The 71,256-nt window shown below is 37.2% G+C and overlaps 3 protein-coding genes across 3 annotated transcripts; 2 read left to right on the top strand and 1 right to left on the bottom strand.

The window, feature by feature from the left end:
• Positions 1-942: 942 nt before the first annotated feature.
• On the top strand, positions 943-6,500 carry LOC141325557 (uncharacterized). The gene is made up of 2 exons (XM_073834308.1): positions 943-1,076; positions 3,209-6,500. The coding sequence occupies exons 1-2, from the start codon at positions 962-964 to the stop codon at positions 4,036-4,038; spliced, it is 945 nt and encodes a 314-aa protein (XP_073690409.1). The 5' UTR covers positions 943-961; the 3' UTR covers positions 4,039-6,500.
• A 6,728-nt stretch (positions 6,501-13,228) lies between these two features.
• LOC141326503 (uncharacterized) lies at positions 13,229-29,708 on the bottom strand. The gene is made up of 2 exons (XM_073835246.1): positions 29,565-29,708; positions 13,229-15,702 (listed from the first exon to the last, which is right to left on the bottom strand). Exons 1-2 carry the CDS (start codon positions 29,656-29,658, stop codon positions 14,636-14,638), a joined length of 1,161 nt encoding a protein of 386 aa, XP_073691347.1. The 5' UTR covers positions 29,659-29,708; the 3' UTR covers positions 13,229-14,635.
• Positions 29,709-38,349: 8,641 nt separating this feature from the next.
• Positions 38,350-65,430, top strand: LOC141325543 (NLR family CARD domain-containing protein 3-like). Its single transcript, XM_073834293.1, has 8 exons — positions 38,350-38,615; positions 48,926-49,100; positions 54,668-56,617; positions 59,977-60,150; positions 61,349-61,522; positions 62,576-62,728; positions 63,974-64,020; positions 64,099-65,430. The coding sequence occupies exons 2-8, from the start codon at positions 48,967-48,969 to the stop codon at positions 64,632-64,634; spliced, it is 3,168 nt and encodes a 1,055-aa protein (XP_073690394.1). The 5' UTR covers positions 38,350-38,615; positions 48,926-48,966; the 3' UTR covers positions 64,635-65,430.
• The last annotated feature ends 5,826 nt before the right edge of the window (positions 65,431-71,256 follow it).

Here is a 71,256-nt window from a genome sequence, read left to right as displayed (position 1 = left end):
CCTTGGTATATATGGTTGCTGCACTCAATCACTTCACACAGAAGCACACATATTTTCTCTTTCTCTCTCTCTCTCCCCCCTCATATTAGATGTGTTATATCTATTTTTTTTCTTCTAATTTTCACCACGAATAAAACTCAGAAAAACTAACAGAACAAAACATTTCCATGCTCTATACAGGGCTTTTATTTTGGTATAGAGATGTGATGTCATAAGGCTGCCCCACGCTCATGCTCCTGTGATTTGGCTGAAGAAAGGTTTGTGTTTACACTTTAAGCATTTAAAGTGTTTAAATTGATAAAACGTGTTTAGTCTATTTATAGTTTTTACAAGCGATGTAAAATTATTATTTATTTCTGAATGCAACAATGCAATCATTTATTAAACACTGAACGATATTTTGTGAGTAAAACCATACGAACTTGAATAACAGTGACATTGTGTCTCATTTCGTTCCCTATATCTTGAATCAACATGAATTCGGTCTCTGGCACATAGTGATAGGAGAAACTGAGTTTTTGAAACTCTGAGAACTAATAGAAAAACGATTCACTGTTTGGAAGCGCTCGAATCACGGCACGCTGACAACACCTGCTGGTCAACACCTGGAAATGCAACGAGAACACAAACGTGTAGCTTAAAACTACTCAAAAACTGAAAAATGATTTCAGGAAATGCGATCTACAAAATATTAATATTAAAAATATTAAATACCAAATATAAATCATAAAAATTGACTTTATGTATGAATCGTGTTGTTTATTAATTTGTAGTGCTTGCTTTGTGTGTTTTACAGCTAATAAAATCATTTAGGGCCATTAACTCACTCTGACTGACCCTCTTTCCACTGCTCTGACCACTGAACTAGTTTTTTTTTTTTTATTTGCACCCAGAGATTTAGTTTTTTTTTTCTTCTCTTAATTATTCTCAAACACACAGAACAACTCCTGATGAAGCAACTATGAGATCTATGCGACATACAATTATAAAGATGCCGTTTATTAAAGAGGAGAGTGAAGATATGAAGATTGAAGAAGCATTCAGAGTAAAACAAGAAGAAACTGAGGAACAAACAGGTTGGTTTCCATTTTCAAAGCTGATATTTTGACTTCTCACATTTGAACCTTATTAAAATGTTGACCTCTGTGTAAACAAATAATAAGAATGTCATAATTAAAGTGTCCTAATTATCAAAAGCAGTTTTATTTGACATGGAGCGTGTTGTCTCGTGTGGACAGACATGTTGAGATCACATGATCAGACCAATAATAATGATGCCTTGTACCTAAGAAGAACCTTTTTCCAAAATGGGCATTCTTTATTACGACACTTCTTTAAATTAGGAAAAACAATACAGATGTAACCTAAACAAAACAAAACAAAAGTCTACATAATAAAACATTTCGACTGCTTACACAGTTTGGTGGAGCTACTGCATGCTGTCAGCACTCTGTGTTAAAATTCTGTACTTAACTTTCACATGTTAAGAAGACCCACAAAGTCAATGTGAGGAACAAACTCTCGATGGATCTTTAGTAATAGATTTTACATGGAGATTAAGACTAGTTCCGATGCTGCAAATAAGTGCTATTTGTTACTTATAGCTAAATAATAATATTGTCATTATGACAAATATATATTTTAATGAAAATAATGCAAATGCTTCATTATTTAAATGGCTGGTAGGAAATATTTTTTCTCAGTTTATTTGATGTTGGCAGGTGTTTATGTGCCCTGTCTGCCCTCCTGCAGCTTTTTATGTTCCTTTTTGAAAGCCTGACTTCAGCTTTATTTTTGTAGATCCATTTAAAGATTAGATATTCAGTAAGTTACCAATCACAGCCTGTGTTTACTTAAACATTTGTTTTCTTTATGTGAAATAAGGCTAACACAGAATAAGTAGAAGATTTGAGAAAACTAGAGTGATATTTTATTTCTATTAATCACATGTTGAATGAAACATTATCATATTAATAATACAAGAAGTATGTCGGTGCCGATAGCCTTGTGGGCAGCGCGTCGCCATACAGCGCCGTTGTACTCCGGGCGTCCCGTGTTCGAATCCCAACTCGAGGACCTTTCCCGACCCCGCCCCCATCTCTCTCCCACTTTGCTTCCTGTCAATTCTGATCTGTCCTATCAAAATAAAGGCTAAAACACCAAAAATAAATCTTTAAAAAAAATAATACAAAAAATATTAAATAATATAATGTGGTCATTATTACAATAATACACTCAATTTATTTTGTGGATGAAACAGATATATATATATATATATATATATATATATATATATATATATATATATATATATATATATATCAAAATGAGATTAGTCACATATTTAGTTGGCCTCCATATAAAGTCCTAAACATTGTCAAATAAATAAAATCTGCATCAATTATACTTTTGAATTTGAAACTAACACCACCAGGTGGTGGCAAGTTCTTGTCTTAATGAGAAAGTAATTGAGTCATTCATTCAAGAGATTTGTTCAAAAAGGCTTTATGAATGGATCACTGAATCATTGACTCACCCGATTAATTCAAAAGCAATTGAATCATTTAGGAACAAAACACCACTGTGTTTCTCACAGACATGCCACTGGCTCTACTGTGGTTTTGTTGGGTGCTATATTCATTACTGAAATAGAGCAAAAACAGACAATATTGTGTCTAAAATCTTAATTTTCCTTAATATTAACTTCTTGTTTATTGGATTGTTGTATAACACCAATATCACAATTGCAATTATTCTGATATTCTAAAAAAAAAAAAAAAAAAAAAAAAAATCTTTCTCATATGATGTAAAAAAAACAAACAAAAAAAAAACCTTTTTGTCTAATGATCCTGTTAATTATTGACACTGGTCCTACATCTAAATCTATTCACATACCTCCGGGAAAGTGTGTACAAAGGGAAAAGCAGAGGACCTAATACTGAGCCTTGTGGCACTCAATACTTGTGTTGAGGACACATCTCTTCATTTCCACAAAGTTGTAGCAGTCAAATAAATAGGACCAAAACTGTGATAATGCTTGGGCATGTCCTAAAAAAGTAAAAAATGAGAAAAGAGGTAACGCATCTTTCATTGGCTTAGTGCATCTAGGATCTAGTATACATCCTTTAATATTTTGTTGCTTTTGTCGTCTGTTGCTTTGGGCCATTAAACCGGGGTTAACTTGAATTTGTCTTTTTTTTCGCTTAAGACCTGACGACACTGAAAGAGAAGAGTAAAGAACTGAATGAAGTGAAAGAGAAAGTCCATAAATATGATTGCATGATTGGTCAAAACTCCACAAAGACAAAGAAGACTTCCTCACGCAAAAGAGGCCAGAAGATCGAATCTACCAGTTATTTTACCTGCCGTCACTGTGGAAAGAGACTCACTAATAAACAAAACCTTGACGTCCACATGAGAATACACAATGGAGAGAAGCCTTTTATCTGCCAACAGTGTGGAAAAGGTTTCACTCAAAAACAAAACCTCAAAGTCCACTTAAGAGTTCACACTGGAGAGAAGCCTTACACATGCACTCAGTGTGGTCAAGGTTTTACGCATAAAGGAAATCTTAATGCCCACATGAGAATTCACAAAGGAGAGAATCCTTACAGCTGCAAACTGTGTGGGAGGAGCTTCTCACGAAAAGAAAGTCTCAATGCCCACATGAGAAGTCACAACGGAGAGAAGCCCTTCGTATGTAGTCAGTGTGGAAAGGGTTTGAGATGTAAAGAAACTCTTAATTGCCACATGAGGATTCACTCAGGAGAGAACGGTCTCATATGTCATCAATGCGGAAAGAGTTTTAGTCATAAAAGAAGCCTCAACACTCACATTATAATTCACACTGGAGAGAAGCCTTTCAGCTGCCCTCAGTGTGGAAAGTGTTTCACACTTAAAGGAAACCTTAAGACTCACATGAGGCTTCACACCGGAGAAAAGCCTTTTACGTGTCTTCAGTGCAAGATAAGTTTCACTTATCAAAGAGACCTGAAACATCATTTGCAAACTCATTCTGAAAATAAATTGCGAGTGTGACGAGGCTAACTAAAATTGCTTGCGTACAATTCACATCGTAGATGAATGAGACCAAATCTGATTGTCCAGCTTCATGAAAACTTCATTTATTTACATCCATTACCACTTTATACTTTTTATTTTCTTTTGTCATGAACATATGAACTCCTGTGGCCATTTGAACTGACCCGACCATCTCCTTTGCTGTAGTTTCAAATATTGAGCAGCTATTACCAGTGTTGGGGGTAACGCATTACAAGTAAAGCAAGTTATGTAATAATATTACTTTTTCCAAGTAACTAGTAAAGTAACGCGTTACTTTTTAATTGACAAGAAAATATCTTACTTTTAGTTACTTTTTCAAATAAGTAACGCCAGTTACTTTTCCCCCTAATTTATTGATTAAAAGCTCTCCTGTCTCCATGTTGAGAGAAATTGTGAGTAAGATGTTACTTGAGTTCTAGAATAAAGGTGAACATGCATTAATTCATCTCACTCACTAAAAAAAAAAAAAAAAAAAAAATACAGTATTCCTCAAAATGAATAAAACGCTGAAATTCAATGAAAACCTACAATAATTAAATGTGTTAAACAATACAAATATATTTTATGTATTTAATCCCATTTTATTAATCAATGTCTTTGCTGCCGACCTTCAATGACCCAATTCATCCATACTAATAAGAAAAAATTACTCAAGATAATCTAACATTTGTTTTCCTTTTTTATTGCTGAAGAGTTGACATTTTTTCTTATGTGGGTTACTGTACAGGCATGAATTCACTTTTCAGGCTTTTGGTGTAAAAAGGTTTTTACTAGGGCCGGGACTTTAACGCGTTAATTTAGATTAATTAATTACACAAAAATAACGCGTTAAAATTTTTTAACGCATTTTAATTGCACTTAGTTTTGCACCGCGGAACGTTTCTCACTGGATGAGATTCGGCGGACCGATTATACTGGAGCACCAACTAGCGTTTAGACAAGCTGCGTCCGTCCTAAATAGTATTGTATGTCCCAAATCGTAGTATGTTTAAAAAATTATTCCAAAGATTCCCGGATGGTCTACTACTTAACGATCAATGCACACTCTTAACGGCTAATATTGCCCGCAACACTGCGCCGTGAACGAGGATTCGATTAGAACTACAAACACGCATAAAAAGTGTTAAAAAACTACAAACATGGAGGATATACGCGACCAACGGACAGGTAGAGAAAGGGGTTTACGTGATAAATAATCAGTGTGTAACCTGATAAAAAATACTTTTTAAATGTTATCCGCGTTATATTCCATGTGCAGCAACATTTATAATGATAGGTTTGGTCATTAACGTTTAAATGCATAATTAAGCAAACACAAGAGCAGAGTTCTCGGCATGAAAGACTCGTTAAAGAACGTGCCTCTTGCTACACTTAATGGCAATATTGCATTGGTCTGTTGGACTTGGTTGAACAAAAATAAACAATATTTTGTTGCTTAAGCTTATGTATTCAGTCATTATTCAATGGTATACTAAAAATCCATGTAAAAATCTTAATTCTCACTGTTCTCAGGTCAAATATTTATATGCGATTAAAATGCGATTAATTTCGATTAATTAATTACAAAGCCTCTAATTAATTAGATTAAATTTTTTAATCGAGTCCCGGCCCTAGTTTTTACATTTGCCAAAAATAAAACTTTTTATATTAAAAACAAACAAGCAAGCCCTGCCCAGATTTAAAAAGTAACGCAAAAGTAACATAACACATTACTTTCCATAAAAAGTAACTAAGTAGCGCAATTAGTTACTTTTTGGGGAGTAACTCAATATTGTAATGCATTACTTTTAAAAGTAACTTTCCCCAACACTGACTATTACAGTCATTTCAGTGTCACTCCATTTCATTTGTTCATATATTAATACTTAGGAATGGAAATATAGAAGTTCTGTCTTCCTATGAAATGCCATAATGTTAATGAAATATTATAAAACGGTCCATGATTCCAAATGGTTGAGCCATGTTCAAAACTGTTGTAAATTACTCTACAAATATATAGCAGTCAACACCATCCAAAAACTTTCATCAAAGTTATACTAAGACAAGAATGGCTATCGATTTGGTTCTAGGACAACTTTGATGAAAGGTTTTGATCCACTTTAAATGTTGACTACTGTACATCTTTGTTTACATAACTGTTTATGAGGAACTACACTGTTTGGCCGAAAAATGTTTTTATTAATATCACTTTATTTGCTGTTTTATTTTGTGAAACTTTACTACAAATATGGAATTGCTGTTTTATAAAAGCAATAAAAGCATGGTTTACAGTGAATTTGTAACAGCTAAGGGGGTTTTAACAACACCATTAGCTGTAACAGAAACTGCAGTTTGGAAGTTCAAATTTGCAGGGACCACAGAAGTGGAGGAAATTCCTGTAATGTTTTCCTCAAGAAACATAATTTCTATACAGCTGAAGAAAGAAAGACATGAACATCTTGAATGACAAGGGGGTGAGTAAATGATCTGTACATTTTTGTTCTGGAAGTGAACTAATCCTTTAACTAATCCCATTTTGTACTTTTATTGAAATATAAGTAGTTCAAGTCCAGTGAAACTGCTGTAGAAATGTGATTTTGCATCAACTTTCAAGGCTTTATTGACTTCCATTGTTTCAAAAAAATCAAAAGAGGTAAAGACAAAGTTTAGATTAGCAAAACTCAGAAATAATATAAGTTTCAGAAATGTAAAAATTTCAGGGATAAAGTAATGAGTTACCAATGCCAAGGTATTCTGCAGCAATGGAAGTAAACGAAGCCTTGAAAGTTAATGCAAAAATGCATCAATACATTCGAGCAGCCCATGTTAATGAATCCTCAGGTTTATTTGTGCAATATTGCAACTAAAAAGTCAATTAATGAAAAAAAAAAAGGTTATAAAAATATTATTAATAGCTGCTTGTACATGACCTGATCTAGTCTACATTCAGATTAGAATGTAGAATTCAGAATTCAGAATATCTACCTTTTACAGTGATCTTTCTAGGCTTTTTCTGACTTGCTGCAGTTGGATGTCTGTCCTCTTAGCCTTTCTGAAGCTGATCTCACTCAGTCTGGCTGGTTTCACCTCTCTTGGATGGCTGGATCCACATATTTCTCCCTGATGTACAACACTTCCCTGTCTTTCCTATCCAGACCCATAGCTCAACTTTAAACATATGTGCAGCTACAGGGCTGCACTGTAAATAATAATTTGTTAAGTTTACTTAAATAAATTGCGCAAACTCGTTACCTTAATTCAATTAAGTATTCTTAACTTTATTGTATTAAGTGTCATTTAAGTCCTATTTACTAATAGATTAAAAGTATTCCTTACTTACATTGAGTCATATTTACTTAGACCATTTAGGTTTTGTTAACTTAACCAAATCTGTGATTTGAGGAAGGGTGGCAGTAGTTTACTTAAGTCACATTTTATGATAATTATTATTATTTATTAATAATAACAAAATGATATATCTATACAAATTTTAGTACTGTATCATCTTATAGCAAAAATCACAGGTCTTCATTCATATCACAAATATAAAACATTTATTCTTCAAAATGCTGCATACAATAGTAACAGCCAAATCAATAGAGTAAATCTGAATAAACACACATAAGGTTTCCTCTGCATGAAAATTTGGGAAGCCCTGCATCAAAATGCACTTAACTGGCATCTCAGAAATAAAGTCAATACAGCTATAGAATAGTGGTCACGTGAACTGCAGGTCAGAAAAAAACCCTTTCAAATCTTTCAAAATGTATTGATTCAGGCAAATAACTGGTTCTTTAAAGTTTAAGGTTTTGGTTTCAATGATTTCGAACCCAAATCAAGCATAACTTGCTGGTTAAATGTTAAATGTGTTCTTCATGCACTTTGGGTAATCAAGATGGAGTGCATATGAGAGTCCGAGCAAGAGACAAACTGCGATAGGCAGGTCCCTGACATCGTCCATTACAATACCTCCCGCTATGATGATGGCTGTGGAGACTGGATCTACAGAGAGCAATGAAGAGCTGTGAGAAGAGTTTATAGTATATTGTATATGTTACATCTCTGAAAAAAAACCACAACTGGTGCAGTTCATCACTTAACAGGAATGTGACTGGCAAAATACATTAATATTCCATACAGGGCACACAATGTATTTTGTGTGCCCTGTATGGAATATTAATGTCTTTGACAAGAAATGTTTTTAGATAAACATTCCTTTTTTTTTTCATTTGCTGAAAATGGAAGGGTGCTAAAAAAGTAAAACTTTTTGCCGAACATTTTCACTATTGTTTATACAGATTTGTAAAGAAAAATGTCTTAGGATTTCTTTGTTAAACAAATGAAAAATTTGCTTCCTTTGCTCCTGTGAACAAACCTTGATTCTTGCAAGCCTAGCATATTCTCACCAGAGCTTACCCTACACATAGATCCCACATCATCCACTGGAACGCCGTTCTCTTGTGAACATGCATACGACATTTAGCATAAGCCTGTTTATTAAGTTTTACACATAAATATTTGTCGTACCAAAATACATCAATTTGCTTCAGGAGGCCATGTGGAGTACTTTTTATGAAGGATGGATGTAGTTTATTGGTCTTCTTAATAGTTACGGCCATTATAAAGCTTGAAACAGTCAGTACATATTTGATTAAAACTCTGATTGTATTTATTTGAAAGAAGAAAGTCATACACCCAGGACAGTTTGATGGTGAGTAAATCATAGGGTAATTTTCATTTTTGGGTGAACTATCCCATTAACTTTCAGAAAGATTTTTTTATTTTATTTTATTTTTTTAAACAAACTAATTAGCACATCTGTCATAATATTTTTTACATTTGGCTTATGGATTATAAAGTCACTGTTATAATAAATTGTAGCACTTTTATTTTACAGACTTATGATGTATAGCAATTGCTAGAAAATTCATGAACTGTCATGCAATGTAGATGAAGGGGATATTTTTTTCAAAATCAGTCCAGACCCTAACAGCCTAGAAAACTTAATATTAATATCAATAACCTTATACAAAATACTTACAAAGCAGACTTTGTAATTCTGAGGGGTTGTCCCCGAAAAGGACAGGAATGCCACGGTGAAACGCAGTGTGCCAAAGTTTAACCTCATTTTCCTGAAAACAAGAGAGTGTGGTATATGACAAGAGATTACATGTTATTCCATGTCTAAAGAATGTCTTATTGTTTGTAATTTGCTCAATTTGTATCTTTCTCTGCAAGTTAACACACAACAATAAATCTTGACTTGAACTTGACCCAGGGACAATTCACCTTAAAAGTAAAATTCTTTAATCATTTACTCACCCTCATGCCATGGCCACTTTTTTTTACTTTCTGTCTTCAGATAAACACAAAACAAATAATACAATTCTGTGAGTTTATATAATGCCAATGCCAACACAGTGATCATGATGATAATTCAAAAGAGCCAAGTGGATAAATCATAGTCTTCTGAAGAAAAACAATAGGGATGTGTGTAAGAAAATAGGAATATTTGGGACCTTTTTAACAATAAATCAGTGCTTTTTTTGCATCGAATGAGCATCAGCCATTCATTGGCGTTATATGAATTTATAGAGATGGATTAATTTGCTTTGATCTGAAAACGCATCGGAATGAAATGAGGCTGAGTAAATGTTGAGTATTAAGTCTAGTTTTACCTCGCATAATGTTTGATTGTTGTTTCTTCTTGACTCAACTTGCTCTATTAATTCTGATAAGGTCTGACCCAAGGTCCCAGTTTTAGGCTTGAAAATCTTCATTATACAGGGTGTATGTTTGTCTAGTTCACCAAAGAATTCATTCTGAAGGTTCTTGCAGGCAATCCTAGTGAATTCTGCAAAGACCTACAACACACAAAATCATTCAAGCAATGATACAAATGGAAGTAACCAATTACAATAAGATTTCTTACCTCACATTCTGTAAATAGTGCTGGCCAGCGTTCCAACATTGTTTTGATCGGTGGCTGTTTCCACTTTTTATTTTCTTCATAAGGGAAATGTTTGGTCCATCTTGTGGGAAAATAGTGTCTTGTTTGGTGCTCTTTTTTGCATTTCTTCAACAAGAAGTTTCCTATATTTTTCAAGAAATATTGTCCTTTCCCAAAAGGAAAATTGGAAGGTAATTTGTTTAATCTCTTTGTGTTTTATGTTCTGTTTGGAGGTTGTCCTTCAGAAGACTATTGAGTAGAAAAGAGAGTATGCCCTTTCTTCCCCCATCAACTGTGACATCAAGACATCTAGCTTTACAAAGTTTTGAGCAAAAATTGCCCATCTTAAATTTAAGACTACTTGAAGGCAGGGGTGCTTGCTGATAAAGTCTTCATCAGTAGGGTATGCCTTAAATGCTAGCTTTTGCAGTATTTCATGTTTCATTTCTCTAGAAACACTGAGATGAGTTCCATCCCTCATATGAAGTAGGTCTCCTTGTTGCAATCTATAGTTGATGTCAACAGAAAAGTCAGGAATCTCAAAAATCTTGGATAGGTTTGAACTGTTAGATGACAGAATTTTGGTATCTGATGTGCTGGGCATTGACTCTGTGTCAGGAGTAACCACAGAAGCATGTGAAATAACTTTAAGTGTTGCTTTATAAGAAAGATCACCCATGTCTCTGAGATTGCATTGCGCATTATTGAAGTCAGGATCTTCATACTGCAATGTAAAGTCACAAGTCAGTTTAAGTTTTTCCTTTACCTCAACTGTAAAAGCTTCAACTGAGCTAGGCTTTTCTGGGAAATAAAGAGGCAGCATGACCCTAACCTGCACAAAATGTTAAAATGTATGAAATACATTGGTTTAAATTGTACTTTAGGCTATACATATAACAAAATTTAAATGATTTCAGCAAATAAACAGTTAAATTTTGTTTGATTAAATTGCTGACACTGAACGAAAATAAAAAAAAATGAAAATTTAAGATAGTAAATTTTGTTACAAAAAAAAAAAAAAAGTGTGTATCTGATTATACGTTTTTTATGCCTCCAAATGACCAGACAAGTGACAGTCATGACAAGACACTCCATCTGCTGTCAATACACAACAGGCACAACAATCTGATAAACAAATCTGCAACAGCTACTGTTAAAGCATCTGGGCTAGGTGACGTACCTAAGCATTAGGTAAGTTTTTTTTTATATATATAGTCCCTCCTACACTTATCAATCTGTTCCCAAATTGGATTGAGAATAAATTATTGTAAATTAAATGTGGTCATGATTGTACTGAACAATGGTGTGACCACCCTATGCAGCCCTCATGAGTCCAGCAATGTAACAAGTACAACTACTTGGCATATGGATGTCATTCTCGCTGCCACTGCTTCACCCAAACAATCCCCTCCAGCACCTGGATAACTATCATCGATCCATTGCGGAACGTTCACGTTGACTCACCCAAGGCCTTTGTCTCTATTGTGGATCCACGACCACCTGCCCCATTCGTCCTCCATGCACCACCACGTACCATCCAAACTACTTCTAACATTACTAGCATCAATGCTCTCCTAATGTCCCAATCTTTTCCAGTCAGTTCTCGTGGACTCCGGAGAATCTAGAAATTTAATCTCTTCTCATTGCCTTGCTGGTCCCAAATTCCCCGTTGCACGAACACCACAACCTACCAAATCACCAACATCCAGGCAAAAAACTGCTGGGAAAGGGGATGGTGCGTCATAATACCAGAGGTCGTTCTGCGTATCGGCTGCTTCCACCACGAGTGAGTTTCTCTGTTGGTGCTGGAGGAGGCAATGGTGGACATCGTCCTGGGACGCCCCTTGCCTTCCAAAGGGTAAAACAGTAAACTGGTATATTTCAACAGTTGTCCTGAAGGTGGTGAGAGGTTTGAAATGGTAAAAGCTACCACCTCAGATTCCTGCAAAACAGCATGCATTAACCTTTGAAAGGTAGGGGGAGCCCTGTGCAGCCCGAAAAGGACTTGAAAATACATAATACTTGTAGGGGTATGAAAATCTGACTTTCCAAAGCTGCATTATTTTGAAAATTACTGAACAGACTAAATGCACTATAGTGTCTCTCTTGTACATCCTAAATTATTTTCTCTTTCAAATTCAGCTTTCAAAAGTCAAAAGTTTTCAAAAGATGCATTCTAGTGAGACAGTTCAAAATCTGAATCTATGCCTATTTAAAAGCAAATTTCATAATGGCCTCTCCCAGGAAACCTGTTGCTGTGCTCTTTATATACTTACGTAGGGTATGAAATGCAGTCCTCAAGATTCAGAAGCCAAAGGCACCTGCCCATACCTTTTAAGTCTATTGTACTGATGAATTTGGTGTTTCTTAACTTCCTAATAAGCTCCTCAATGTGTGGCATAGGAAAGGAGTCAAACTTGGATACTTAATTTAATAAACAGAAATCACTACAGAAACGCAAGCTTTTATACTTTTTCAGAACTAAAACATCTGGAACTTTGAGAAGGCTCCACAATGTCCATCTCCTGATAAGTGAAATCGAGATCATGAAATCGAAAAATGAATGGTGAGAGACCTAGTTAAGGTATACCTTTGAAATCTTCGTAGCTAAGAGACAACATTATTGGGAAACGCACCCCTGAACATTAGACATGCATGGCTGACATTTATTTTTAATGTATGAAAATAATGTTTTCATTAGTTAATTTGTTATTCTTTAAACTGGCTGCTATATTGTGAATTACTGTAAATCATTGTTTGAGTGTTCATAGAATCTGTTCACATCTGTGTACATGTAATATACTTTGTAATATGACAAGTAATTGAAAATAAAGCAAGCAAAACCAATTACCATGCTGAAACAGACTGTTTATATCATTGTGGTTGTATTGTTTCCACTTCCTCTGACTCGAGCTCAAACATATATGGGTCTATTACAGTGCTTACTCATCTTGAGTACCAAAACAAACAGCATGCTGTAAAGGAGAGCATAGATATGGTGTGATGAAGTTAACTAATCACAGCAGTGGCTGATTAATTCCATTTCTGCAAGAGGTAATGCCCTCTCTAAGTTGAGTGTTTTTCAGAGAGTAAAAATGAGGATGAAAAAACTATTTTACAAATACTGGACCTTTATTGGTTGTAAAAAAAAAAAAAAAAAAAAACTTCATAGAAGTTCATAAACTATATGACACTTTTAAAGGGTTAGTTCACCCAAAGAGGAAAATTAGCCCATTATTTACTCACCCTACAGGCATACTAGGTGTATATGACTTCCTTCTTTCAGACGAATCCAATTAGAGTTATATAAAAATTATCCTGGCATTTCCAAGCTAATTTCTCTTAATCAGTCCAAAACAAGTCCAATAAAGTGCATCCATTCATAATAAAAAGTGAATAAAGGCCTTCTGTAGCAAATTGATGCATTTTTGTAAGAAAAATATACAAATTTAAAACGTTATAATCACTTAAGTCTAGCTAGCTCCAACTGGTCGTACACGGAAGCAGCTCAAGACGGTAGTGGTGCACATGCACCACTCAAAAGTGGCGAATGTGAACATGCCAAGAGAAGACTGCTTTTCCTTTGCTAAAATTAGGAAACTTTGCTTCCTAGTTTTTCCTTTGCTAAAATTAGAAAACTTTGCTTCCTTTGCTCCTGTAAACAAACACTGGTTTGTGCGAGACTCACAGGCGCATGCACAACATACTTTTTTATTATAGAATGATGCACTTTATTGGACTTGTTTTGGACTGATGGAGAGAAACACCCATCCATGCATTCTAAAGCTTGGAAGTGCCAGGATAGTTTTTTAATATATCTCCGGTTGAATTCGTCTGAAAAACAAATGTCATATACACCTAGGAAATCTGGAGGGTGAGTAAATAATGGGATAATAATTTTTGGGTGAACTATGCATTTAAGGTTTTGTGAGACCTATAATGCGCATTGTTACAATATGCAATATAAGTCTCAGGCATCTCCAGAATATGTCTGAAGTTTCAGCTCAAAATACCCCACAGATCATTTATTATATCATTTTGAAACAGAAACGCACTATTTTCATGCATGTCTCTTTAAATGCAAACAAGCTGCTGCTCCCCACCCCCTTTTCCAGAATAGGACTGTGCCTTTACAGCTTATAACTCAAATACTCTGGCAAATCACATCTGTTCGGGTTTGATTATAATGTCCATCACGCTGAAATCATGCGTTTTAAACCATATTGGTTTAAACTTCTGACATACGTTTTCCAAACGCACATGAACAGAAAGCGGCTGTCACATTAGTACTAAACTAAGTTCTCTTTCATGTCTTATTGCACTTAAACTGTCAAATACACACAAGTTTATGTTTTACAGTGTTACAAAAAAACAACAACAGTTGGTTATGTCTGAATGTAAAGCTGAATGTTTTCTATTAGATGTGTGTGGCATCAGAGTAATATGCAGTAAATAAATAAATACTCTCTTGTCTCTTGCTTTGTTTCTGCAAATGTTTACACAGTGAAACTTATTCCACACTGATGATATAGAAAACAGTTCTCTTTTAAGTGAACCTGCACATAATAATTAAGGTTTACATTAAATCTGAAACTCTTCCCACTCTTCTCATGTGGACTTCAAGGCATCTATGTTGATAAGCTCCTACTCTCCAGTGTGAATTTTCATGTGCTTGTTAAGGATTCCATTTCGGCTGAAACTTTTTCCACATTGTTGGCAGGTGAAAGGCTTCTCTCCACTGTGAATTCTCATGTGGACTTCAAGGTGTCCTTTTTGAGTGAAACTCTTACCGCACTGAGTGCATGTGTAAGGCTTCTCTCCAGTGTGAACTCTCATGTGGGCTTTAAGGTTTCCATGTTGATCGAAACTCTTTTCACACTGAGTGCATCTGTAAGGCTTCTCTCCAGTGTGAACTCTAATGTGGACTTTAAGGTTTCCATGTTGATCAAAACTCTTTCCACACTGAGGGCATGTGTAAGGCTTTTCTCCAGTGTGAATTCTCATGTGAACTTTAAGGTTTCCATGTTGTTCGAAACTCTCTCCACACTGAAGGCATGTGTAAGGCTTCTCTCTAGTGTGAATTCTCATGTGTCTGGTAAGGCTTCCTTTTGCAGTGAAACTCATTCCACACTGTTGGCAGGTGAAAGGGCTCTCCCCAGTGTGGACTCTCATGTGATAATTAAGGTTTCCTTTTCGGTTGAAACTTTTTCCACACTGTTGACAGGTGAAAGGGTTCTCTCCAGTGTGAACCCTCATGTGGACTTCAAGGTTTCCATGTTGATTAAAACTCTTTCCACACTGAGGACACATGTAAGGCTTCTCGCCAATGTGAATTTTCATGTGCCTGTTAAGGCTTCCTTTTTGAGTGAATATGTTTCCACACTGTTGGCAGGTAAAGGTGCTTTCTTCAGTTTGAATTCTCATGTGGACTTTAAGGTTTCCATCTTGCTTTCCACACTGAGGGTATGTGTAAGACTTCTCTTCAGTGTGAAGCTTTAGGTGTACCTGAAGGTTTCCATGTTGATTGAAACTCTTCCCACACTGAAAGCAGGCAAAATAACTTCTTGTTCCCAACTTTCGTAAGGAAGCATTTTCAGTCTGTGAGCAACTAAAAGATTTATCTACAGTTATGAAATCACGAGGTTTCTCATATTGATCTTTCTCTTCCATATCAATCAGTGCATCAGTCTCCTCTTTCAGTGGCTTCAGTTCTAAAGTGAAAAAGACACACAAAAAAGCCAACCCCAGTTTAAATGGCACAAAGTAAAAGACATTCAAACTAACAACATACAACTAGAACCTGATTTCACTAAGCCAGGGGTCTTTAAAGTCAGTCCTACAGAGTTTACCTCCAGCCCTAATTACAGTTCTTCAATCGCATTGGAACATTCTAAAAACAGTAAGTTCAACTGTCATAACTGTTCCCTTCCAGGTAACTCGAGCTGCGTCGCAACGCTGGGAACGCCTCCTGCATGAGCACGTCCTGAATCATGTGTGCAACTAGTCCAATAGGAGTGTGAGACGTCACAGGCGTCATGACGTCACCGACCAGGAAGTATAAGAGCACGTACGGTGAAACACAGCGCTAGCTTCTGTCGTTTCAGCAAGCGGTCTGTGTGTTGTTAATCACTCTCCGTTTTGTGCAAGTTAGCACAACTTTTGTTTTGAGAGTGATGTCTAAGTCTGTCCAGAAAGATAAGCAGCAACACCACAAAGTGTGTGTTGCTTGCATGGGTGCACAGCATGCGGCTTCAGCCCTTGAGGGGGCTGATTGCCCGCACTTCTTGTGCATGCCATTGCGGGTGCTTCGCTCTAGGAAGGCTCTCTTTAAAAGTCCCATATTGTACACATTTCTGGAGGTTTATTTTAGTTGTTGATGTCCTTAAGAAGATATATTTGCGGTATAAGTGCCAAAATCCATCTCAATAAATTTTTACAGCTCCTTTTTTATGAGCTCTGTCAAAAACAGGTCGATTTTGGCCCATCTAATTAATATTAGTGGTGGGCCGTTATCGGCGTTAACGTGCTGCGTTAACGTGAGACTCTTATCGGGCGATAAAAAAATATCGCCGTTAATCTATTCTCAAAGTTGGGTTGGGAGCTGGGTCTAAACTACGCAAGCTATGATGACTTTCACCTTGATATTTTAGCGCGGATGACGTATACCTAGTCGAATTGCACTGTAGGGGGCGAGAACGAGTCTTCAACTTCTGTGAAATTACCACATCAAATGAGACGTGCTGACATTGATGCAGTTATGAAGCCGCTTCAGGGCAGGTGCGTTGGCTAGACCCTTTTTACTGGGGCACGTGAGTTATAATTTACTTTGATAATCCCGAAATAAAGACATTAAACTATATGCAACAACTGAATTGACGCTTCTAAAAGCAACGCAGTTTAATGGAAGACTATGCACGCAGAAATCCATTCCCGTGCGCGTCTGTTTATTTAACGGCAACACGCACGTCGTGCAGCCTTTTGCGCACAAGTACTTGGTTACACAAGTTTGTATAGGTACTTATGTTGTAAATACAATTGTCAAGCAGTTTGTGATGCATTTTGGAAACAGGAGATGAGCGCCTGATCTAATGTGCCACCTGGCCCGTTCTCGAAGACTTACTTTTAGTCATTATTTGGGTAGCACACATATTCTGAATGCCTTCAGCAGAATTCAAGCATAATTCCAAGATTCAATCTAGATTAATCTAGATTAAAAAAATTAATCTATGCCCACTCCTAATTAATATTCATGAGCCTCTCTTCTGATTGGCCTGTTGTTTTCTGAGTGACGCACAGCCAAGCCAACCACAAGTACATGTATGCTGTAGCCTAGCCCAGAGCCTAGCCTGCTGTGGCTTGATGATACTCAACAGGATATTTCAGAACAATCATTAATGTTTTTTTCATTTTTAAACACCAAATGCAGTAAACTACGTAACTGTTGCTTTAGTAAAGCCCCTTTCACAATGCGCGCTGATTCCGGAAAATTACGGGAACGAGCGCTGTGTGAACAAAAGCCAGAAGCAAATGCCCTTTATGGCAGTGTTGTAGTGATGATGAACGTTACCCTGTGACTCTTCACGACGAAAAAATACGTGCAAAGTGGAATGAAGCAGCGATCAGGGAGCTCCTCACTATCAGCGCTGAAGCACAGATCGTTCGTCAGGTTAGTTTCAGTTTAGTGAAATGTACGCGTCGCATTACATCTCACATCCACATGTCACGTGTCTTTACAGGTTGTGTGTAAAGCACGCACAGATTCCAGAAAATCACTTTGTGAATGAACCAAATCCCTATCTCTTTCCTCACCTGCTAGATCTGTCGCTTTCTTTTTGGGTTTGGAAGCCCGCTCTGCGGTTTCTTCCCCCCAAGGAGTAGGCTCGGCACTTCTCCTCTTTTCCTTCGAGGAGGTTGATGTGGAGGGTGTCAATGCCGAAGTTTGAGGAGCTGTTAGCGGTGGTTTCTCGTGCCATGTCTGCTCTCAGTTTAGACTGGCCGGACGAGAAACAGGCTATATCGCGGAAAAGCAAGCTGGATGAGCATTTTTTTGCGATCTCGGCCATCACCTCCCCGCAGGAGCCTTACATTTTTCCCCGACCTCCACACTGAGGTGTCGAGGTCATGGGGAAAACCCTTCTCGGAGCATCTCTACAGCCCGTCGGCCGCTCACTACTCTCATGTGGCGGGGCTGTCATAGCGCACTTACAAGGAGATGCCTCGGGTGGAACAGACGCTTGCGAGCTATCTGTCCCCCGACGCTGCATCTTCTTTGAAGGCTCCAACCCGTCCCTCCAGACCACTGAGAACAACTTCCGTTCTGGTGGGGAAGAGTTATGCGGCAGCAGGTCAGGCTGGTGCGTGTCTGCACACCATGGCGGTGTTACAGGCGTACCAAGGTGACCTGCTGAAACAGCCGGATAAGGGCGATGGAGTTCGACCTGAAGATCTAGCCGAACTCCGGAAGACTACTGACCTGTCTCTCCGTGCCACCAAGGAGACCGCTCGCTCCATTGGGTGGTCTATGACAGCCCTGGTGGCCGCGGAGAGACACTTATGGTTGACCCTGTCTAATATCAAAGAGAATGACAAGGTCTTCCTTCTGGATGCACCGCTTGTGCCCTCTGGTCTGTTCAGCGATGCCGTGAGCGCCGTCGTCGACAGGCACCAGGAGGCGCAACGTCAAGCGGCGGCGTTCCAGCGGTTTCTCCCTTGCAGTCCTCCAGCTCAGGGGGCCGGTGGGCGTCAGCGGCCCCCTGGCTCCTCACACAGGGAGGCTCAAAAACAGAGTGTCGTGTTCCAGCAGCGCTCTAAGCCGAGCTCCTCAAAGCCCCAGTCTGACCTGAGGGAGGTTCTGAGGGCCAAGAAGAGCTCGGCCAAAAAACCCTGATGGTTGTGGCCCAGGGCTAATGAGGACAGTCCCATCTGGGGAAGAGCGGTTCACACCTCGTTATACGGTGCCCGTCTCTCCTCAGTGTCCTCAAGGGGCCACCCTGCCAACCCTGCCACCTCTGGTGCATATCTCTCAGTCACCGCCCGATCTCGTAGCGGTGCTAGGAGGCTCGCGACCTCTTCGGAGGTCCCTCGAACAGAGGTTCCTTCAAATCCAGAGGTCAGCCTCGAGAGGCTGATTCCCCTTGTAGATTTTTTGGCAGCGTGGAAACTTCTGCCAAATATATCTCAGTGGGTCCTGCGTACTGTAGAAGAGGGTTACCGCATTCAGTTCGGTTCACCTCCTCCCCCCTTCAGCGGGGTCTTTCCCATGGTGGTGGGTCCCGAGCGGTGGCTCAAAGCCAAGGGGTTTTCCCTGAGGGGAAATCAACTTCGCATGATCAAAGTCACGCGGCGATGCTTTCGTGCTTTAGACATGTGGAGGAAGCCTTGATTCTTGACTCAGGGCCCAGTGCTGGGAGCTCATTGTCACCGCGTCACGCTTGCGACAGATGGGGAGCGGTCATGAGTGGCCGCTCGGCCCACGGTCGGTGGAGGGACCATCATCTCACGTAGCACATCAACTGCCTGGAGATGATGGCCGTGCTTCAGGCTCTGAAGCACTTTCTCCCAGACCTAAGAGGTCACCATGTGTTGGTGCGCACCGACAACACAGCGGTGGTCTCTTATATCAACCACCAGGGAGGTCTGCGTTCGCGCCCCTTGTACAAGCTGGCGCACCAGATCCTTGTGTGGGCCCAAGGGAAACTCTCGCTGAGAGCAGTACACATCCCTGGGCACCTCAATTTGGGAGCAGACATCCTGTTGAGGCAGGGGCTGAGGCCCGGGGAATGGATGCTTCACCCAGATTAGGTGAAGCAGATCTGGAGAGTTTCTGGCCAGGCTCAGGTGGACCTCTTCGCGACTCAGGAGAATGCGCAATGTCCCCTCTGGTTCTCTCTTCATCATCCAGCTCCTCTGGACGCGATGGTACAGACCTGGCCGAGGCTACGTCTGTACGCATTTCCCCCGATTACTCTGCTCCCGGGAGTTCTGGCGAGAGTGCGCCAGGACGGGGTCCAGATTCTCTTAGTAGCCCCGTGCTGGCCGGGTCGTGTCTGGTTCTCGGATCTGATATCCCTCCTAGACGGAGCTCCATGGGAGATTGAATCTGTATGTGGCGGCCATAGCTGCTTACCACACCCCTCTTGGTGGCATTTCAGTGGGCAGACACCCCCTGGTTACACGTTTCCTCCGTGGTGCGCTGAGGTTGAGACCTCCAGTACGCTCTCGCGTCCCTCCTTGGGACTTGGCTGTGGTGCTTGAGGCTCTGTGTAAGCCTCCATTTGAGCCTTTAGAAGAGGTCTCCGACCGTCTTCTCACTTTCAAGACTGCCTTCCTGCTGGCTATTACCTCACTCAAGAGGGTTGGGGATCTTCAGGCCCTCTCAGTGGCCCCTTCCTTTTTAGACTTTGCGCCCGGCAAGGCCAAAGCTTTTCTATACCCCCGAGTGGGGTACCTTCCGAAGGTCCCCACAGTAGCACCACGGCCTGTCGTGCTGCAGGCCTTTCATCCTCCTCCCTTTTGGGAACCTGACGCTTAATTGTGCGAGCACTGGACGCATACGTCCACAGAACTGCCCTGTGGAGGAAGACTGACCAACTTTTGGTCTGTTATGGCCCTCCGAGGAGAGGCCGTCCAGCTGCTAAAGTTTCATAAGTCGGTGGATTGTGGATGCCATCACAGTAGCCTATGAGTCCTCTGGTCTCCCCTCACCATTGGGAGTCAAGGCTCATTCTACTAGAAGTGTCTCTTCTTCTAAAGCCCTACTTTCGGGCCTTTCTGTTGCTGACATCTGTAATGCAGCGGGCTGGTCTACGCCCCTAACCTTTACCAAGTACTATGGCCTGGATCTTAGAGCCTCCCCTAGCTCCTTCGTCCTCTCGCCTTGAACGGCTGGGACATCAGTAGAGACTACTTCTTCTTCTAAGCCCTACTTTAGGCCTTTTCTCGGGGCTCTTATGGTTCCTTCGTCTCCTTGCCCCTTTGGCAGGGACTATCCTCAGTATGGCAGCGTGGGTATTCTCGTTCCCAGCGTTGCGACGCAGCTCAAGTTACCTGGAAGGGAACGTCTCGGGTTACATATGTAACCTCGGTTCCCTGAAGGGAACGAGACGCTGCGTCTTGAGGCCATACTTCAGCATCCCTGCAGTGCTTGCTGTCTCCAGAAGCTAGCGCTGTGTTTCACCATATGTGCTCTTATACTTCGTGCACTACTGGTGTGCATCTTAAGACAAAACAAAGGCACTGATTTATTATAAAATCAGTCAGTACATGTTTCTTTCAGTTGAGACACCACGCGCCGGCTGTTGTGGATGCGCTCAGGACAGTTGAACATTGAGATGGATCACAGGTAAAAAACTTATATAAAATACTGTTAAGTTTCTTGCACAGACGGATCGTTTTGTCTTAACACCTCAGTGTATCGTCACAAGCCACAGGGTTTAATTTGGTTTTGTCTGTGTATGGTTTTTTTTTGACTCTCAAAGCTGTGGATCCTATTAACTACCTTTATTTGACTGACAGACAGCAACGGTTTGAGTTCAAAATCTTATTTTGTATTCTATTGAAGTAACATCTTGGATACCTTGGGGGTAAGCAGATACACATCACATTTTCATTTCGGGTGAACTGGGTGAGTTTAACTGATTATTTATCATAACACATCGTTCTTTCTTTAATGATTTTTATTGTTATCCATGAATTCTTTTGGCAACGATAACTGTGTAGTGAAACATTTGATATAGTGACAGCCCTAATGTCATTATAACAATTAGGGATGCTTATATTGACCGAATAACCGTTAACCGACCGTAAGAATTTTAACCGATTATTACTATCAATTAAACGGTCTAAAAGGGTTTTTTACATATAGTATTTTTTACGTTTGCTGCATGGTGAAAGAAAAAATAATGCTATATGTAAGTTATCTGTTTACTCACAGGCACGTGTGGACACGTGCAGTGTGGCTGTACAGGCATATTTCGCTGAACAAACACCTGCTTCACCTTCACTTAGTTAACTGATGTAGTATATGCAACACAATGGCAAGTGGCGATATTGGGTTATCAGAGAGTGAATCCGTGAGTGAATGTATTCAAATTCTGAATGGATTATAGTCTAGAAAGTGCGCAACAGGCAATCCCCTTACAATCACTGGAAAGCTGTCACTCATTTACTGTTCATCGCAATCCCACAAAGTTAATAAAAAGTAATAAAATAACCTTTACACTGCACAATTAATCTCTTATTTACATCATGCCTACACTTTCTTTGTTTTAACGAGAGAGTTCGCGAATGTGTAGAAATCAGCAGAACTGAAAACCGCCACCTTGGGTGAGTGGATTGTAATTTAGCCGCCGCCGACATACGACAATTAAATCAACAGATATGTCTGTGATTGGCTATTGTCTTCACACCATATGACCAGTGGATGAGATCTCCCGAACCGCAAATTGAAAGGATTTTTGTGATGGTGTTTTTGTCGCGGATCTAACAGTTAACAGGCAGCGTTGCAGTCTATCCCTTTTACAGTCTATGGTCTATCCGTACAGCATGTCGACATGTTAAAGGGGTCATCCAGTGCCACATGCACTTTTACAAGCTGTTTGAACTGAAATGTGTGTTAGGAGTGTGTGTACACAACCGCCCTAGAATGACAAAGATCCGCCCAGTAGTTTTCTTTTAATTTAGTAAAATAATTTGCCCCTTCTCATATCGTTCTCAGATGCCTGTCGCTGTGGCGTAACACCGACAGAGGCCGCTCCTGCGATAGTTGATAGACAGCAGTGTTTTAGCATAGACCCGCCCTGAGTGAAGTAAACTGACAGCACTGAGGGAATGTGACAGCTGATCTATCTAAATGGGATAATGTTTACACAAATCATTTCTCACCATACTGCTTTATCAACGAGGGTCAGTATAAAGCTTAGCTTTGTAACGCTAGATGGTTTAAAACAGTGTCTGTTAATGATTAAGATGTAACCATAACGCAATACCTGCAAACGTGTTTACAGCCCGCAACTGCACATGAGTAAAGACTATAACACTCACATTTATGTATTTCAATATAAGGACGGGGTAAGTTGTTAACCGATCACTTTTTTGCTCTTGTTCAATCAGCTATGCCTCAGTAAACACACTGCGTTCGTCTCTTTACCACAGTAAACACAGTAAACACACCGCGTTCGTCTCTTTACCACAGTAAACACACCCGCGTTCGTCTCTTTACCACAGTAAACACATCGCATTCGTATCTCTCTCAGTATGCTACCCTGCCAGTACATATAAAGATAAATCAAAGTGACATTAAGTTTACTAACCATTCAGACACGTCAAGTATAAGCCATAATTTTGCCGAACTTCTTTGCGGGTGTCATCTTGTTTCGGTTCCAACTCCGGTTTTTAAATTAAATTTTAAATGGATGGGGTTGTACAGTGTCTTCAAAGCCCCCCAAGTGCCATTTTCCCCCAAACTATACAACTATACCCCCAACTGTTGTCTAGGCAACACCCCGTGTGCTATGTAATGACACGCCTTACAGAACTGAGGGGCGGGGTGAGCAGAGGTTCATTTCATTTAAAGGGCCAGGTACTGATATCGCTTGCTGAGAACAGAGGCATTTTTTTCCAGGTAAAATGAGTGTTTTTTTACACTTCCATAGAGAAATTTTAATCAAAGTATATCACAAACTTTTCATTAGGACCCTAAAGCATCATATTAACTTGTGGAAAAATACACTGAGGTATAGGCTGGCCTGCTATATATGTTTATGTCCGACGGGAAGAACTAATTTTCAGAGATTTTAACAGAGGTGTTTGGGTTGCACATCATAGAAGACAATGTTGGCATCTTTTAAGTTTAATTGTAGGAAAAAATCTTCCGGGCTTAAAAATCTACATTATGCCAATGTCACAATTTGTTACGTGACTGATGACATGTTGGTGCCTCAATTATTAATGAGATTGCATGTCGTTATCCTATGAAACGACTTTAACGCAAATGGAATTCATTCAATTCAGCTCCTTGATATTACCATTTAAACAGCTTATTATGTGATGCGATCTGGGAAAACCTGTCAGAATCTTTTCTTTGGGCAATAATTAAAGTCCCCCTGTAGTGAAAATCAAGTTTTTTATGTTGTTTATTTGTCTATGTGGTGTTTTTAATATGCTTTTATACAAACCATGTGCCATTCTATTAATCAACACTATTGCTTAAACTGTGGTTTCCCAAAGGCTGTCCCAGAAACGCAGTTTGAAACAGCGCTTTTTTTGCTACGTCACAAAATTTAATAACCAATCACGTCAATGGATAGATTCATATCATTAGCATGCAAAATATACCAATACAGGGTATATGCAGGAATCCTAAAGGTAATTTCAATACATTTTTAAGACTTTTTAAAGACCTTCTCAGACCTCATCGCCACTTCAAGTTCTAATCAGTATCAAACCTTTAACTTAATAAACAGTTGTTAATAAACAGTTGTATTTAATTATACTACAGGGCCGTTGAATGCCGTCTGATTGGCTGATGAACGTTCTGGAGGTGTGCATTATTTTCAGGGAAACACACGGCGAATGTAGTTCCAGGCTGCTTTTGACCGCAGTACACTTCGCCACACGATTTCAGTTATTTCAAAGGTCCTTACAGCCCACTAACAGCAAAATAACCAAAACCCACAATGACACTGGCCAAACTAATAAATACAGTAAATAACAGGATAAAAACGACGGATTATGTCCATGTTTTTTCCCACAATATTAAGTTTTATGTACGGAAAGCAGAAACTCTATTTCTCTCGCTCTCTCTCACTGACAAACGCACATACATAGAGTTAGCACTCGCGCTAATGTTGTTAGCGCTGCTCTGGCAATTAACAACTTAAAAACTACATGACAGTTCTCACAAGCGAGGTAACAACGGCGTGGCCTTGAAGAAAATAAACTTAAAATTTAACTATTAGTAGAGACGATGCTGCCAGTCACCTTTCAGAGACACATATACGTGAGAAAGGTAATAATGCACTTAATATCTCTTTCCCTCTCTCTTTCTGTCGGTCTGTCTAAACTTCATTATTAACTGCATTAGTTTGCTATCAACGGCTCAAGCGTCATTACTAATTCTAAAACGACGTTTTGGAACTAGCAACGAAGCTGTTGGATGAGCTGTGTAAAAAATTAATCCTACTCACAATAACGTTTTACGGATAAAAACCGGACGAATGTCTTGAAATATATCATTTGAACGATGTCTTGAGGTAACTGTAGTATTCTTTACATAAATCAATGGAGAACAACCATGCAAGAGAACTCAGATAAGCTCGGAAGCTTCACGGTTGTTTTCAGCGACAGGCTTCAGCCACTGTTTAAACTCATCTTAAACTCATAAGTACGCAAACTTACATTTTCCCATTTTGCCGTCTGTTTCGCTAAATGTGGAGAGCATCACATCACCTTCCCGCGTATGTCGCAAATTATGTGACATCACCCGGACGCGTCCCGTCCCGAACCAATCGCGTGGATCGAGCACGCCGTTGTTAATATTAGGAGGAAAATAAATAGATTTATGCTTTTTTGGAGTCAAACACTTTGGACAACGCTTGAACAAAATTTAAGACCTCATTAAAACACGATTAAGACTTTTTAATACCTTTTAAGGGCCTTAATTTTCTCATAATTGATTTAACCCTGCAATAGGATTACCAGCACAAAAACAAAAATTAAACAGAGCAAAACCGCTAACCACTAACTGGTAACTTGAATAATAAGCAGCTACAGCGTAAAAGTTGCCCGGAGTCAGAAGCACCTGTCCAGCATTGGCGTCTGCACTTCAGATGCATATGCTCGCGGACGCGAACTGGAATCACTATCTAGGCTGCATTCGGGCCTTTGGTGCATTTTGAGGACACAACATCAAGTAACTTTAACAAATGTTACAGTATCCCCTGTAGTTGTCCGCTGGTAGAAACAGTTTTATCAGCCATTATCCCTGTATCGCCATTATATCGCATTTACTACAGTTAAGCTCAGCTAGTGGAAGAATCAGGAGGCTCTGTCTGGTGCGAGTGAGTGGAGTATAGTAAATATAGGTCCGTGTACGTTTTATTCATTTCATTTTCAATTTGAAACGAAATAAGCAGAAATAAGAAAACGGCTCATTCATTCATTTTTTCATTTGTTCACAAAACAAAAAAAACGAGATTTCGGCTCGATTTTTCGTTTTTTGATTCAAGGGTAGAAAACGGATAAACGACTTCAAAATTCGTTTTCCACATGTGGGCGGTCGCCAGACGCCCCTTTACGCCGATTGGTCAACCAAATCTGGACCGGTGATGCCATCCATTGTTCGTTCAACAAAATAAAAGACTATTATTTATTTATTTTAATTCTTTTGCAGTCTTTAAAACAACAAACATACAAGTGCAATAACATTAATTACATCAAAATATAATACAATATAACTTAAAACATTGTAATAATAATAATAATTGGAAAAGCAATTAGAAAATCACATGTACACAAGAAATACAAATAGTGTAAATTATTGAAACAATAGATTTATGGCTTTAAAATAATTTACAGCTTGTGTCGCATTATTTCTTGATTCTTTTAAGGATTGCATACCTGGCTGTTTCTATTAAAATGAGAGTCAACAAGATGATAGTCCTCTGACTGGGCTTTCTTGTGTTCAACCTAACTCGTTTCACAAATATTTATTTCACAAATATTAATCTGCATCCAGCATGTTTTATTTTGCTGAATGATTTTAAATCTGACTATCTGCGGTACAGACAGCGCAAAGAAGAACAGAGCAGTGTTCAGTCAAGTGTGTAAATGCACAGCAGTCATAACTTTTCTTTTAGACATTATGCTCAGTTTGGACAAGCGATGATAAGTGCAAATACTGTAATGCAAATTTACATAAGGTACCGAGGGTGGAGAACTTAATTTTTTACTGCACTGTATATCAGCCACATGAACGTTTCATTTCGCCAGGATTTAAGTTACTATAAGTGTGCACAGCCTTGATGATTAAGTTAAATGTTGATATCAGCTAGATAAAAAAAAAAAAAAAACGGTTTAAAAAGTCGCTTTTCACGGTGTTCGGACATTTAACGATTAAATTACTGCCCCACAGTCATTTTTTTATTAAAATATTATATAGAAATAATTTTTATAGAAATAATATCAAGGTAGTTCAGAGGGACAACAGACAATCGTCTGCTTCAAATACATCAGGAGCAACAGCGAGATGATTGACAGGACCATTGCGGAGACAGGAGCACAAGAACGCAAAGTGAACTTTTGTTAAATAAGAAAAAATATATAGGTGCATGTAGGTATATAGCCACAGGAACTTTTTATTTATCCCAGGGAAATAAAATATTAGAGCTTAAAAAATGTAAAAAAAAAAAAAAAAAAAAAAAAAAAAATTTATACTGTATTATATTTACACTGGATCACCAAATTAGTACATTTTTTAATCTACAATAAAATGAGATGTTACTTGACAACCAAATTTATAACACTCTATCTATCTATCTATCTATCTATCTATCTATCTATCTATCTATCTATCTATCTATATTAATCGTGTCAATCATCTCGCTGAATCACTCGTCTCTTGCGCTGTTGCTCGTGCTGTATGAAGCAGATGATTGTATTGTATAACTACATTGATATTATTTCTATAAAAAAATATTTCTTCATAACATTTTTATAAAAAACGAAAGGTGGATGGCCGAACACCGTGAAACACCGACTTTGCAAGCCTAAGCTTCATTTTTTTTTGTCTAGCTAATATCAACATTTTATTTAAGCATCAAGGTTGTGCACTTATAATAACTTAAATCCTGGCGAAATGAAACGTTCCCGTGGCTATGATATACAATAAAAATTAAATTCTCCACCCTCCTTACGTAAATTTGCATTACAGTATTTGCACTTACCATCGGTAATTCTCAGATTATAAACCATACAGCAAAATAAAACATGCAGGGTGCAGATTATATAGCTATAAAATAAATATTTCTGTGAAACGAGTTAGGTTGAACAGAAGAAAGCCGTAATTTTATTGAAAAAAAAATCTTATTTTTACATCTTACAATAAACAACGTGACACAAGCTTTAAATTATTTGAAAGCTTAAAATGTTTTGTTTGAATAATTTGTAACTATTTGTACACATATGCACATGTGATTTTCTTATTGCTTTTTCTATTTTATTATTTTTAAGTGTCTTGTTTTATTATATTTTGATGCAATTAATGTTATTGCCCTTGTATGTTAGTTGTTTTAAAGACTGCAATTAGAATGAAAATAAAGAATGAAAATAAATAAATAATAGTCTTTTATTTTGTTGAACGAACAATGGATGGCGTCACCTGTCCAGATTCGGTTGACCAATCGGCGTAAAGGGGCGTCTGGCGACCGCCCACATGTTAAAAACGAATTTTGAAGTCGTTTATCCGTTTTCTACCCGTGAATCAAAAAAACGAAAAATCAAGCTGAAATCTTGTTATTTCGTTTTGTGAACAAATGAAAAAACGAATTAATGAGCCGTTTTCTTATTTCTGCTTATTTCGTTTTAAATTCAAAATGAAATGAATAAAACGTACACGGACCAATATACTATACTATCCAATCAATGTTCAATGAAAATTATTTGATGATGCAGCAATAAACTAATTAGTATACCTTAATGCATGTGTTCTTGCTAATTTAAAACATGATCAAAACTGTAATATCTTTATTAAATCCGTATTAAAATCAGTCAATAGATGTTTATTAAAAACCGATATTGTATCAGCCAAAAAAGTACTATTTGTGGATCCCTGATCTGAAATAAAGTTTTTTTTTTGTTTTTTTTTTCACTTATATGATGTTCTTAATTAGGGATGCACCGAATATTCGGCCACCGAAAATAAAGACTTTTATCACCGAAACAACACGGCCGAAACAATACGTTGACGCAAACAGAAACCGCTGGAAGAGAAACAGAGTTGTAAATGTGAGCTGATGGATCCACAAGATAATGTGTTATAAAAATGTAAACAATTTAAACAAAGGCAGTAAAATATATGTATATCTTATTTAAGTAATATAATATTTGATTGATAACAATTGTTTAAATTAATATAATTGATTTATTCGTTGAAACTTTAATATTAATTTATGCAATTGCAATGCTTTGATTTTAGTAAGATTAGTACACAGTCATAGCCATAAATGCAATGGTACTAATAATTGGCATAATTCTTTCGGTGTTTCGGTTTAAACATTTTGAAATTGTATTTTTGTTATTTGATTTATTTCTCTGAAAAGCAACACAAAATAGTAAAAAGCAAATTTTTACTATTTAATTATTGTAATGGTGAAAAAATTGGCAAAATAAATGGAAAAAAAAATGCGAAACACCGCGTTCGCTATTCGGCCTTCAGCCAAGCATTTCATTATTATTTGCTTCGGCCAAGAATTTCATTTCGATGCATCCCTATTCTTAATACATAAGTATTTCTGAAGAGGGAAACATTTTAATAAGGATCACATGACTGAGTTCAGCTAAGAGAATGGAAACCAACCTGTTTGTTCCTGAGCCTCAGTATCTTCTTTTACTCTGAATGTTTCTTCAATCTTCATGTCTTCACTCTCCTCTTTAATAAGCGCCATCTTCATAACAGTATGTCATGCGGGTCTCAGTTGCTTCACCAGGAGTTTTTCTGTGTTTTTGGACACTGCCATGTTAGAAATTAGAATAATTATAACAGAAATAAATATAAACCCAAACTAAATTTCTAGGTGCTTCAAAACCAGCTCCCAAGTTAATGGCCTTAAAGGAGTAGTTCACTTTCAAAACAAACATTTCAGTCATTCTTGAGAGGTGGGACAAAACAGGGTGCAAAATTGAAAAAATTTAAACTTTGTACTCAGACAAAGGAAACTACATTTATGTATCTTATATGTACTATGCTACTGAGCTATGCTTTGATACAACCTCCCAACTTTTCTCTTTTTTTTAAAAAAATGTGTTTTTTAACTTGGAATGTGTAATATAATTTCAACTTTATTTTTTTAACAGCTTTTTAGATGTTTTTAACATTTCAAAACACATTCTCATGTTAGTAGACAGATTACACTTTAACATGTGACCAACAATTCCACAACAAATATAAAATATCATAATGAAATATCATCAAAATATTCATCTGACGGAGGTGACAGAACTGACGGAGTTGACACATCTGACGGTGTTGACCAAAACCTGAATTTGTAGTCATTTTAACTATCAAATACATTGAATCAATTAATTACTGTATTAAAACAACCACAACAAACAGTGAGTATGTTATTGTTTATAAAGCTTCTATTCAAGAGTCACATTTAAGTATTTTGATATATTATTGGAACACAAAATCTTACGGTGGTGACATCTGACGGTGTTGACAAATTTGCCATTTCTTTCACAAAACAAATGGAGTTCATGTAGTAGACATTTTGTTTTTTTGCTGTTGATTCTAGAGGCTAATGGAACCTGCTTCAGGAGAATAAAATGGTTTAAAGATTTCAAATAATTTTCTCACAAATTGGATGTTTGGTGTTGACATATCATAGTTGTGACACACGAAATATTAACATTAGAATTAAAATATTCTAAAACTATAAAACTTAGCAGAGCCTGTGTGACATTGATGTACTCTGCAGAAAAGGACTGTGGCAAGGGGGTCCTTTTAGAGTGATAGCCCCTGATATTCCCTGATTTTATTACATTTTAAGTAATATCTGACGGTGTTGACAAAAAGTGAGGACACACCTTCGAAACCTTAATAAACACACATGTCTGACTGAAAAAACAACCTTGCTTTAATATGAGATATTATTAAGTGTTGCCTTTGATAAAACAAGGTCTTTTTCATCATTAATTTTTTTTTAATCCATTTTATAGCATATGAATGAATAAACCCTTCTCTGTGGACACACAGTTTTAGATGTAGTGAGAAGACAATAAGTGTCATAGATTTAACATAATAATGAGCAAATGAAATTGAAGGGGATAATTGTGTTAAATACATTCTATTATTAATCCCCATAGCATTTACAATTGAAAATATGTTTTATTTTTAAACCTAATAGCAGTTATAATTGGTGGACATGTTTTGTCCCATGTCTCAAGAATGACTGATTTACAGATAATGTACTCACCCCCTTGTCAACCAAAAATGTTCATGCCTTTCTTTCTTCAGTCGTAAAGAAATTATGTTTTTTTTTTCAGGAAAACATTTCAGGATTTCTCTCCATATAATGGACTTCTATGGTGCCCACAAGTTTGAACTTCCAAAATGCAGTTTAAATGCAGCTTCAAAGGGCTCTAAATGATCCCAGCCGAGGAAGAAGGGTCTTATCTAGTGAAATGATCGGTTATTTTCTAAAAACATTTACAATTTATATACTTTTTAATCTCTACACAGAGTACACACACAGCTAGACAAGAGGAGCATTTGAGATTAAAAAGTATATAAATTGTAATTTTTTAGAAAATAACCAATCGTTTTGCTAGATAAGACCCCTTTTTCCTCGGCTGTGATCGTTTAGAGCCCTTTGAAGCTGCACTTTGGAAGTTCAAACTCGGGGGCACCATAGAAGTCCATTATATGGAGAGAAATCCTGAAATGTTTTCCTCAAAAAACATAATTTCCTTACGTTTAAGGAAAGAAAGACATGAACATCTTGGATGACAAGCGGGTACATTTTCTGTTAATTTTTGTTCTGAATGTGAACTACTCCTTTAAATGGCTCACACAAACTAGAACTACAAATGAATAAAATATTAATTATGCAGACCCTTTAGATTTAGATACGTATTTATTTCTAGATTACATTTAATAGATTACACTTTAAAGAAAACACAGACAAAATCATAAATGATTAGATAGCAAATAAACGTACCATATTAAAAAATAATATGAACTGCATTAAAATGAATTGTAACCTGCTTATCTTTGTTTCTAAAGTTGCTTTGGATAAAAACGTACGTTAAATGACGTTACTAAGCAACCAGTAATGACAACGCCCACTAGCGACCTCATCGCCAGAGCCATACAGAGAGAGAGTTGCGACAACTCCGTTGACGCCAATGGACCATTTTTTTACAGCAATGGCGGATCGTGGAGACGCTCAATAGTTCCCGGAAGTTCGCGCTAATAATATCAGCGCCGTAGAGATGCAGCAGAAGAGACCGCTGAGATCAACTTTTAAACGGTAAGACATTTATAGAACAAAACTGTATACTATCAGCACAGCTAATCAATTTAACTTGTGCATTAAAACAGATTATTATTACATTATTTCTCACTTAATTAGTAGATTTACGGGATGTTATGCATTATGTCCGTGCAGTTTCATCCATCATTGTGTAATTAAGGCTTTTAAACAGGATTTTTGCTGATGGGAGCTACTTAATAGTTCTGAATTTATTGCAATGAATGCTGATTGACCTAAGTGAGAATGAAAATTTTAAAATAGGCGAGCTATTTTCGTTTCAGAATCATGCTAGGCTATATATATATATATATATATATATATATATATATATATATATATATATATATATATATACCACTGCTGTATTATAGCAGTAATCACTGTTAAACTGTATGTTATTACTGTTTTTACACTTAAACGTCTTAGCTACTATAGAACTACTGTGTGAAGGATCAGTGATGCCACAGGACTGAATTGTGATGAAGCATCACAAAACCATTTCTCCTGTTATTCTCCTTCTCTATCCTGCTTTCAGAACAAGAACCACCTGAAGTAAAACAGTGCCAGCTCCTAAGTATGATTACATAACATTTTGTCAATGTAATCTATAGATTGCTCCTGCTGACTATATCCAGTTTTTTATGAAGACTTCAGATGACCAGCACCTATGAAGAGATGACGCCAACACTTGAGAGGACTTCAGATGAAGCAGACTCTAAATAAACATACAAAACTGATAAATTGCCCTTGCACTGTAATCAACATGATCACATCATGCTTTAATCTGTTCATTGTTTCTGATTACGTGACGTTACTTACTGTAACTGCATGATTTGTATAGCTTAATTTCAGAACATTTCTGCAATATGGACATTACAGTAAAACAGATACGCCTGTTAACAGAGCTCTTATTTTTAAAGCTACTAGAAACAATGTGTATACTAAAAAGTGCCATACAAATAAATGTAAATTGAACAAAACTTGATGCATAATTTTTTTTCTCCTCACCAGATCAGTAGAGTAACCATTCACTCTGCTTTATGTAACTGGTGCACTCCCACTGTAATGGAGACTGTTCAAGGACAACTTGGTTTATAATTTATTATAAATGTCTAAATTGATTTCTGTAAATATGTGCATAACAAAACTCAACATACATAAAATATATGATTTAATGTGTAAAAATGTTTTAATTTTTTTTTTTCAATTTGAATATACTACAAATACATTTTTAGATATTAATAATTGAGGGGTGCACAAGAATCAAAAACCTTAATCAAGATTCATTTTCACTTAATCTTAAAATAGCTTTACTTATTTGGAATTAATTTAAAAAAAGACGACAAACTTAACACTTACAATGAGATTAGTAAAACGACAATAAACATTAAGATGTGATTGCACTTGATTAACATACAAGCTGTAAGAACACACGCACATATAGAAATAATTGTATTTAACGTTATATATAAAGGCTAAATTACTTGGTAAAAGACAAGAACACAGACTTTTACCATGGTAAATTCAGCCTTAAATATGTTAACAAGGCAGGTACGGATCACTAACCACATTAATCCTCAAATATTAGCGGTTTTTATCTTTTAAAACCAACACTATTACAACTACATATATATACTACGTATACATTATTTTATAAATAATGTCAATAAATCATTTTTTGTCAACTAAATACCAAAAATTGCTGTTCTGTCCCTCTAACTCAATGTATTCCAATTGCCCGCTATGAACTTCCTGGAACTATTTGAGGGCTGCGTGTATCACGTGACGATCGAGCGTTTTGGACTTCCGTTGTCGCAACTCTCTCTCTGTATGGCTCTGCTCATCGCCAGCCTCTGTCGCGTGTAGTGTGAACGGGGCTCAGTGTTGCCAGACGTACGATAATTATCGTATTTGTACCATAATTTTGACCTCTGTACGATGTACGATCAATAATACCACAATGTACGATAATTTCAGAATTTTGTGACACCATGGTCGTTGTAATTATAGAGCTTCTATTCTCAAAGATCTAGCTGTGTGGATCCTACGTCTACCTTCATGATTGTGAGGAGACGTGAACGTGGCGTTACGCATGTCTTTCATCCAATCTTACGTCTTCTCAACTAATATCATCGTGGAGAATGGCTCTCTCTCACGAGCACAAGTTGACGTTCCTGTCGCACTTAGGTCAGTTGTTTCAAAACTGAGGTTGTTAGTTTAACAATAAAGTATAGAAAATGAGTGCTGAAAAGGATAAATCGCTGTAACATCTAGATTAATAGCTGTATTTTGAACGTTTGACTCGGGTAATATAATTAGTTTAGCATTGCTATAAAGTATAGAAAATGAGTGCTGAAAAGGAGAAATAGCTGTAACATCTAGATAAATATCTTTATTTTGAACGTTTGACTCAAATACGATAATTTTCTCCCAAATACGATAATTTTGAGCTTCTGGTACGATACTTGGACATTTCCAATCTGGCAACACTGACGGGGCTTCATTGCACATGGTTGTGTGCACTGTTCTGACCAGCGGGTGTCAGCAGCGTGCAGTGATTTCAGCGCGTTTGAATCAGTGTATCCTTTTAATAAAGCTTGGTTCAGTTGACTTGGAGATTCGAAAAGCTCCGTTTCTCACCTCACTATGTCAGTGGCCGCATTTGTGCTTATTACAAACTGATTCATGATTTAATGAGCTAAATGAAACGCACCTTTTCTGTTACTTACAAGAAGATGCTCACACAAAATAACACCCATTAATGTTATATAAAATATTACAACGTTATAATCAATAATTAATAATTAATTATAGATCGCTTGTTAAAACTATAGAATAAAGTGAACAATTGGCATCGATTTAATTACTTTAAATAGTTAAAAACCACAAACCTTTCTTCAGCCGAATCACAACAGACCTCGAATCACGGCGCGTTCTAATGACGTCACATAGAAACAGAAATAAAAGTCCTATTTTAACGTGCAAAAAAAAAAAAAAAAAAAAAACGGGCATAAAAAAGTTATAAACCATTTATCAGCAGGATGCAGAGTTGAATTCTTGGTGAAATGCATATTTACAAGCCATTTTTTCTTTATTGTTTTATCTTAGGATAGGCCTACGTAGACAAATCTTTGTTAAGGTTGCAGACACTATAAAAAATGCAACATTCATAGAAAACAGGATGAATATAGGGTCACAGCAGACAAACTAATGGAATGATGTTAGCGCAGTGAAAATTTTTTATAGTGTTGAGTTAAATAGCCATTATGTTATTTTTTTTAATTTATTTATTTATTTTTTGTTATTTGTAGCAGTGAAGAAATATAACACAAAAGAGGTTCATACCACGTAAGGATTATGAGATAATGCAAGTTTGAAGACAACAAATGCATCACAAAGTAAAAGAATAAGGGCCATTCCACAGAATGGGAGCCATTCGCTTCCAAAACTCTTCCAAAAAAATGTTCTATCTTTTTATATAAGACTGAATCTAGACTGTAACTCAAGAGGATGCCCCTTACTGTCTTGATCCTGTTTAAATATCTCCTGATTCTGAATAACTACTTTTAGAAACAAGTCTTAACATCCATAAAATCCATGCAGTTAGATTCTATTACATTTACATTAACTTGAACCCAGGTAATCACTGCTTGCAGCTAAATTTATTATTATTATTATTACTATTATTATTATTATTATTATTATTAACAACATGTATTCCTAGGGAGTCTAGCCAAGTCAGTAGAATGGTGGCTGTCTATAAAACCCAAAGACAGGAAACTTGCAGAGAGGTTAATGTGGGACACTCCTAATTCTTCAGTGCAGTATTTTACACTGCAGTTTGTTTGCTTGCTTTTTATTTTTTTTATATATTTATTTATTAGTTTATCATAATTTACAAAATAGCTGTAAAAGATGAGATAAAAAAAGAGAGATAATAAAGGGACTCCCCCGCTAATCTTTTTTTAATGTTTGCCTAGAATTCACTTCACGACGATTTTTTTCTAAACATAAACAAATAATAAAATAAAATACCAATACAAATTATTATTATTATTCTTCATCCTGATACCCTGCCTCTGTCAAGTAACATTATTTCTGATCTTAAATCAATATCATGCCACATTATCACAGTAGCCTACTGAATATGAGTGATCAAACTGTGTATCTGCTCAATTAATGCACGTTACAGCAGTGTGAAGTCAACTATATATTTAATTATTTGATCACTTGTGGTTTATAGACAGTTCACAGACACCTCCATCAAATCTCACAGTTTCAATCAAAGACAGAAAGTTTCCTGCAATAAATCTAAACCCTAGTAAAAGATATTAGAGGTGTGTGATGATAAACCATTAATTGTGCAGATTTCTAACAGAACACTGAAATCTACTGGATTAATAATGTTCATAATGCATATAATGACAAGAGCCTGTTACTTTGCACATTACTGAATAAAAACGGACTAATCACAGTTTAGTCTCAGGCTAGGTCAATCAGAGAAGTTTAGGAAGACAGTTATAGACAGACCATAAATATCTCCACTAAGACAAATAAAACAAATATATATTGAAGGTGACTCTGCAACGCCCTCTGTAGGAGGACTAACGGTGCGTTCACACTGGCACGTAGCGAGCGGGGCGAAGCGAGCGTTTTCAGTTCATTCATATGGAAGTTGCGCGTAAACGGTCGCGTGGTGCATTTTGGGATTGGAAGCGGCGCGGAGAAAGCGTTGAGAGCAGCTGAGAGCGTCAAAAGGTTGGGCATTCCTCAACTTTATGCAAATCTCGAGCGCAAAACGCTGGGCGACAACCAATCGGTGTGAGAAGTAGGCAAGGAAAGACTATGACGCGTGTTTCCGAAACTGGTGGATTACTGAGCTGAAATCACATATTATTGAAAAAGTCAAGCAAAAGTAAATGTACTTTGCATGTTTTCATTATATGCTACAGTTTAGTTTTCGAACCGCCGTTGAAAGAAGACAATGGAACATAAATAGGGTGTGAACATTGTTTTTCAGAGGTGTGCTCAGCCCTAAATTAGACACTCCCCAAAGCAGTGGCGTTGTAGCGTTGCTAGCGGCACTGAGCGTGGATTTGACGCTGTAGTGTGAACGCACCGTAAGGCCTATGACGGTGCGTTCACACTACAGCGTCAAATATGCGCTCAGTGCCGCTAGCAACGCTACAACGCCACTGCTTTGGGGAGTGTCTAATTTAGGGCTGAGCACACCTCTGAAAAACAATGTTCACACCCTATTTATGTTCCATGTCTTCTTTTAACGGCGGTTCGAAAACTAAACTGTAGCATATAATGAAAACATGCAAAGTACATTTACTTTTGCGTGACTTTTTCAATAATACGTGATTTCAGCTCAGTAATCCGCCAGTTTTGGAAACACGCGTCATAGTTGCCTTGCCTACTTCTCACAGCGATTGGTTGTCGCCCAGCGTTTTGCGCTCGAGATTTGCATAAAGTTGAGGAATGCCCAACCTTTTGACGCTCTCAGCCGCTCTCAACGCTTTCTCCGCGCCGCTTCCAATCCCAAAATGCACCACGCGACCGTTTACGCTCAACTTCCACATGAATGAATTGAAAACGCTCGCTTCGCCCCGCTCGCTACGTGCCAGTGTGAACGCACCGTGACACACTGGATGCGTGGCGTAAGCGTCTCAGCTGCGTGGCGTGTCCGTTTTTATTTCGGCTCCCATGTTAACAGGTTAGAGCTTGCACACTGCCTGCGTGAGACGCGCGTCTCAGGCGCGGCTCGAGCCGCGCGGAAAACGCGTGCTTGCTAGAAATAGAACCGACGCCTATTTTTCACGCGACACGCAAGCGTGTTGGAAGCGTTTCCAGGCAAAATAGAATAGGAAAATATGTTTATAAGTCATTTTGTACACAAATACACATTAATTAATGATATTTTGATGTTGGAAAGTTTATAGGTTGACATAAATTCAGATATATATGTAATTTAAAAAAAAAATACAAATAATTATCGATTTTCAAATATTGCACCGGTCAAACAGTCTATTTTGCCGTAAATACTGTTGACGGTGTCCTTTATCAGTAGGCTTTATATTGAAGTTGAAAATGTTGTCGTGAAGACAAGAGCCTGGTCTGTCGGAGGCCTCCCTATGTCACCTACAGCAGCCGCAGCGCGCCAGCGCCGCGTCAGGCACGGTTCTGGTGTGTAAAGACACAGAAAAAGCGACGCAGCCGCCACGCAGCTGACACGCATCAGAAACGCCACGCTCACGCCACGCATCCAGTGTGTCACCGTGCTAACTGAGGGTCGTCAGATTCACACTTTATGTCATCTGAGCAAATCGAAAGCGGAAGAATCGTCCGACAAAAACAGTGAAACACTCGAGGTAAGTTCATAAGCTTCATATATCGTATCTGTAATAGACACTACGATAATCTTTTTTTTTTTTTTTTTTTTTTTATTGAATACAAAATCTGAGTACAACAGAATGGCAGTGCTTCATATACAAAAGAAAGATCTGGTAAAGAAGGCTCAACACAATAGAACCATATTATCATCTAAATAAAATACATAAAATATTCCAAGAAAGAGGATCAAGTATAAAGTAAGAGAGATTAAATAAAAATAAAAAAATAATAATAATAATACAGAAAATAGAATTACAACAAGTTATAATATACAAATAAATTAAACAATTTTACTGCCTTGGGATTTTTCATTTTGCTAAGGGCATCTGAAAAGCATTTTAGATCATTTTTAAACACTATCATCAGGGGAGGAGATTTAAAGTAGCGACATTTATGTATAAAGAATTTTGCTAGTAACATAATATTATTAATTAAATCATACAAAACTGAGAATTCTTTGGTTATTCCATACAGTACATCATGTAAGGTTAGAGTGAAACTATCAGCAACCACACGCTTCTCTACCAACCAGTCTTGCCAAGCTTTCCAAAAAGATTGAGACATACTACATGTAAAAAATATATGTTCTGTATCTTCATCTAAATGTTTGCATAGATAACATGGTATATTTGCGAAATCAAATTTTAAATGAAGAAATTTATTGGAAGGGTATATATCATTTAATATTTTAAACTGCATTTCTTTTACTTTGGGCAGAATAGGGAATTTTAGATAGGCTGTTCTGAAATATTTAACAGTATTTTTATCAAATGTATGATCTAGACTATTTCTTAGTATTTGACAAGGATAATTTGACTGGACGATATACTGTCTTAAATATTTGCTAGTGCAGAGTTTATTCTCTATTTCAATATCACCTACATATAACGATGGGAGGACAGCAGTAATTTTGGAATAGGAGAGGTAACATCTCATTAACATTTTTATACCTGAAGGTATTGCATTAATAACAGTAAAGAATTGCTTTGGATGACAGGTAAATCCGTGTTTTAAAGTGAATAAATTATAGTTTAACATATTACCCTTCTCATCCATTAGATCCAATACTGACCAAATATTTCTATTTACCCATTCCTCAAAAAATAAGGATTTGTTTCTGTGTAGAATATATTTGTTATTCCAGATTGGAGTATTGTGAGGCGTGAAATTGTGTGTGTGTGCCAATTTCCAATATAATAAGACTTGTTGGTGGAATGCTGATAGTTTCACTGGAATTTTAGGTAAATCAAAGTCACATTTGAGAAGAAAACGGATACCACCTACTTCACGAAACAAAGCTGAAGGCACAGAATACCAGAAGCTCTCAGTATTACCTAAAAACATTTGAAGCCACTTAAGTTTTAACATCGTATTCATACTTTCAAATTCAATTACATTGAGACCACCTTCTTCGTATATTTTTGTAATATCAGATTTTCTAATATAATGAGTTTTATGTCTCCAAATAAAGTCATACATTTTTTGATTGCCTGTTTTTATAATACCTGAAGAGGGAGCTACAGCAGAAGCTGGGTAAATCAGTCTAGATAAGTACTCAACTTTTGTTACACTGTCAGAAAAAATGTGCAAAATTTGTACCTTCAGGGGTACAAAGGCTTGTCACTGGGGCAGTACCCTCAAGGGTACACCCGTTGTACCCTTTCACATGGGTACATATCTGTACCCTTGCAGTATGTACCTTACAAAGGCAAATATGTACCTTTGCTGACTAAATTGTACCATTTAGTGCTATGGTACCATAATGTACTTTTAAAAAAGGTACAAATTTGTCTTTTTTAAGGGTACTGCCCCAGTGACAAGCCTTTTGTACCTTATGGTGGCAAATCTGTACTACATACAACACATTAAAAAGGCCAGGATGCTGTTTATCACATTTATTAAACATTCAAAACATTACATTCTCACATTTTTCACAGGATGAATGTTTTAAGCTCTATCACAATGTCATAACAGGATGCATATTGCAAAATTTTACTTAAAAAAAAAAAAAAAAAAAAAATTTATACTCTGTTCTTATAAAGCAAAACATTTTTTTTCCAACAGTACACATTTCATTAATTGATTATACCCTAACATTTTATCACAAAATAAGCTCTACCTCAATGTGTCTTAACAGGATGCAAATATTGAGCAATTCTTTTTTCAAAAAAACAATTGTTTATACTATTTCTAACTTTTTAAAACATTTTATAAAATTGTAAATATCAAGAATATTAAGCTTAATATTAATTTTTTCATAATCAATACATCCCATTAAGTAATTTTTTCTACTGCATTCTACATTTTCTAAAAAATGTTTTAAACATTAAGAATCAAAAACAACCTTTTTCCAACAGTACACATTTCATTAATTGTAACTTTATATGCATACTTTTTTTTTTTATCACAAACCCATTTTTACCAAACGCAGTACTACACTAATACACAGTACTAATTGGAACTTTTTAAACATTCTTGGGGATCACAAACTACTTATTTATCATAAGCAGAGTAAACGGCAAGGGCCTGAAAGTCCATCTCTTGCCCTGGTTTTATAACACTTCATTCAAAGTCAACTTTTACTGCGTATGCATGGAACTGTGAATCATATGACACTGGTATTAAAAAAAACTTGCCACATTATATATATACACTGTTGACATTTAAAATGTATTGAACTTAAATCGTCACTTTTAAAACACTGAATGTCGAAATCTTCACCCTTGTGCATCAGTATATTTGGCATTTTTAACACAGGATATTAATTATTTGGGTGATAGATATTGTAAGGGGCTTGCCACCCACCTCAGTTATCTTTGCTATGGCATGCTGCCAGAAAGTCAGTGAATTCTTCATGTAGGGTGGACAAGCCAAGTTGAAAACAATAGTAAGCACTGAAGGCTGTGCATTGTAGTGATCCTTTCTTCAACTCCTAGTTCCTTGCACAACTCCACACCATCCACTTTGAAAAGTTGTACCCTCTTGGAGAAAGCCATTTTCCAGTCAGTTTCTGCCAACTATATGGTTGGGTATGGAGTATCAGCATCACACTGAGAAGAAAAGAAAACATCAAAAATCTATCAGTAAAACAATGCAATGTGCTGTTTTAAATGTTTAAAGACAAATAATGTGAAAATTTTGACATAAACTACCTTGTAACCAATCAAGGTGTAGAGATACATTCGAGCAATTTTAAAGCATGAAGATTTTTTTCACACAAAGAAAAAACATTTAAATATCTTATTTTGGTGATCAAAATGAGTTTTAAGGGATTAAATCTGACTACAGGGGGACTATCAGTTCTTAAAAAAGCTTAATGGATAATCACAAAACCACTATGTTTATGTCAATACCTAGATCTTCTGCAAGCATCTTTTCTCTTGCTTCTTGTAGACTTCGTCCAACGGAGCATTTCTTTGAACAAGCTGAAGCACCTTGGGCACAATACTGGTAAAGCCATCCCTGAAGTGCCGGCTTAAACTGACAGTCGATGAATGCATTCGGTCAGCTTCATCACACAACTGAAAATTTACAAAAAGATAAAGTTAATCATTTAAATTAACTAAAAATACTTCAAAACAATCAAATCAGACATTTTAATATTCTTTCATTGCCATTTCCCTTTAGTAATATACAAATATTTCTAAGATTGAATGCACAAATATTTGTTTACCTGAAGGTTTAGAAAATTACAATGTTTCTACAATTTTTTTTTAACTGTAAATTAAAAAAAGCATACTGTTTATTTATATCGACATTCAACATTCATTTTAAGCTAATAACTGATTTAGAATCTGTGATATCACTGACCCCTGAGGATGTTCATTTCTCTTATCTTCCCTGGCTCAAATTTGTAATTTTGTTAATATTTTAATTAATTTCAATATTTATTAACATAATGATAAAAGCCAAAATATTAAATGTAATAAATGTATTTTGACTGAGTAAAATCTACTGACTTCAGCAATTTACTACTACTACATTGCTATCGGTGACAGTTTAAAAATGGGAGAATCCCTTGTTTTTGCCCGAAGTTTTCAAGCCGGTAACAGAAAAAGAATTAAAGATACCTTATTAGTCTTTCAAATTTTCTTTCTTATAGCATTAATTCAGCCAAAAAGTTTAGTTTGGTCATTAATTATTCACCTTCATGTCATTCCAAACCAGTAAGACTTCATCTTCGGAACACAATTTAAAATAATTTTGATGAAACTAACTCTAACTCTCCCAACTTTCCTTGTGTGTGCTGACTGGCCACCCTGCTTTTTAAAATATTGGCATCAGGCATTAAAAAAATCAATACGGTTAACCGCTAAACATAGGACAAATATAATACACAGAACTCAGTGTTATACTTACATTTCTGTAGTTGAAGTTTGTTGATAGGGTTCTGCTGGCACTGGTACTAGTGTTACTGTTACCACCTCCATCTTGTGTACAAATTTGTTAAATCCACCTTATTTTCTAAAGGGAAAAAATGCATAGTCTGTGTGAGCTTGAGGTTTTAACAGCAACAATAAAATCTATTTTTCAATGGACATTCATCAGTATAAAAACATTGCTTTAATTCAGAAAAATACACAATAAGTTAGTACTTATACATTTCCAGAAAAAGGTACAATACTGTCACTGGAACAGTACCCTAAGGTACAAAAGCTAAAAGGTACCAATATGTACACTTAACGAACTAACAGAGAACTATACTTTTTTTAACTGAGAGTGTATTATTAAAAGCCAAATTATTTAAATTTGCAGCTCACAGACTAGAAACGTATTTCACGAGTTTTGATAAATAATGGTAACTTAAACCAATTTTACTTGCTGTCCTTGGAAGGGCTCGATACCGACGCCTCAATACGACATAACAAATAATTAGGACTCTCCTGGACTTACGTTTATAACGTTAGTTAAATATGTAACGTTACCAAACAAAACTGATATAAATCAACACGGATAATATTCGTAATGTATATAATTCCAGAAAGACTAGGAGAGGCGTTAAAATAAAAGGCGTTCGCCCGCGTCCGGAGTGAACACGGGTAAGTTAACGTTAACGTAACGTTAACGTTAGAGTAGTAAGAACATTTTGGTAAACTGAATTTATAAATCTACGGTATAAGCAAGCACAAAACGCGATAGTCCTAAGCTGTTTCTATGGCCGTTTCACCGCTGTTTTGTCAGCGTCTCGTGCCATCTCTCAGTGGAGTATGAGTTAAGCGAAAAATTATATCTTTATTTCCGGCTAAATGATAAAAAACAATTGTAATAATAACAATAAGCTTAAAATGTAATGGCAATGCGTTGGTTTTGTCAGGTCAGTTTTCGAAGAAAGGTTTCCCTCACGCGTCAGGTAACGTTAACGTTAGGCCTGGCTACAGACGCAATGTCAAGTTAACATAAATCGAAAGGGAACCAACAGATTTTCACAGTACTTAAAATTAAACTTACCTCAAAATTTCTGTGCTTCGTCGTCAGTGACATGTATTCCAGGCAGCTTCTTTCCGTTTTTGAAGATCCTCCGTGCCTCCGTCGAATGATGTCCTGAATAACCGGCGTCATGCACAATCTCTTTTTCAAAATGCACAGCGCGGGCTACAATCCCATTGGACAACACGAAAAGGCTCGCTTCGAAAATATGCATTTGAACTGAGGCAAAGTAGTACACCATATAATGTTTAATAAACATTAAATAGTTTTGTCTACTTCATTGTGCTTTTGCTAAGTAATATTAATACGTGTATTTGTTTAACTCTACATTAAAAACAAAACTTAAAACAGCTCTTATATCAGTTTAAAATTACAATTAAAAAAAAAAATGCCTACTTTAATACATATGCTTTACGTTTAAAAGTTATTATCTTGATGGTCTGCATAATCACTAAAATGTAATTTGCGTGTGTACTGTTCAGAACTGGTCAGAAAGATGCAGGCTCTTGAACATATTTGGTTATTTTGTGCATCTCTTCCAAATAACCAACAACTCATGAAAATTATTATCTTGCTCTGTTTAATTTTGGGTCACTATTTCATAGACATCTGGCTTACTCCTTTGGTCACACAAGTGATTGTACCTTTCTTTGGGGATTAAATGGTACAAACGTGGACCCTCTGGCAGTTGGAAACATATCTGTACCTTTTTTACCCCTGAATGGTACATATGAGTACTCTAAGGTGCAACTATGACCCATCGAGGGTACAACTTCACCATTTGTACCCTAAGTGTCACAAATGGACCCCAACCGTACCCTTTTTTCTGACAGTGTAGAAGTATCCTTCCAAAAATTGATATGTCTCTTTGCAACCAGCAATTCAAAATACCATTGGCTTTTTGTATTTTATTTTCAAAATTTTCTTTCATACTTATTTTTGAATCTTTGGAAATATAAATACCTAGATATTTCACTGTCTCTTTAACTGGAATATTATATAAGGACAGATCTTGAGTTGGGTGTAGGGCCAAGAGTTCACATTTATTTAAATTTAGTTGGAGGCCTGAAGCTTTACAGAAGCAATTAATTAAAGAAATAGCCAGAGGGATTTGATCTTTATTTTGTAAAAATAAAGTAGTGTCATCTGCTAGCTGACTGATTGCTAAGGTTTTCCCAAATACATTTAATTTCTTTACTGATAAATCATGTTTAACCATAGTGGATAACATATCTACAGCTAAAATAAATAAAAGAGGGGACAGTGGGCATCCTTGCCTAATTCCACGGCCAATCTGAAATCTTTGTGTAGTACCAAAAGGGAGGGAAACTGAACTATTCATGTCTCTATAAATCATTTTTATGACATTAATAAACTGTTCACCAAAACCGAAAGCTTGTAAGGATTTAAACAGAAAAGCGTGCTCAATCATATCGAAGGCTTTTTTGAAATCTAAAAATAAGATAAATCCATCATCCTCTATCAAGTGACTGTACTCCACCAAATCCATCACCAACCTTATATTATTATGAATAGATCTTCCTTTAAGAAAGCCTGATTGTGATTCGTTAATTAAATTATTAATTCCCACTTTTAATCTATTAACATATATATGAGTAAAAATTTTATAATCATTATTGAGCAATGTGATTGGCCGAAAATTATCCATATATCTCATGTCTTTATCTGGTTTAGGGATTAATGTAATCAAACCCTGATTCATAGTAGGGCCTAAAGACCCATCTTCAATGGATTCAACAAAAGCATTAAATAATAATAATCTAATATCATTCCAAAAGAATTTGTAAAAATTAGCTGTGAGGCCGTCAGGGCCTGGGGATTTGTTTAATTTTAAGTTTTGAACCGCTGAGTCAAGTTCTTCAATGCGCAAAACAGAATCACAGCAATCTCTCCAATCATTGTCAATGTGGGGAATAAAATGTATTATCTTATCAAAGAAATTGTTACACTCTATTGGGGAGAAGTTGGAAGAGTACAGGTCACTGTAAAACCGATAGATTGTCTTACCTATTAGAGTAGGTTCTGTACATTCAACATCATTTATCATTAGTGAAAGAATTGAGTTGCGCGATTGACGTCTTTTTTCTAATCTGCAGAAGTAAGAAGTACTTTTTTCACCCTCTTCTATCCATTTAGCCCTAGAACGTATATATGCACCTTTGGCTTTCTTAATATAAAGGTTGTCCAATTCTAATTGCAAAGAGACCATTTTGGTTTTTTCAGTATCATTCAATCCAGTTTCACTACAATATTTGTTAATTTCAGAAATAATATTATGTTCCTGTTGCCTCCTCACTTTGGCCAGTACTTTACTGTAATTAATAGAAAATTCACAAATTTTAAATTTGAGGAATTCCCATCTGGCTTTGTTAGAATTAAAGTTACTACTATTCTTAATTTCCCAAATTAAATCTTTAACTTTATTACAGAATCTTTCATTATTAAGTAAATCTGAATTAAATTTCCAATATCCCTTAATCCTTGAAGTGTTGTGACTTGGTTTGAAAAGTAGTGAAATGGCACAGTGGTCTGTCAAAGGAGCTGCAGAGATAGCGCAGTCTTTAACAAATAACATTAGGTTATCTGAAATAAGCCAATAATCAATTCTTGATTTGCTGGAGGCGTTGGGTCTCATCCAAGAGAACTGTCTGAGATTAGGATTGAGATATCTCCATGCATCTATCAATTTAAAATTAGTGCAAAAGTGTGAGACCAAAGGATTTGGTTGAGAAGTTAAGCTTTTGGGAGGATATCTATCATGTGTCTCGTCTGGTACAACATTAAAATCTCCACCTACAACAATATTATCTGTAGGGTATATTCTCTTTAAATCAGAGATTACAGAAGAGACCTCATTAAGTAAATTTTGGTTCATTTTAGAATTATTGTGGCCATATATGTTAACCAAAATGAAAAAAATATGTTCAATATCTAAAACAGCCGCTAGCCAGTGTCCACTTAAGTCAGTTCTAGAAGAAATAACCTTCCCTGGACAGTTATTAAATAAAATTGCAGTACCTGCAGAGTGGGAGGAACCATGGCTAAGTAGCAACTTATCTCCCCATTGAGTAGACCAAAAAGCAGTATCCGTTAAAACAGAGTGCGTTTCTTGTAGAAAAATACAGTGAGAACCATTACTTTTACAAAATAAAAACATTGCTTTTCTTTTAACCTTATTTTGAATGCCCCTAACATTCAGTGACATTAAAGAAAATGGTAACTTAACTGGAAACATAAAACAGAAAAGTGCAAAATGCAAGGCAAAGTGCAAACACTTGTATGAGAAAGAAATTTTCACTAGGTTGTATAACCACAAACCTAGAACAAACCTCACAACCTAGTGCGTCTCCAAAACAGTCGTATCTCCAACCAATCTACCCTCAATCAGTTCACATGAATAATCATGTTGAATCAACGCGTTTCCCTTCAATGTATCCGAACGGTCCACGAAAGTACGCTTTCTTTCCAGTTTTACGCGCCTGATCGATCAAAGGCCACAGCGCAGCGCGGGCCAAACGATCCTCCCTCGTCAAATCCTCCGCGAATCGAACTCCGCGGTCCCGGCAGACTGATGAGTTCTTTGTTGATTGCCAAAACTCATCCCTGTATTTTCGCATTGCAAATTGTACAATCATCTGCCTTGGTTTCCCTGGCTCCTTCTTGCCGATACGGTGTACTGTGTCAACAATGTCATCTAATTTTTGAACCAGGTGCGGTGCAATTTCAGCAAAAAGACCGATCACTTCCCGACGGGGATCCTCTTCGGGCTTCTCTTTCATACCGTTGATCCGGAGATTCCATCTTCTTTTATATCGCTCAAGTTCAGATGTTCTACTCGCCAAGTCTTTGTGCGATGAAGTTAGACCCAGAAGTGATTTGCTTGTCTCTAAGCATTTTTCTTTGCAATCTTTAATTTCAGCGGCATTGAACTCGACAGCCTTGGAGATCTCTGCAATCATGACACTGTTCCTTCGCATCTGATTCGCCATTTCTTCTAGTTTTTCATCTTGTGAGTCAAAGCGAGCCGTTAGTGAAGTTATGGCTTGCAGAAGCGTTGCATTAGTGACATCCTCGTCGTGGGGTTTTAATTTTTTCAAGGCGTTTGATTTAGTAGGAGTGAGATGAGACGAATCACGGCGTTTATCTGATTGAGCGGACTGTACCTCCATTTCTGGATCGTTTGAGACCGAAGCTGGAGTCGAGCCACGGGCCGGAGGGATGATAATCTTCGGGAGGCTAGTTTGTTGTGAAGATTTTCGCATTTTGAAGACATAAAACACATCTACAGTGTTTAAATGTTAATTTTAGGTAGACGTGGATGAGATTTGTGTGTTTCAAAACTAACTTAGGAGACAAGCTAGGGAGCTCGGTTAAAACACATGTGTTCAGCCCGCCATCTTCCAGCCGAAAAAGACACTACGATAATCTCAGTTATTAATAAAGAGAAGAATGACGTAAAATAATGGCGACAGACGATGTGCACCCTGTCTGAAAGGACAAGCTGATTAGTGTTTAACGCATCTTGTTTGTTTATTGGAAGCTGCAACTAGTCTCAGGTTAAGTCTAGAAATTTTAGATATTTCATATATTTTTCGATTTCTAAAGATTCCAGTTTAGTTAGTGTGTCATTTTATCTCCATATGCAGAGCTTAAAACTGCGAGACATAGGGTGGATTTGAATTGCAAGCTTACTCAGTTCTGAATTATTACTCTGATCCACATTATTATAGACATGCACAAAAAACAGTACCAAAGACCACCCAGTAACAAACGAGTAACACAGAACAGTAACAAAAACACACACACATGAGCAAAATAATCTGATTTGGCCCACTTTTAGATGCAGTCTGAATGAAGCAATAGAAGAACGCTGCCTCCAAAATGAGCCTCTATGAGGAGAGAGAGGATGGAGATGTTGTTCACTGCCAGAACCAGAGAGCAGCATCTCCAGAGCCCAGCTGTGTGTCTATGAAGAGTGATGCATCCATGGGAGTGCCCACTTCATTCAGCGACAGGTGAGACAACCAGACAAGGGACAGAGAATCTTAAACTAATGGTTTCCAACATTTTTAAATTACTGCTGGACCCATATTTCAAAACTATCCACAAGGATAACCCTATACATGGATAAATCATGCTAACTCTAACTCATCTGACTGCTGCTGAAGTATCTAGCTAGAGAACAATCTGAGGTAAAACTTCTAACTAAATTTGAATGAAATAACATTCATTCATTTATTCATTCTCCAGCCTGATTTCAGAAACATCCTCAGATAAAAAAAATAATATTTTCTAAATGTTTTTTCTAAAGAAAGACAAACATAAATATTAATGAGTTATTAAAAGCCCTGGATCAGTATTTTCTCTATTTTGTAGAGGGGCCTCAAAATGACCATTTTCACTTAAGATTCAGAGCCAGATTACCAGGGGGTAAAAAAAATGACTTTGAAGGTGGCAAAAAAAAAAGATTACTTTTAATGAATGTAAATGACTTTTTTACACACCGTCTGTTAGTAAAATCTAGAAGACTTTAGCAATAGTTGTTGAAAGATTCTGGTTCTTAAACTTTTCTTTTGGTGTTTTAATTTTATATTGTATTTATTAAGGCCATTTTAATTTTTTTCTGGTTAACCACTGTGTCAAAGGTGTGGCTTCATGAGTAAATTGTTAAATTTTACACTTTTGTTTAGTAGTTAAAAATGTGAGTCACCTTGCATACTTTGCTAATACTTCTTTTTTCTTCTAAGGAGTAATGGAATGACAAAATGTTAAAACTAGAAATGTTTTATTCTTTCCTATTCATGGGTACCAAAGACGTCACTTCCGCTATGCTCGCCGCCATATTTGTGTCCGATATGACAACAGACACAGCGCATCTAAATGAGATTAAATAATAAATTGAAATAAGAACAAAAGGTACAAAAAGGACAAAAAGTGTAAATTATTGTGAACGTAGTCGCTCGATAAAGGCTTTAAGGCCTTGAAGAATCCTCTGCCGGCTGGTCACTAACTTACTTCACAGCGAACGGGACTCGCGCTGCAGGCACTAATTCCCTTACAGTCCGTGCTTAGATTTCGCCAAATTAGTTTTGGCGAATGCAAAAAAAATGTGATTATTAGGGTTGGGAATCGAAAATCGATTCCGATTCTGGAATCGGATACTTAAGATAAAGAATCGGATACTTGTTATAATATTAAAATTTCGATTCCTCGTTTCGATTCCTGGTTGCATTTTTTCCATCTAGTGATCTGCCAGGACCTTCCGCGCGTGCAATCTGCCAGGACTTTACGTGGTAATGTAAACATCAGTCGAAAAGATGGATCACGGTAAGCGTTTAAAAGTGTGTCTACGCTTTGTAAAAACCGAAGACAAATCTACCGCTGCACGCAAACTTCATCTTAGAGATCTGCAAGGGACGGATTTTAGTCCTGCGCCCGCCCACTCCAGAAGGAATATATGTTATTTCGTCCCGCAAAAGCCCACATAAAAGTCACTTATACCCCCGCGGGAAGACAGGTATCTACTTTATCTCTTGGCTGCATGAAACAAACCCTCCCGGTAATGTGAAGGCAAAGATGACCAGAGTAATAGTAACGAACTCGCGCGTGCCTAATGTATTCATTCTTGTATATCGGAGTCGTACATTAGGCACGCATAAGTCCGCTGTTGATTCACAAACTATTCATGCTTTCGGTGCTCTGATCCATAGTATTTTTGCGTGAAATTTCAAAATATTTGCATAGTTTTCAAAATGAATGTCCTGTGAGTTTTTTATAATGAATGCTTACCCATAGAGGTGGATCTTGTAAGGGTCAGTGGTGTTTAAGCACATATGAGCACCAGCATAAACATATTTACAATGTATTTACTGTATTTTTCATTTATGTTTATTTTATAATAAATACAAACAGTAGATATTCAGTCACTTAAGAAAGAGTACTCTGAAGTTGTGAAGAATGTCTGAATTAAATAATTTAGGTAATAAATTTAAATCTGTATGTGTGTATTCATGTTAAAAAGTTAGAGCAGAGGATTTTCTTTTAAATTCAAAAGTATAGCTTTAATTTAAAGTTTGTTTGATTTTTTTTTTATAACATGCAGGAGAAAAATAAAAAGGCAAAACTAATGTTTAGGTTAATAAAAAAGGTTAAAAAATAAACACCTTTAGAGGAAATGTCAGGCATAGGGGGGCCTTGCAAAACTGACCCGAGAAGAAGGGGGACCTGATATAAAAAAGGTTGAGAACCCCTGTAATAAAATAATATGTTGCAAGCTAGCACTGAAAATAAACATGTTTAATATATTAATGTTTGACTTTTGTGTTTGTTGTTTTTTTGTTTTTTTTTTACTAAATCGGAATCGAAACTGGGAATCGAAAAGAATCGGAATCGATAAGTGGAATCGGAATCGGAATCGAAATCGATAAAATTCAAACGATACCCACCCCTAGTGATTATTGAGCATAAGCCCAACATCCAGCAAGCCAAGAAAACATAAAATATACCTGAGGGAAGACGTCTTTCACGTCTTGTGTATTCCTAAAACTGGATCTCATTATTGAAGCACAAATTCAAGCACCAAAAGCTTGAGATTTCTTTATTTAAAATATGCATTTTTGTTCATTCAAGCTATATGGCTGCAATAACATTTTAGTTTAATTTAGTTTAGTTTATTACACCACTTGGGCAGCCAGTCACAATTCACAATGGTACCATTTACTCGGGACGATGGTTTGTGTGTAACTTGTGTGCCATTTTTGTATGACAAAGAATTTTTAGAGTAATTGTACATAAGTAGTTTTAGCAAAACAAATATGATTATTTTTGAGAACCTTTTTACATGTATATACTTTACTGCAGGCGTCGCAATGAACGCTATGTAGTACAATAGTTTAGCGTTTATTATTTAATTTTCATAATTCACTAAACACTGCATATTCTAAAACACCTTCAACTATAAAACACTCTTGCTCTTAAAGGAACACTCCACTTTTTTTGGAAATAGGCTCATTCTCCAACTCCCCCCGAGTTAATAAGTTGAGTTTTACCGTTTTGAAATCCATCCATCTCCTGTTCTGGCGATATCACTTTTAGCATAGCTTAGCATAGATCATTGAATCCTATTAGACCAATAGCATCGCGTTCAAAAATGACCAACGAGTTTCCATATTTGTTGTATTTAAAACTTGACTCTTCTGTAGTTATATCGTGTACTAAGACCGGTGGAAATGCAAAGCTGCGAGTTTCTAGGCTGATAAGATTAGGAACTACACTCCCATTCCGGCGTAATAGTCAAGGAAGTTTGCTGCCGTAATATGGCCGAAGCAGGCGGAGTAATATCAGAAACGAGTTCCCAGCTAGTTTAGCATTTGCACATGTGCTGCGTGGTATTACTGCTCCTCCTTCAGCCATATTACGGGAGCAAACTTCCTTGACTATTACGCCGGAATGGGAGTGTAGTTCCTAATCTTATCGGCCTAGAAAATTGAAGCTTTGCATTTCCACCGGTCTTAGTACACGATATAACTGCAGAAGAGTCAAGTTTTAAATAGGACAAATATCGAAACTCGTTGGTCATTTTTGAACGCGATGCTATTGGTCTAATAGGATTCAATGATCTATGCTGAGCTATGCTAAAAGTGATATCGCCAGAACAGGAGAACGGCTGAATGGATTTCAAAACGGTAAAACTCAACTTATTAACTCGGGGGGAGTTGGAGAATGAGCCTATTTCCAAAAAAAGTGGAGTGTTCCTTTAAGCCAAATACACACTGAAATAATTTACGTCATCTGGATGTACTGTAAGTCACTATTCTCTGCATTAGCACTGTTTTGAACTTGTTGTTCGAATGCTTTCTTGTTTACTAAATCTTTGGACTTACGAGTTGATCGGTTCAAAATGATGTAATCGCAAAAAAAATGCTTCTTTTCATTTTAAGGCATTATTTTCGTTATAATGTACTGATTCACAATCTTAGTAAATAATTAATTATTATTCCACTACTCTTATTGTGCCGGAAAAAAAACACCCTTGCTGTGAAAAGCACCTGCGTGAATGACACCGGTCCGGTACGCTAAAGGCTATATGCATACCGACCCACTTCAAGCACTTCTGCTGAGATCGAATAAAACTATAGTTAGGTTTTTTTTTTTCTGATGACTGTTGTTACAGCTAACAGAACAACATATCCTGGGCATAGTGTATACTTGTTGTGAACATTCTGGGAGTTTTGTTGATCTTTTTCTGGTAGTTGTGGCTGCTGTGATCATAGACTGAAACAAGTTGCGCGGACGCAAAAATGGCGGCGATAAAGCACAGTGACGTCACATGGTCCCTATGGATTATCAAAACAATTGCATACAACATACCTGAGTGCAAAAATACAGTGAAATGGTCAGTAGTGTATTCATAGGATTCTATTTTTGATGCATTGTCATAGATCAAGTAGTATCCACAGCTAAGGCATATTTAGTGGAATCACTGATAGTACCTCAAACATTTAAAACATTTAAGGGTCTTTACACAAAACCACATATAGTTTTTGACCCATTTTATGGAGTAACTTGCCATCATTTATTAGATATGGAGTTTAAACTCCATTAAACCCATGTTTACTTTTGTGTTTTTAACATTTTATGACTGTGTTTATGATTTATATTTTTGTCTTAACAATTTTGTATGACCAAGGTTGTGTTCCTTAATATTATTAATATGCATTATTTTATGTATAATCATTTTATTGTATTAATTAATTTGAAATCATTTTCTTTTTTTAAAATCATCTTAAATGTCCTTAATTTTGTTTTTATTGTTGTGATTATTATTTTAATTTTTTATGATTTTTATGCTATTGTGATTTTAATTCCTTTTTATGTACAGCACTTTGAATTACCATTGTGTATGAAATGTGCTATATAAATAAACTTGCCTTGCCTTGCCTTAATATAAATCTTTTCTTAATAAGGTTTTTTTAAGAACTAGAATCTAAACTAATATTAATATAGCTTTAAAACTGGCACTAAAATATGCTCTATCTATGCAACTGTTTTCATAGCCAATGTAAACAATTTAACATTGTACTTACAAAGCCATAAAAAGATCCTAATGCCCCGATATTAGGATACCTTTATTAGTTCTTGAATCTTGAGCATGCAAACATTGGGATATTAAACATAATTTTCCCAGGTAAAAAAAATAATAATTTTCCATTTATAAAATATATTCATTCATATTCAAGATATTCATCCATGGCATGTAATATTTTGACTTTCTTTTTTATGTTTTTTTTTTTTTTTCTTCACCAAATCACTTTATACACACAAAGTGTTACAGGGTTGAAACGAATATGGGAAGGCTCCAAGGGTATTGAGTGTCACCTGAAGAATCAGTTTTATCTGATCTGGGATAGTTTATTCATAAAAATAGCATGGATCATTATTAAAGCAAACTGTTGTGCCATTGTGTCTCAACAGTTTTTTTTTCTTCTTCTCAAATGTCATAATTGGCTGTAGTCTGAGAACTTGTGGCTTGTGCCCTCATTCATTCTTTGTGTTGTTCTTCTTGTCCCTGCTGTGATTATAGAGATGGATGGCTGAACTGCAGAGACACTGGGGACCTGCAACAGGATTCTCACCAAGCAGTAGATGATGAGCTACAAAAAGTCAAAGACCACCACAAAATCAACATGAAGAATAAGTATGAGAGATTATTTGAAGGAATCAAATTACAAGAAAATCAAACACTTCTGAACAGGATCTACACACAGCTCTACATCATAAATGGAGAGAGTAAAAGGGTGAATGAGGAACATGAGGTTTTACAGATGGAGACAAATCCCAGAGCAAAATTCTCACATAACACTCCACTCTACTGCAATGATATCTTTAAACCCTTACGTGAACCAATAAGGGAAGAAAAAGAAAACACAATAAAGGCAGTTCTTACTAAAGGCATCGCTGGAATTGGAAAAACAGTTTCTGTGCAGAAGTTCATTCTGGACTGGGCTGAGGGAAATGCCAATCAAGATATAGATTTCATGTTCGTGCTTCCATTTCGTGAGCTGAACTTAATTAAAGATGATCAGTACAGTCTTCACAGACTTCTGATGGACTTTAATCCTGAACTTCAAAATCTGGAATCAAAGATTTATGGGGAGTGTAAAGTTGTATTTATCTTTGATGGTTTGGATGAAAGTAGAATCACACTTATGTTTTCAGACAGTGAAAAAGTTTCAGATGTGACTGAGACTTCATCAGTGAGTGTGTTGATGTCAAACCTCATTAAAGGAGAGCTGCTTCCATCTGCTCTCATCTGGATCACCTCCAGACCAGCGGCAGCCAGTCAGATCCCTTCCAGATATATCAACCGTGTGACAGAGATTCAGGGATTCGATGAGCCACAAAAGGAAGAATATTTCAGAAAGAGGATCAGTGATGAGCATCAAGCCAGCAGAATCATTTCACACATTAAAAGAGTGAAAAGCCTCCACATCATGTGCCACATCCCTGTCTTCTGCTGGATCTCAGCCACTGTGCTTCAAAACCTCCTAAAACAAGATGCCAATGCAGAAATCCCCCAAACTCTGACAGAAATGTATATCCACTTCCTGCTCCTTCAGATAAGAATGAGGAATCAGAAGTATGAAGACAGAGATCCAGAGAAACCTCAGAAGTCCAACAAAGATGTGATTGTGAAACTTGCTGAACTGGCTTTCAAACAGCTGATGAAGGGCAATGTGATGTTCTATGAAGATGACCTGCGCGAGAGTGGCATAGCCATCACTGATGCCTCAGTGTATTCTGGGATTTGCACTGAGATCTTTAAGGAGGAATCTGTGATTCATCAGAGGAAGGTCTACTGCTTCACACATCTGAGTTTTCAAGAGTTTCTTGCTGCATTCTATGTGTTACACTCCCATCTGATGAACAACATGGAGCCACTGCCGTTGTTCCAGTATAGAGAATATATGTGGGGCAGGTCTGGGGGAAAGCCTCTGTATGTGCTACTAAAATCAGCAATTAATAAAACTCTTCAGAGTGAAAAAGGACACCTGGATCTTTTTCTGCGGTTCCTGCTAGGGGTCTCACTTGAGTCCAATCAGACACTGTTACAAGATCTACTGACACACACAGAGAACAGCTCAGAGACCATCGAAGATATCACAAAGTACATCAAAAACACAATCAAGAGTGACAATGATCCTAGCTATGATTATAATTTGGACTGCTATGATGACACATTCAGCAATCAATTTAAAGAGCATTCCAAATGTCTCTCAGCAGACAGGTCTATTAGTCTATTCCTCTGTCTGCTGGAAGTGAAAGATCAGACTCTATCCAGAGAAATTCAGGAGTTTGTGAAATCAGACAAACATTCAGAGAAGAAACTCTCTCCTGCTCACTGCTCAACAATAGCCTACATGATTCAGATGTCAGATGTGGCGCTGGATGAGTTTGATCCTATGAAATACAACACATCAGTTGAGGGAAGATGGAGACTGATACCAGCTGTGGTCAACTGCAAGAAAGTTCTGTGAGTATTCATGTTATAAAATAAGGCGATGCTTCCCAACCCTGGTCCTGAAATACCCTCAAATCTGCACGTTTTACGCTTTCCTAATCAAACTCACTGAACCTACTCACCTCATTTGTAGAAATTCAAAGCCGTGAAATGGTAAGAGTTATGCTGCGTTCACGCTATCTCATAGTTACCATAATTCTGAGGTGACAACACATGACATTTTAATTATAGCGTTCAGAGGTAGTGCCTAAGTAGTGCCAAAATTAACCTGGCAGTGGTCACTGGTCCAAGTCGAAACTGTCAGAGTTTTCAGAGTTTACAAGTTGTAATTACGAGTTCAGGAGCATGTGAGGGCTTTAGCATTGATAGTGCTATAGAAACATAATTCAGATTAAAATGTCACGTGTTGTCATCTCAGAATTACAACATAGCGTGAACAGATTTTCCTGTTACTAGCCTTTTTCACAAAAATCAGAAATTACATCAGCGCAGGGTTAAGTTATTTCCGCTACAGGTCTGCGCCTATTATACTAGTATGCTATTGTCTCTCATAATGCTTCTTACCTTTTCTGTTTTGTCTATTTTTCAAATTGTTATATAACCAACAAAGAAACAACATTTTACTTGTTTGTAATTTATATGGCCATTCAGACCGCTGACTCGTCAAAATAATATGCTCAACATAGCGCTGGCTGGTTTCTGTTCTCCATCTCCGCTATATTTGAACGTATTTTCTAAATTTACTCAGTCATTTCCCTCGAATCACAACATCATGATAAATTATGACAGCATTTGACAGCATTTATATATAAATGCACATTTTTCCAACAATAAATGAAACAGTTCTGAGTTGGGTTGATGCATAAACTTAACACAACAACGTAATCCCGATCCAAAAGGAATAAAGCCATTAATCAGAGTCATCTCTTGTTTCGTATTATATTATTTTATTATGTATATCCTTGGGCACATTATACAATGTACAGTCGTGGCCAAAAGTTTTGAGAATGACACAAATATTAGTTTTCAAAGTTTGCTGCTAAGCTGATTTGTTTCAGTTGTTTCTGTGATGTACTGAAATATAATTACAAGCACTTCATACATTTCAAAGGCTTTTGTCGACAATTACATGACATTTACGCAAAGAGTCAATATTTGCAGTGTTGGCCCTTCTTATTCAGGACCTCTTCAATTCGACTGAGCATGCTCTCAATCAACTTCTGGGCCAAATCCTGACTGATAGCAACCCATTCTTTCATAATCACTTCTTGGAGTTTGTCAGAATTAGTGGGTTTTTGTTTGTCCACCCGCCTCTTGAGGATTGACCACAAGTTCTCAATGGGATTAAGATCTGGGGAGTTTCCAGGCCATGGACCCAAAATTTCAACGTTTTGGTCCCCGAGCCACTTAGTTATCACTTTTGCCTTATGGCACGGTGCTCCATCGTGCTGGAAAATGCATTGTTCTTCACCAAACTGTTGTTGGATTGTTGGAAGAAGTTGCTGTTGGAGGGTGTTTTGGTACCATTCTTTATTCATGGCTGTGTTTTTGGGCAAAATTGTGAGTGAGCCCACTCCCTTGGATGAGAAGCAACCCCACACATGAATGGTCTCAGGATGCTTTACTGTTGGCATGACACAAGACTGATGGTAGCGCTTACCTTTTCTTCTCCGGGCAAGCCTTTTTCCAGATGCCCCAAACAATCGGAAAGAGGCTTCATCAGAGAATATGACTTTGCCCCAGTCCTCAGCAGTCCATTCGCCATACTTTTTGCAGAAGATCAATCTGTCCCTGATGTTTTTTTTTTTAAGAGAAGTGGCTTCTTTGCTGCCCTTCTTGTCACCAGGCCATCTTCCAAAAGTCTTGGCCTCACTGTGCGTGCAGATGCGCTCACACCTGCCTGCTGCCATTCCTGAGCAAGCTCTGCACTGGTGGCACTCCGATCCCGCAGCTGAATCCTCTTTAGGAGATGATCCTGGCGCTTGCTGGACTTTCTTGGACGCCCTGAAGCCTTCTTAACAATGCAGTGGAAAGTTTTTTTCGGGATTAAGTTAATTTTCATGGCAAAGAAGGACTATGCAATTCATCTGATCACTCTTCATAACATTCTGGAGTATATGCAAATTGCTATTATAAAAACTTAAGCAGCAACTTTTCCAATTTCCAATATTTATGTAATTCTCAAAACTTTTGGCCATGACTGTACATTTACACCGTCATGTTAATAATGCAAAGGAGAGCAAGTAGAAAATGCAAAAATTATTTTAATTTTTGAAAAAATTTTACGTTAAGAGTCGTAATGCACAGCCAGCACCAAATAGACAGAACGGCAAAACTCAAAAATGTACTGAATTATAAGTGCCAACATTCAGAATTAAATGAACATAGTATTTATGATGACCCGAAGCTGACACAAAGTTTTTGAAGAAATGTTTGCTCTTTGTAGAGTGAAACACCGGTATATATCATGGTATTATAGTATCTATTTTGTAAAAATAGACTTTGATTCACAAACTTACTCTTGTTAAGTACGGCCGCTGCTGTCACCGGAAAAACTTTTACCCTGCAAGCGCCAATCCTAAAGCCAGGAACACGGAAGTGTGAAAAAGGGTAATTGTGACTCAATAGCTGCATTTACACTGGTACAAAAAAAAATCTGATTTTTGTTCACATCTGACACAGATGGGAAATTGTTGCACACGTATAAATACAAAAATCTGCATGTAATTTGCATAAATACTGAACTGCTTTTTTAGAAGTTACCAAACTCACAGCAGAAGTAACCTGCACAGGTGCAGGTAATTCACACACGCAACTCTCTCTCTTTTGTTGAATAATTTATTTAAATCAGTACATCATGCATTTAAATAAATGTGATCTTACCGCACTACTTCATCTCTGTGTTTGATTTAAAGTGGGTAGAATTCTAATTCTCCTCTCCATGTTGGGAGGTTCTTCACTACTGTGTCTGCAAAGGAAATCACAAAGAAATCGAACCACAAATTGAATTAAAGCAAATCGTTTAGTACGGTTCACTTTTGGATCCCTTTGGAGGGCTCAAACAAACTAAGTGTGAAAACACCCTAAAACACTGCTTACCTCTGGCCTGTGTCAGATGAGTTAATGGCAGCAGTGATGATGATGAGGAATTTCCAGCTGAGCTTCACACACTTTCAGTTCCAGTCTACAGCTTGTGCTTTTGGTCAGGTTTTTAGATGGGTACTGGATTAAACATGATCTGTGTTCAAAACCTTCTTGTCACACAGCAATATTAGATATGTGATCAATTAAAGATTATTTCATTGCTATTCTTAAAACATTGAAAATATGACATCCATCTTCACACTGCACTATGCCATTTTCTGTTATAGACTTGCTGGATGTGGTCTCTCTCTTCAGCATTGTGAAAGTTTGTCTTCAGCTCTACGATCATTAAACTCCCGTCTGACAGAGCTGGACCTGAGTAACAATGATCTGCAAGATTCAGGAATGAAGCTTCTCTGTGATGGATTGAAGAGTTCGCACTGTCAACTAAACATACTGAGGTTTGATTTGGAAATCAAATTTTAATATAAAAAATGTTTCACTTGTTCTAAGTATACCCAGATAGCACATGTACTGCCAGATGTCTGATAAAGATCACTTGATCTGGAAAGCATCTGTTGTGTACAAACATGTGACAAATGTCTGTAAGATGTCAATTTTACATACATTCTAAATCATAAACATCTTAAAGACATCTAATAGATGTCTATTTGACATCTGATAGGAAAAGTCCTATAGATGCATTGCAGATGATCAAACACTCTAAAAAATATATATATTTTTTAAAATAATGTTTAATTTACTATTTTTTATTAGGAAAGCACCATTTAGATTTTTCATGGTAAATTCCATTTTTGGTTAAATACAGAAACTAAAACAAACAAACAAAACATGCAACACACGTCATCCTCGTCATCATACCAGAATAAAGTGTGTCGTCATCAAGGCTTTTGCAGCAGATTTTGAGCAACCGCAGCACCTGACCTAGGCGCCTGGTCTTGTTTTACTCTCACAGTACTATGATGACACTGATCTTTATGCATGAAGTCAAACAAGCCTACTATTTGTTGCTTGTGGTAAGACTGTTTTACACATTATTCTTAAAAAAATATAGTATGCATTGTGTACTGGCCAGTAAGCATTAAGACATCTCGGGATGTAAATACACAAGGGAAGTAATCACAGAGAACAGAAACAGGTGTGGGACTAATTAGAAACCATAGAAACTAAAGAGGAAACAGCAACCAAGGAAACAAACAGGCATTAAAGGCGTAGGAAATAAAAAACAAAACAGGCTATAATTCTGACAATTGAGAAATAGAGTAAATAGAGAGAGCAGGCTTATTACTTAAAACAAAAAGAAGATATTGAAGAGAAATTAAAAAATGCATAGATACATCATTGTTAAGATTTTAGTTAATGAATATAATTTTGGTTGTTTTTATGTATTTACATTAGTGTCCTCTTTGTTTTCGCATCCCAACCAAATTTCTTGCAACAGCTTTGTCTTCAGACATCGTGATCTGGTCTTTCTGAAAATGTGTGCACAGGAATCAATAAGCTGAACTAAAATTTTAATTTTATAACAAGTATCCAATTCCTAGCCTAAAGTGTCCAATCCCAGAATTGGAATCAATTTTAAATTCCCAAGCCTAGATGTGACAGAAATTAATAACTATTCTTTATTGTTCCCTTTAGATTGGTCCTCTGTAATCTCACTGGTCAGTGCTGTGAAAATTTGTCTTCAGTTCTGCAATCATCAAACTGCAGTCTGAAAGAGCTGGACCTAAGTAACAATGACCTACTGGATTCAGGTGTGAAGCAACTCTTTGCTGGACTGAAGAGGTCACACTGTCAACTGAACATATTAAGGTATTTAAGAAACCAGATAAAGATTTACTCTCATCAAACATGCCACTTTAGTCCTGCTCTTGATTTATTGACTCCAAATAAATGCACATTAGATAAAGTATGTAATTTTGTTTAATAATTTATTTAAATTTTTTTTAAGCCAAATTCAGACAGCAATTGTTTCTCATAGGGACATCAGAAAAAAAGACAATTTATTCACTGTAGAGGAGGTAGTTTTTTAATCCTAAATGCTTATCTAATGGTCATTCACATGTTCAGCATGAAATATTGCTATTTATGTATTAAAATATTCTATTTATTAATATGAAATTTGGTTTGTCAATACATTTGATTATTTCAGTAATAAAAAAAATACATTTTTTTATTGTTTATGCACATTACTGCAAATATTAACATTATTTTACAGTGCTTGGTTATGGTCAAAACGTATTTATAATACAACTTTTGGATTTATCCCTTCTTGTAAACTAGATTTTGGATGTGAATTTGAGTTCAGATGGTAATTAAATTACAACACAACAATATTTGCCAAAAACAATAGGTACAGGAAGTTTTATGTGGGGGTAGATTTTAACAACAAAATTAAAATAATCTACTCCTCGTAAATTCTAAAATAAACGTACATACCTATGAGATAACAATTCAAATATGCCTTTAAAAATGTGATATGTAACATGTAAAGATGAGTTTGTTTTGTTTGTACACATTTAGTTTTTCTGGGATCTTCCTGGGTTGATTATATTTACAATTATTTATTTATTTATTCAAAGCAATTTACAATTGATCCTACTTGCATCCCATGCTGGTTTTGCTATACATAACATAACATGCATTACGCTTGTGACAAGCAATGCTAGATTTTTCAGCAGTCAGCAGAACCTTGTTGCTGCATTTGCTGTGGTCTTTTGCTAAAAACATCAGTTTGGGCTTTTTAATTATTTGTTTATAAGTACTGATATTTCCATTATGGTCAATAATGCCATTACCAGTAGTTTAGTTCATATCCAATTAACAAAGTAATTTAATGTTGACTGTTGCTGTGTGTGTTTGTAGATTGTCTGGCTGTATGGTAACAGAGGAAGGCTGCTCTTATGCATTGTCAGTTCTGAGATCAAACCCCTCACACCTAAAAGTACTGGATCTGAGCTACAATCACCCAGGAGAATCAGTAGTAAACCATCCAAACTGCACACTGGAGAAACTCAAGTATGTTGATCAGGAAGTATGAAGCTAAAAAAGTAGCAAAACCTGAGAGCTTTAAATTTGAATTTGTGAAATTTAAGTACTATAAATTAGGGATGTCACAAATAACTTTCTTTTGGAAATGAATGAGACAGAAAATATATTCTATATAATAATAGAATAATATTCTAGTTAATAATTACATCAAAGAGAATGGGGAAGTGTGTCCAAACTTTTGACTGGTAGTGTATGTCAGCTGTTGTCCCTTTGGTGCCAATTGTAAGGAGTCTAAGGGCCTGGTAAGCGCACCCCAACCGAGCCCCTAGTTCAGGGGTGCCCAATCCTGTTCCTAGAGATCTACTATCCTGCAAAGTTCAGCTCCAACCCTGATTAAACATACCTGAACCAGCTAATTAATCTCTTAGGTAGCACTTGATAATTACAGACAGCTGCGTTGGAACAGGGCTGGAACTAAAGTCTGCAGGTAGGTAGATCTCCAGGAACAGGATTGGGCACGCATACTTTTATGTTTCGATCCTACATCGAGAAAGACTGTTACTTCAGTTTGCTTTCAAATGTCAAGCTTTGTACATTACCCTAACAAGTTGTGTTCATTTTGAGACTTTTTATTTAGAAAACCAAAGGTTTGTATCTACAAAGTATGAAATGCTAAAACTCAAGCTTAATATCTCAAAACCACTCAGTATGCAGATAGAACCTTGTAATTCCAATATTCGAGATCCAAATTATTCCAATAATGTAATGGTTTGTAAAGATTTGTCGAAACAATTCGGTAGCTGCTCCTATTCAGCAGAAGTCTACAAATCCAATTAAGTTTTCTCATTAATATAGTATATATGTGCTAAAAAATGAAGATGTTTAACTGATGTTCTTTCAGTTACACAGTTGCACTTCCAGTCACATTTTATTTTAATTATATTTTTTAATGTATTTCAAATTCATTAAGAGCCTGAGAGCAACAGAACTATCACACCAGTATAGGTTACAAAACCTGTGTTGTATTGTAGTCTGCAATAATCCGTTGCAAATTAATTCATAAAACAAAGGTGTTTTGATTATTGTGTATGTGTGCAAAATAAAACATTCAGCTTTTCACACGAGAGCGATGAGTGTGAAATTTCTCAAATTCAAATCTACAAGCCCTTGTGTTTTCGTACACTTTACCTGACAAGGAAGATTAACTGATGTGTATGTGAGTTTACTGATCATATTGGATGTGCAGAATGTGACACTGTATGTGTTTTATAGTGTGGATCATGGAGGAGAGTTCAGGATTACAGCCGGACTTCGCAAATGTACGTCTACACAACACAAACACTTACCTTTAGTGATTATTGTTGTTTTGATATATATGTCTCTGTTCTTATGTTTAGATGCCTGTGAACTCACACTGGATCCAAACACAGCTCACACTCTTCTCATTCTGTCTGAGGAGAACAGAAAGGTGACACGTGTGAGAGAGGATCAATCATATCCTGATCATCCAGAAAGATTTGATGAGTGTCCCCAGGTTCTGTGTAGAGAGAGTCTGACTGGACGCTGTTACTGGGAGGCTGAATGGAGTAGATATGCTTTTATATCAGTGACATATAAAGGGATCAGCAGAAAAGGAGGGAGTGATGATTGTGTATTTGGATTCAATGAAAACTCCTGGAGTCTGATCTGCTCCGATAACAGATTCACCATCCGTCACAATAATAAGGAAACTGACGTACATGTACCTTCAACCTCCTCTAAGAGAGTAGGAGTGTATGTGGACGTTTCAGCTGGCACTCTGTCCTTCTACAGCGTCTCTGACGCACGCACACTCACACACTTACACACATTCACCTCCACGTTCACTGGATCTCTTTATGCTGGATTTGGGTTTATTTTTTATTATTTGAACTCCTCTGTGTCTCTGTGTTAGATTGTAAAGCCTGTGACAAACAACAGAGATGTCACACACCTGAATGAAAGAAATACTCTCACATTATATATTGTAGTGCTGCTGATTGTCAGGGTGTATGGTTCTCTGGAGAACCATTAACATCAGGTGAACCTTTCCATTGCACAAAAGTCTTTGTAGTGGAAAATGGTTATTTTGACTATAAATGGGATTTTAAACTCATTCTTGTGTAAAGTATTGGCATATAATTATATTCTAGGGTATTGTGTGCTTCCAATTTTATAGCAACAGTTTAGACAGGACCCTTTTTCTATTCTAACATGACAGTGTATCTGTGTATAAAGCAAGATTCAAAAATTAATTATTGATTCAGTCAATGTGGAAGAACCTGACCCTGGAATATCATTATATGCTTAACATTAAGTTAAAGTAGTCAAACCTGTTCATTAGAAGAAGGTGTCCCAATATGTTTGGCAATGTAGTGTATATTATAATAATACATTATAATATATCATTAAACAATTATAATTGTGTGAAATAACTGAAAAAAACTCTTCTAACTAGAAGTGTTAATGAGTAAATCTAACTGCCAAAAAGAAAAATATAGAAGATTTCTTAAGCGTAAATGCCTTCTGACCAAAAGGTCAAAAACAAAACATGTGTGTGCTGTAAATAATGATATCACACAACTAGCAACTTGGCTTCCAGACAAAATTAAATGTGTTTTCAGTGAAAATATTGAGCGGTGCTACCACATTTAATCTTGTTATTTTACAGTATAATGATTAATGTTAATAAAAATACAAATATGTTGATATACTGAAGAACTTTTTACATTTATTTATAATTTATTTTATGTTATATTCATTTAAAACAGCATTTTTTTCTTTGCCATAGGAACCCTGAAGTATTGATGCAGATGTTTGTTAATAAACAGAATTACATATATAGAATGGACTTTACTGTATAAAGGCCTGCATTACAGCAGAGTGAGTAGTCTGCTTCGGGAGCTCACTAAAGTCATTAAAAACTGAGGTTTTTGCGACGGCTTTAGTTACACTTAAGTCACTACTAGTGGGTTACCATGATCTTCACTTTAGAATACAGATCTAAATAATTAGTAATTCTTTCAGAAGGATGTAGTAATAACGTCATTACTATCCAAAACCTTACATATACCTCAACAATGATTTCAGTCATTACTAGGTAGTTATGATCTTTACTTTAGAATACGAATACAAATAATTAGCAATCTCTTCTGAAGTATTTGGTAATTCTTTAGTTGTACTAGTGACTTACCATGATCTTTACTTTAGAATTATACTGTTACGTCCCCCATTTTATGTCTAGGGAGGGAAGGTACGTAACAGAATAAAAGTTGGTGTTGTGTGTGTGTGATAGCTCTGCAGACCAATCAACGACCTTAATAAAAGTAATTGACAAAGAAAGCCCACTCTACAACTTAAATGAAGATAAACTTAACATTTTATTGTGAAGAGGCAAAAGGGTGTAAAGGCTTCAAGAGGGGGCTCAGGCCAAAACAACAAACATAACACATCTAACTGGTAAACAGAAACTAACTAACCTTTCCAAAAGAAAAGAAAAAATACCCTCACTCCTTAACTAACAGAAACAGGAGAAAACAGTTACAGAAATAAAAATGGCACCCCCTCTCTACTCAACCCCGTTCTAAATTAACAGATACAAAAACCTAAAAGACCTCATCACAAACAGAAAACAAACAAAGATTAATAACATACAAATGCTGGGTTTTCTAGTTGTAAAGATGGATCTACAACAAAAGTGATTTACACAATACCACTTAGAGAATCCACTCAGCAAAAAGGGAATATAGTTCACCAAAACAACAGAAGAATCCTTGCAACACCAAGAGGAGAAAATCATCTCACACACACACACACACACACACACACACACACACACACACACACACACACACACACACACACACACACACACACACACACACACACACACACACACACACACACACACACACACACACACACACACACACACACACACACACACACACACACACACACACACACACACACACACACACACACACACACACACACACACACACACACACACACACACACACACACACACACACACACACACACACACACACACACACACACACACACACACACACACACACACACACACACACACACACACACACACACACACACACACACACACCTGTGTTGGCAATGTGGTTTAAATCTCAACTGCTCTCTCTCATCCTCCAATCAGTGGGCACAGCCAATCAATGGTGTCAGGTGGTAACCATCTCTTCCTAATTGTGGAATAAAGTGGTGGAACAAGGAGAGAGAGAGAGAGAGAGAGAACAGGAAAACAAATACGTCCTGGGACGTAACACCCTCACCACACAAAAAAAATTACAAGAATTGTAATTTTAAAACACAACAGGACAAGTCTTGATAAACCCAAAACCTAAGTTCTGGACAAAGCATCAGCTACAAGATTATCAACTCCCTTTTGACGTTGGTTAGCATTCGACATTCTCATTAGAAACACCAGGGGGTTATGGTCAGTGTAAACTGTAATGATATTAGAACTTCCACCCAAATACACTTCAAAATGCTGAAGTGCTAACAATAAAGCTAACGCTTCTTTTTCAGTTGTGCTGTAATTTTGTTGGGTCTTAGAGAACTTCTTAGAGAAAAAAGATACAGGATGCTCGATTCCAGCTTGATCTTCCTGTAGCAGGACTGCCCCAGCTCCGGTAGCACTTGCATCCACCTGTAACTTGAATGGTGATGAGAAATTGGGTGCAGAGAGAACAGGAGCAGTACAGAGCAAATCCTTAGCAGCGTTGAAAGCATTCATACATTCTGAAGACCACACAAACTTCCTAGATGTACTTAGAAGGTCAGTAAGAGGTGAAACGATAGCAGCAAAGTTTCTACAGAAACCCCGATAATACCCTGCCATACCCAAGAAGCACCGCAACTCACGCTTGTTAGTTGGGGTAGGAAACTCAACAATTGCACAGACCTTGGCCTCCACGGGCCGCACCTGACCTTTACACGGTAAGGGTGTTGCTTAATTGGCTTACTGTCACCTACATCAATATCATGACATATTACTGTAGTTTGTGAAGGTACATCAGAAAAAAGTTTAGGATATCTACCAATCAAATTACTCACAGCTTCAGTCTGACTGGTAGACAGGTGAGAGAGATGGGACTCCAGATTACCCAGAACTGCAGAATTCTGCAAACGGGCACACAAGGTCGGAGCATCTTTTGCCACTAACCCATCCTCCTCAGGACAATATGGTGAAGGCACAACTACAGTAGACACAGGTTTACAAGTGGAATTATTTTGAGACATGTTACGTTCAACATATGCTTTTAACATGTTTACATGACATACTCTACTCTTTCGTTTGCGATCAGGAGTACAAACAAGGTAGTTGGTATCACCAAGTTTCCGCTCAATTGTGTAAGGACCAGTGAACCTAGCCTGCAAGGCTGACCCTGGTACAGAAAGCATGACAAGCACAGAATCCCCGGGCTGGAAGGTACGCACTACACTCTTACTGTCATACCGGGCTTTCATCCTGGTCTGACAGTTTACCAGATGAGCACGAGCAATCTCACACGCCTTATGAAGCCGCTCACGAAAAGAGCTAACATAATCAAGGATAGACATTGGAGGACTCTGAGACAACAACCGCTCGCTGAGTAACTTGAGGGGACCTCTCACTGTATGTCCAAACACCAGTTCTGCTGGACTGAAACCCAACGACTCCTGAACACTCTCCCTTACTGCAAACATGATCAAAGGTAAACCTTCTACCCAATCCTTACCCGTCGTAATGCAAAACTTTCGGAGCATAGACTTAAGAGTCTGGTGGAATCTCTCCAGAGCACCTTGAGACTGCGGATGGTAGGCACTGGCCAATTGATGTTTTATGCCCAACTCGCTTAACATCTGTGAAAACACTTTAGACGTAAAATTAGTGCCTTGATCCGACTGGATCACTTTTGGTAGGCCAAAGATGGAACAGAACCTAACAAGCTCTTGTATAACTGTCTTAGCTTTAAGGGTGCGTAAAGGAATTGCCTCAGGGTAACGAGTTGCAGAACACATAACAGTCAATATGTATTGGTGCCCTGACTTTGACTTAGGCAAAGGCCCTACACAGTCAATGATTAATCTTTCAAATGGTTCACCAATAGCTGGTATCGGAATAAGGGGAGCAGGGGGAATGATTTGATTTGGGTTACCTGCCAATTGACAAGTATGACAGGAACGGACAAATTTGGACACGGACGACTTTAATCCAGGCCAAAAGAAGTATTTGGAAACACTATGAAAGGTCTTTGTCACACCTAAATGTCCTGATAAAACACTTTCGTGAGCGAGCTGAAGAACTTGTGAACGATAATCGGACGGTAGCACAATTTGGTGAACTTCTTGCCAATTCACATCAGAATGTTGTGGCTTCCACTTGCGCATCAGCACTCCATCCTCCCAATAATAGGCTATTCTAGCTTCTGGCACTTGCATAATGTCCACCACAGCATCAATGCAAGGAACCAGGGAAGGATCAGAGGTCTGGGCAGCAACCAAGTCTTTCTTGCAAACCTTTAGAGAAAGATCTGGTAATACACTTGATTCAGTCGGTTTCAACACAATTTCAGGTACAACACTCAGCTCGCATTTGTCACCATCAGGTTGAGAGAAAAGGATGGTCTCTGAAAGATCAACAGGGATGTCAGATTTCCTTGACTGTGCACGGGTTACAACACAGGCAGGAAATGCAGTAGAGAATTGGGTAGACAGGTCAGATAACTCAATACTGGGCTTGTGTGTTACAATAGGTCTAGGAAAAACCTTACCACCAGCAAGCTCATTTCCTAGAATAAGACTGACGCCATCTACTGGTAACCGGGAGCACACCCCCACAGTCACTGGTCCGGTCACTAGATCAGACTCCAAATACACCCTATGAAGGGGAACATTAACACATCCCATCTCACATCCCCGAATTAACACATCACTACCTGTGTATGACCCTGCTGAGAAAGGAAGCAACTCCTCCAAAATCAAAGTCTGCATGGCTCCAGTGTCCCTCAAAATCCTTACTGCCCGTGTCTCAGAGTCAGGGGAAAGAGAAACTGAACCAGAAGAGAGAAAAGGTTTATAGCCAGCAGCATCCAACTCATGTAGTTCAAAAACAGATTGCACTAAAGCTACATTTTTAGACTTGGAACCAGAACTTTGTTTCCAAGCCTTACACTCTGAAATCAAGTGCCCTGGGTCAAGACAATAAAAACATACCCGCTTGTCCTCACCACTTTTAGGATTAGCTTTATGCCTAGCCCCACCAGACATTTCAGTTTTTGCAGAACGACTAGCAGACTGCCATAGCTCTGAGCTCTGAACAACCGGTAACAATTTTTGTGGCTGACGTGCAGAGGAAAACACGTTGCGATGCGTTAATACAAACTCATCCGCAATGATAGCAGCATTGGTAAGAGCTTGCACTTTCTGTTCATTTAAATGAACAACAACAACATTCTCAGGGGTGCATGCTTTAAAATCCTCTAACAAGATTAATTCTTGGAGCTGCTCAAAAGTGCTAACCTTACTAGAAAGACACCACTTTTCAAACAGTGTCTTTTTCTCTCGTGCAAATTCAACGTACGTTTGGCTGGCTATTTTTGTGTGAGATCTAAACTTTTGTCGGTACGCTTCCAGAACCAATTCATATGCCCTTAACACAGCAGACTTCGCTATATCATAACTGAGAGATTGTTCGATAGGTAATGCAGCTATAACCTCTTGGGCTTTACCAGACAAATTGCATTGCATAAGTAGAGCCCACATATCCTTAGGCCACCGCAGCTTTGCAGCTACGCGTTCAAAGGCTGTAAAGTAGGAGTCTACTTCTGCTTCTCTAAATGGCGGCACTAGTCGAATATTTTTACTGACATCAAAATCAGATTCAGCAGGTAAATCAGAGGAACTATCATTGGGGTTCTGAACAGAATCCACAATTGGCACAGTTGTTGATGAATTAGAAAGTCTAGCTTGTGGTGACTGAGTGAATCTAGCTCGCGGTGATGGAACAGGCCTGTTGCGTAGCCTCAGAGCCTCCAGCTCATGTCTATGCCGCTCACTATCCCGCTCCCGTTCAGCTTCTATCACTCGAAGCTTGATGCGCTGAGCCTCACACTCTTGTTGAGTCACCTGAAGATCTAATTCTCTCAGCTTAATTGCCAAAAAGGTGTCAGTACCAGAATCTCTGGGGTCCATGTTGGAACTAGAATCCCAGTCAGCAGCCTTAACCACTGACTCCGATTCTTCCCCAACAACACCCTCTGGTGCGACTAAAATGCCAGTTTTAACCAGCTCCCCAAATAATTTCTCTTTGATAACCTGCTTAGCTGCCTCTTTAGGAACAGTAATATTAAAGAAGTCTGCAATGGAAATTAAATCTTTTTTACGACAACGGTTATATACTTCCAAAGTGGGAAGTAAAGTAAACGAGATTAGATCAAATTCCATATTTCCAATACCTACTTCTCACCTCAAAAAGCAAAAACAGCCAAGCAAAAGACAAAAAGAGAGAAAAA

Source organism: Garra rufa, chromosome 2, assembly GCF_049309525.1.
Source record: "Garra rufa chromosome 2, GarRuf1.0, whole genome shotgun sequence".
NCBI classification, from domain to species: domain Eukaryota; kingdom Metazoa; phylum Chordata; class Actinopteri; order Cypriniformes; family Cyprinidae; genus Garra; species Garra rufa.
The sequence above is the reverse complement of the archived record's forward strand: the minus strand, read 5'-3'. Positions and strand labels throughout refer to the sequence as shown.

Excerpts from the sequence above, each read along its gene's own strand:
- LOC141325543 (XM_073834293.1), top strand. The coding sequence starts at position 48,967 with ATGAGCCTCTATGAGGAGAGAGAGGATGGAGATGTTGTTCACTGCCAG. Across the intron at positions 56,618-59,976 it reads GTCAACTGCAAGAAAGTTCT|ACTTGCTGGATGTGGTCTCT; the intron begins GTGAGTATTCAT and ends TTTCTGTTATAG. Across the intron at positions 64,021-64,098 it reads TACAGCCGGACTTCGCAAAT|ATGCCTGTGAACTCACACTG; the intron begins GTACGTCTACAC and ends TCTTATGTTTAG.
- LOC141326503 (XM_073835246.1), bottom strand. The coding sequence starts at position 29,658 with ATGAAGATGGCGCTTATTAAAGAGGAGAGTGAAGACATGAAGATTGAA. Across the intron at positions 15,703-29,564 it reads TGAGGCTCAGGAACAAACAG|AACTGAAGCCACTGAAAGAG; the intron begins GTTGGTTTCCAT and ends TTTTCACTTTAG.
- LOC141325557 (XM_073834308.1), top strand. The coding sequence starts at position 962 with ATGAGATCTATGCGACATACAATTATAAAGATGCCGTTTATTAAAGAG. Across the intron at positions 1,077-3,208 it reads AGAAACTGAGGAACAAACAG|ACCTGACGACACTGAAAGAG; the intron begins GTTGGTTTCCAT and ends TTTTCGCTTAAG.